The sequence below is a fragment of the Entelurus aequoreus genome, linkage group LG21, assembly GCF_033978785.1.
Source record: "Entelurus aequoreus isolate RoL-2023_Sb linkage group LG21, RoL_Eaeq_v1.1, whole genome shotgun sequence".
Taxonomy (NCBI): Eukaryota; Metazoa; Chordata; class Actinopteri; order Syngnathiformes; family Syngnathidae; genus Entelurus; species Entelurus aequoreus.
Genome location: NC_084751.1, coordinates 6,122,484 through 6,194,572, shown reverse-complemented (window position 1 = coordinate 6,194,572; position 72,089 = coordinate 6,122,484). Strand labels below are relative to the sequence as shown.

Here is a 72,089-nt window from a genome sequence, read left to right as displayed (position 1 = left end):
TTATCTTAGTAGCATGTTCTTATAAATTATTTGTATCTATTTATCTTAGTACCATGTTCTTATGTATTATTTGTATCTATTTATCTTAGTAGCATGTTCTTATAAATTATTTGTATCTATTTATCTTAGTACCATGTTCTTATGTATTATTAGTATCTATTTATCTTAGTAGCATGTTCTTATGTATTATTTGTATCTATTTATCTTAGTAGCATGTTCTTATAAATTATTTGTATCTATTTATCTTAGTAGCATGTTCTTATGTATTATTTGTATCTATTTATCTTAGTAGCATGTTCTTATGTATTATTTGTATCTATTTATCTTAGTAGCATGTTCTTATGTATTATTTGTATCTATTTATCTTAGTAGCATGTTCTTATGTATTATTAGTATCTATTTATCTTAGTAGCATGTTCTTATGTATTATTTGTATCTATTTATCTTAGTAGCATGTTCTTATGTATTATTTGTATCTATTTATCTTAGTAGCATGTTCTTATGTATTATTTGTATCTATTTATCTTAGTAGCATGTTCTTATGTATTATTTGTATCTATTTATCTTAGTAGCATGTTCTTATGTATTATTTGTATCTATTTATCTTAGTAGCATGTTCTTATGTATTATTTGTATCTATTTATCTTAGTAGCATGTTCTTATGTATTATTTGTATCTATTTATCTTAGTAGCATGTTCTTATGTATTATTTGTATCTATTTATCTTAGTAGCATGTTCTTATAAATTATTTGTATCTATTTATCTTAGTAGCATGTTCTTATGTATTATTTGTATCTATTTATCTTAGTAGCATGTTCTTATGTATTATTTGTATCTATTTATCTTAGTAGCATGTTCTTATGTATTATTTGTATCTATTTATCTTAGTAGCATGTTCTTATGTATTATTTGTATCTATTTATCTTAGTAGCATGTTCTTATGTATTATTTGTATCTATTTATCTTAGTAGCATGTTCTTATGTATTATTTGTATCTATTTATCTTAGTAGCATGTTCTTATGTATTATTTGTATCTATTTATCTTAGTAGCATGTTCTTATGTATTATTTGTATCTATTTATCTTAGTAGCATGTTCTTATAAATTATTTGTATCTATTTATCTTAGTAGCATGTTCTTATGTATTATTTGTATCTATTTATCTTAGTAGCATGTTCTTATGTATTATTTGTATCTATTTATCTTAGTAGCATGTTCTTATGTATTATTTGTATCTATTTATCTTAGTAGCATGTTCTTATGTATTATTTGTATCTATTTATCTTAGTAGCATGTTCTTATGTATTATTTGTATCTATTTATCTTAGTAGCATGTTCTTATGTATTATTTGTATCTATTTATCTTAGTAGCATGTTCTTATGTATTATTTGTATCTATTTATCTTAGTAGCATGTTCTTATGTGTCATTATGAATTTGCACTAAATGAGTTGGCTTGCAATTTTGTTGTACAATAAAGGTCTATTCTATACTGGTTACTGGTAAACACAAACATACTGGTTACTGGTAAACACAAACATACTGGTTACTGGTAAACACAAACATACTGGTTACTGGTAAACACAAAGTGGTTACTAGTGAACACACCCTTAAAACATACTCCAGTGATCATTTCAACCGGGGACGGCGTGGCGAAGTTGGGAGAGTGGCTGTGCCAGCAATCTGAGGGTTCCTGGTTCAATCCCCAGCTTCTACCATCCTAGTCATGTCCATTGTGTCCTTGAGCAAGACACTTCACCCTTGCTCCTGATGGGTGCTGGTTAGTGTCGTGCATGGCAGCTCCCGCCATCAGTGTGTGAATGTGTGTGTGAATGGGGAAATAGTGTCAAAGCGCTTTGAGTTCCTTAAAAAGGTAGAAAAGCGCTATACAAGTACAACCCATTTACCATTTAAAATGAGGTGAGTTGGACTGTGCTCACCAGCAACCTGGTCCATGTTGCTTGGGATGGCTTCAAAACGGCGTTCCTAAAGATACTAAACGACATGGCAGTCAGGATCAAAGCCCGCTTTTGTCATTACAGACAAAATGGAGGTAGCAAGCAGACTTAACACCTTTTTCACCAGCATAGCCACAACTCTAGTCAACAAGCTGTCCCACCACTTTGGTGTAGAACACATTAAAGTGACAACTCTAGTCAACAAGCTGTCCCACCACTTTGGTGTAGAACACATTAAAGTGACAACTCTAGTCAACAAGCTGTCCCACCACTTTGGTGTAGAACACATTAAAGTGACAACTCTAGTCAACAAGCTGTCCCACCACTCTGGTCACTTTGGTGTAGAACACATTAAAGTGACAACTCTAGTCAACAAGCTGTCCCACCACTCTGGTCACTTTGGTGTAGAACACATTAAAGTGACAACTCTAGTCAACAAGCTGTCCCACCACTTTGGTGTAGAACACATTAAAGCCTTCTACAGAAAGCTAGGAGTATCCAACAATGATTTCAAATTAGAAATGGTCACAGCTGACGAGGTGTTTAAAAAATTGAGCGCGCTCCACCCTAACAAGGCCACCGGCCTTGATAATATTCCCTCCAGATTCCTCAGGGACTCTGCCTCCACCATTGCCCCGATCATCACGCACATAATAAACCTCTCAATTACACAAGGCCAAGTACCAAAAGATTTTAAGATAGCAAGAGTAACTCCCCTCTTTAAAAAAGGAAGCAAATTGGAACCTGGCAACTACCGACCTGTTTCTATTCTCAGTTCCATTTCCAAAGTAATGGAGAAAATAGTTTATGAACAGGTGGTTGGTTACCTTGCCACTAATAAACTCATGTACAAATTCCAATCCGGCTTGAGAACTAACCACTCCACTGACACATGCCTTCTCTATCTGACTTCAGAACTAACCACTCCACTGACACATGCCTTCTCTATCTGACTTCAGAACTAACCACTCCACTGACACATGCCTTCTCTATCTGACTTCAGAACTAACCACTCCACTGACACATGCCTTCTCTATCTGACTTCAGAACTAACCACTCCACTGACACATGCCTTCTCTATCTGACTTCAGAACTAACCACTCCACTGACACATGCCTTCTCTATGTGACTTCAGAACTAACCACTCCACTGACACATGCCTTCTCTATCTGACTTCAGAACTAACCACTCCACTGACACATGCCTTCTCCATCTGACTTCAGAACTAACCACTCCACTGACACATGCCTTCTCTATCTGACTTCAGAACTAACCACTCCACTGACACATGCCTTCTCTATGTGACTTCAGAACTAACCACTCCACTGACACATGCCTTCTCTATCTGACTTCAGAACTAACCACTCCACTGACACATGCCTTCTCTATGTGACTTCAGAACTAACCACTCCACTGACACATGCCTTCTCTATGTGACTTCAGAACTAACCACTCCACTGACACATGCCTTCTCTATGTGACTTCAGAACTAACCACTCCACTGACACATGCCTTCTCTATCTGACTTCAGAACTAACCACTCCACTGACACATGCCTTCTCTATGTGACTTCAGAACTAACCACTCCACTGACACATGCCTTCTCTATGTGACTTCAGAACTAACCACTCCACTGACACATGCCTTCTCTATGTGACTTCAGAACTAACCACTCCACTGACACATGCCTTCTCTATCTGACTTCAGAACTAACCACTCCACTGACACATGCCTTCTCTATCTGACTTCAGAACTAACCACTCCACTGACACATGCCTTCTGTATGTGACTTCAGAACTAACCACTCCACTGACACATGCCTTCTCTATGTGACTTCAGAACTAACCACTCCACTGACACATGCCTTCTCTATCTGACTTCAGAACTAATTACTCCACTGACACATGCCTTCTCTATCTGACTTCAGAACTAACCACTCCACTGACACATGCCTTCTCTATCTGACTTCAGAACTAACCACTCCACTGACACATGCCTTCTCTATGTGAGCGAGCACATCAAACATGAGGTGGACGCGGGCAAATACTGCGGCATGGTCATGCTGGACCTTCAGAAGGTCTTTGACACCGTTAACCACGCTATACTGTTGGATAAGCTCAGAGCAATCGGATTTAACAAAACCTCATGGAGCTGGATGCAGTCTTACTTGGAGGGGAGGGAGCAGGTGGTAGAGGTGAACGGCACCGTGCCCCCCCCCCCCTCCCCCTCTCGGTGAGCTGTGGAGTCCCCCAAGGCAGTATATTGGGACCTTTACTGTTCCTAATAAGCTGCGGAGTCCCCCAAGGCAGTATATTGGGACCTTTACTGTTCCTAATAAGCTGCGGAGTCCCCCAAGGCAGTATATTGGGACCTTTACTGTTCCTAATAAGCTGTGGAGTCCCCCAAGGCAGTATATTGGGACCTTTACTGTTCCTAATAAGCTGTGGAGTCCCCCAAGGCAGTATATTGGGACCTTTACTGTTCCTAATATACATAAACATGTCATCAGCATGCGACTGTGAATTGTTGTTGTTTGCGGATGACTCTGCCCTGCTGGTATCAGACAAGGACAAGTCACAGGTGGAGAAAATGGTCAGTGCTGAGCTGTGTAGAACTTGCACCTGGCTCGCTGACAACAAGCTATCCATACACTTGGGTAAATCTGAATCCATCCTGTTTGGGTCCCACATCAACCTCAAGAAAGTCAGTGACTTCACCATAAAAGTGGGTGACATTGTTACCAGCAATGTTCCCTCTAATTGTTCGTGTGTGTGAGCAAACACACAAAGTCCCTGAGCATTCAGTGGAGCACATGTGAGCGACATCACACGTGCACACTGTGGCCACACCAGCGTCACACCGGTCCCAAACCTGACATCATAACCATTTCAATGTTTTATTCAAATAATTTTGTGATATAAGTGATGTTGCCCTCTTACAATGACAATAACAAAAACATGTTTGTCATGAGCTATGTGCTAGTATTGTAGGTCTGGCTGCGGGTCCTGCCTTTAAAAGAAATGTTACCCCTTTCAGAGATTACATTTAGTTCCTGTAACGTTCTGTCTGTAAAATACATCTTTTTATTAGCATTTATGAAATCTAGTGACAATATTTCAAGAATAATATCCTTAGATTAACATTCTTAATAAATGGCAGTAAAATAAGCACACATGTGATTGAGGAGTCAGAGTGTTACAACCTGTGTGGCGTTGGGGTTGTCCCACTTTTTGTGTGGCCATAAACGCAGCACTGGCTAAGTGCCATGAGTGCATGTGTTGGTGCAGGTGAGACAGAGCGAGCGGCTTCTGTTGAAACCACGGATGATAACGTTGGTTTAAGCCTGGTTTGTATGGCAGAAAATTACCAGTTTTTATAGATAAAAGTTTTTTTTACTCATGTTTTTGGTGTGGTTACAAACAGTTTTGCTCAATAAAGTGATTGATGGAATTCCTGTCCGTAAAGTGTCTCGACAGACGATAATTGAAGTGTGTTGACAAAGATTGTTTTATTCATTGGGGCCACTCTTGTTGTCACCTGTCACTCACAGAGCTGCATTGCAAAATCATACAGAATACATTCTAATGTGTTTATTTTGTTTAAAGTTCAGATGGGATTTTGAATTTTCTGCGCGGCATTAATTTGCTGTGCGCAGAGGACGCGTGAGCGGTGTGCAATTGTGCAGGCGCGCACCTTAGAGGGAACGTTGGTTATCACCAGGAAAGATGAGGTCACCTACCTAGGTTCCATTCTAGAGGCTAACCTTTCCTGTGATAAAATGGCAACCAAGGTAATCAAAAAAGGTCAACCAACGAACGAGATTTCTCTATAGAATCTCCTCTCTGGTCAACAAAAGCACCATGAAGATTCTGGCGGGAACTCTCGTTCAACCCTTTTTCCATTACGCATGCACCTCCTGGTACCCTAGCACCTCCAAAACCCTCAAATCTAGACTCCAAACATCCCAGAACAAGCTAGTCAGGTTACTTCTAGACCTCCACCCCAGATCACACCTCACTGCTACCCACTTCTCTAAAGTGGGCTGGCTCAAGGTGGAGGACAGAGTTAAACAACTTGCACTGAGCCTAGTCTATAAAATCCGCTACACCTCCCTGATACCGAAGTACATGTCAAACTACTTCCTTAACGTAAATGACCGCCATAACCACAACACCAGGGGGAGCTCCACTAACCACGTTAAACACAGATTCCCATCTAACAAAGGTCTTAACTCATTCTCTTTCTATGCCACATCAATGTGGAATGCACTCCCAACAGATGTAAAAGAAAGGGCATCTCTATCCTCCTTCAAAAGCACACCCTCCATTCCACATCCCACCTCCCCGGATTGTAAATAATCAAATGTAGATACTTGTTCTTATGCCTTCTGATCTCTCTCTCTATGTCCACTACTTGCTGTACATATCCTACCAAGTCAGTCCTACACTGTTCCAATGTCCATTTCTCTGATGATGCAATTGTTGATGACTGAAGTGTTGATATCAACCACATCCCTGATTGTAAATAATGTAAATAATTCAATGTATATACTCTGATGATTATCTTGTGAGATGACTGTATTATGATGATAGTATATATGATAGTATATATCTGTATCATTAATCCATTTAAGTGGACCCCGACTTAAACAAGTTGAAAAACTTATTGTGGTGTTACCATTTAGTGGTCAATTGTACGGAATATGTACTTCACTGTGCAACCTACTAACACAAGTTTCAATCAATCAATCAAAATCGGTTACTAGTAAACAAACACACTGGTTACTACTAATCACAAATACTGGTTACCAGTGAACACAAACACATTGGTTACTAGTAAACAAACACACTGGTTACTAGTAATCACAAATACTGGTTACTAGTGAACACAAACACATTCTGGTTACTAGTAAACAATCACACATTGGTTACTAGTGAACAAACACTGGTTACTAGTAATCACAAATACCGGTTACTAGTGAACACAAACACATTTTGGTTACTGGTAAACAATCACACATTGGTTACTAGTAAACACAAATACTGGTTACTACTGAACACAAACACATTCTGGTTACTAGTGAACACACAGACATACTGGTTACTAGTAAACACACAGTTAAACACACACACAGTGGTCAGTGTTAAACACACACACAGTGGTCAGTGTTAAACACACACACACACAGTGGTCAGTGTTAAACACACACACACAGTGGTCAGTGTTAAACACACACACACAGTGGTCAGTGTTAAACACACACACACAGTGGTCAGTGTTAAACACACATACACAGTGGTCAGTGTAAAACACACACATACACAGTGGTCAGTGTTAAACACACACACACAGTGGTCAGTGTTAAACACACACATACACAGTGGTCAGTGTAAAACACACACATACACAGTGGTCAGTGTAAAACACACACATACACAGTGGTCAGTGTTAAACACACACATACACAGTGATCAGTGTTAAACACACATACACAGTGGTCAGTGTTAAACACACACATACACAGTGGTCAGTGTTAAACACACACACACAGTGGTCAGTGTTAAACACACACATACACAGTGGTCAGTGTTAAACACACACACACACAGTGGTCAGTGTTAAACACACACACACATACACAGTGGTCAGTGTTAAAGACAGAGAGGGTGGTTAGTGTTAGTTAAGTGCAGAGGTAGGTAAGAAGTGACCTGTAGTGCATTAGTGTTAGTTAAGTGCAGAGGTAGGTAAGAAGTGACCTGTAGTGCATTAGTGTTAGTTAAGTGCAGAGGTAGGTAAGAAGTGACCTGTAGTGCATTAGTGTTAGTTAAGTGCAGAGGTAGGTAAGAAGTGACCTGTAGTGCATTAGTGTTGGTTAAGTGCAGAGGTAGGTAAGAAGTGACCTGTAGTGCATTAGTGTTAGTTAAATGCAGAGGTAGGTAAGAAGTGACCTGTAGTGCATTAGTGTTAGTTAAGTGCAGAGGTAGGTAAGAAGTGACCTGTAGTGCATTAGTGTTAGTTAAGTGCAGAGGTAGGTAAGAAGTGACCTGTAGTGCATTAGTGTTAGTTAAGTGCAGAGGTAGGTAAGAAGTGACCTGTAGTGCATTAGTGTTAGTTAAGTGCAGAGGTAGGTAAGAAGTGACCTGTAGTGCATTAGTGTTGGTTAAGTGCAGAGGTAGGTAAGAAGTGACCTGTAGTGCATTAGTGTTAGTTAAATGCAGAGGTAGGTAAGAAGTGACCTGTAGTGCATTAGTGTTAGTTAAGTGCAGAGGTAGGTAAGAAGTGACCTGTAGTGCATTAGTGTTAGTTAAGTGCAGAGGTAGGTAAGAAGTGACCTGTAGTGCATTAGTGTTAGTTAAGTGCAGAGGTAGGTAAGAAGTGACCTGTAGTGCATTAGTGTTAGTTAAGTGCAGAGGTAGGTAAGAAGTGACCTGTAGTGCATTAGTGTTGGTTAAGTGCAGAGGTAGGTAAGAAGTGACCTGTAGTGCATTAGTGTTAGTTAAATGCAGAGGTAGGTAAGAAGTGACCTGTAGTGCATTAGTGTTAGTTAAGTGCAGAGGTAGGTAAGAAGTGACCTGTAGTGCATTAGTGTTAGTTAAGTGCAGAGGTAGGTAAGAAGTGACCTGTAGTGCATTAGTGTTAGTTAAGTGCAGAGGTAGGTAAGAAGTGACCTGTAGTGCATTAGTGTTAGTTAAGTGCAGAGGTAGGTAAGAAGTGACCTGTAGTGCATTAGTGTTAGTTAAGTGCAGAGGTAGGTAAGAAGTGACCTGTAGTGCATTAGTGTTAGTTAAGTGCAGAGGTAGGTAAGAAGTGACCTGTAGTGCGTCCAGAGGCGTAGAGAGAGAGGACAGCCTGGATGGCCACGTACATGGCAGGCACGTTGAAGGTCTCAAACATGATCTGAACACACACACACACACACACACACACATCATCACCTGCATGACACCTGTGTGTGTGTGTGTGTGTGTCTGTGTGTGTCTGAGACATGACACCTGTGTGTGTGTGTGTGTGTCTGTGACATAACACCTGTGTGTGTGTGTGTGTGTGTGTGTGTGTGTGTGTCTGAGACATGACACCTGTGTGTGTGTGTGTGTGTGTCTGTGTGTCTGTGTGTGTGTCTGAGACATGACACCTGTGTGTGTGTGTGTGTCTGTGTGTGTGTGTCTGAGACATGAGACCTGTGTGTGTGTGTGTGTGTCTGTGTGTGTGTGTCTGAGACATGACACCTGTGTGTGTGTGTGTGTGTGTGTCTGTGTGTGTGTGTGTGTCTGAGACATGACACCTGTGTGTGTCTGAGACATGAGACCTGTGTGTGTGTCTGAGACATGACACCTCTGTGTGTGTCTGAGACATGAGATGTGTATGTGTGAGACATGAGATGTGTATGTGTGAGACATGAGATGTGTATGTGTGAGACATGAGATGTGTATGTGTGAGACATGAGATGTGTATGTGTGAGACATGAGATGTGTATGTGTGAGACATGAGATGTGTATGTGTGAGACATGAGATGTGTGAGACATGAGATGTGTATGTGTGAGACATGAGATGTGTATGTGTGAGACATGAGATGTGTATGTGTGAGACATGAGATGTGTGAGACATGAGATGTGTATGTGTGAGACATGAGATGTGTGAGACATGAGATATGTGAGACATGAGATGTGTATGTGTGAGACATGAGACGTGAGATGTGAGACATGAGATGTGTATGTGTGAGACATGAGATGTGAGATGTGAGACATGAGATGTGTGAGACATGAGATGTGTATGTGTGAGACATGAGACGTGAGATGTGAGACATGAGATGTGTATGTGTGAGACATGAGACGTGAGATGTGAGACATGAGATGTGAGACATGAGATGTGTATGTGTGAGACATGAGATGTGTATGTGTGAGACATGAGATGTGTGTGTGTGAGACATGAGATGTGTGAGACATGAGATGTGTATGTGTGAGACATGAGATGTGTATGTGTGAGACATGAGATGTGTATGTGTGAGACATGAGATGTGTATGTGTGAGACATGAGATGTGTGAGACATGAGATGTGTGAGACATGAGATGTGTATGTGTGAGACATGAGATGTGTATGTGTGAGACATGAGATGTGTATGTGTGAGACATGAGATGTGTGAGACATGAGATGTGTATGTGTGAGACATGAGATGTGTGAGACATGAGATATGTGAGACATGAGATGTGTATGTGTGAGACATGAGACGTGAGATGTGAGACATGAGATGTGTATGTGTGAGACATGAGATGTGAGATGTGAGACATGAGATGTGTGAGACATGAGATGTGTATGTGTGAGACATGAGACGTGAGATGTGAGACATGAGATGTGTATGTGTGAGACATGAGACGTGAGATGTGAGACATGAGATGTGAGACATGAGATGTGTATGTGTGAGACATGAGATGTGTATGTGTGAGACATGAGATGTGTGTGTGAGACATGAGATGTGTATGTGTGAGACATGAGATGTGTATGTGTGAGACATCTGACGTGTATGTGTGAGACATGAGACGTGTATGTGTGAGACATGAGACGTGTATGTGTGAGACATGAGATGTGTATGTGTGAGACATGAGATGTGTATGTGTGAGACATGAGATGTGTAAGTGTGAGACATGAGATGTGTATGTGTGAGACATGAGACGTGTATGTGTGAGACATGAGATGTGAATGTGTGAGACATGAGATGTGTATGTGTGAGACATGAGATGTGTGAGACATGAGACGTGTATGTGTGAGACATGAGACGTGTATGTGTGAGACATGAGATGTGTGAGACATGAGATGTGTATGTGTGAGACATGAGATGTGTGAGACATGAGATGTGTGAGACATGAGATGTGTACGTGTGAGACATGAGATGTGTACGTGTGAGACATGAGATGTGTGAGACATGAGATGTGTACGTGTGAGACATGAGATGTGTGAGACATGAGATGTGTGAGACATGAGATGTGTATGTGTGAGACATGAGATGTGTATGTGTGAGACATGAGATGTGTATGTGTGAGACATGAGATGTGTATGTGTGAGACATGAGACGTGTATGTGTGAGACATGAGACGTGTATGTGTGAGACATGAGATGTGTGAGACATGAGACGTGAGATGTGAGACATGAGATGTGTATGTGTGAGACATGAGATGTGTGAGACATGAGATGTGTGAGACATGAGATGTGTGAGACATGAGATGTGTGAGACATGAGATGTGTATGTGTGAGACATGAGATGTGTATGTGTGAGACATGAGATGTGTACGTGTGAGACATGAGATGTGTACGTGTGAGACATGAGATGTGTATGTGTGAGACATGAGATGTGTATGTGTGAGACATGAGATGTGTATGTGTGAGACATGAGATGTGTATGTGTGAGACATGAGATGTGTATGTGTGAGACATGAGACGTGTATGTGTGAGACATGCGATGTGTATGTGTGAGACATGAGACGTGAGATGTGAGACATGAGATGTGTATGTGTGAGACATGAGATGTGTATGTGTGAGACATGAGATGTGTATGTGTGAGACATGAGACGTGTATGTGTGAGACATGAGATGTGTATGTGTGAGACATGAGATGTGTATGTGTGAGACATGAGATGTGTATGTGTGAGACATGAGACGTGAGATGTGAGACATGAGATGTGTATGTGTGAGACATGAGATGTGTGAGACATGAGATGTGTGAGACATGAGATGTGTGAGACGTGAGATGTGAGACATGAGATGTGTATGTGTGAGACATGAGACGTGAGATGTGAGACATGAGATGTGTATGTGTGAGACATGAGATGTGTGAGACATGAGATGTGTATGTGTGAGACATGAGATGTGTATGTGTGAGACATGAGATGTGTATGTGTGAGACATGAGACGTGTATGTGTGAGACATGAGATGTGTGAGACATGAGACGTGAGATGTGAGACATGAGATGTGTATGTGTGAGACATGAGATGTGTGAGACATGAGATGTGTGAGACATGAGATGTGTATGTGTGAGACATGAGATGTGTATGTGTGAGACATGAGATGTGTACGTGTGAGACATGAGATGTGTACGTGTGAGACATGAGATGTGTATGTGTGAGACATGAGATGTGTATGTGTGAGACATGAGATGTGTATGTGTGAGACATGAGATGTGTATGTGTGAGACATGAGATGTGTATGTGTGAGACATGAGACGTGTATGTGTGAGACATGCGATGTGTATGTGTGAGACATGAGACGTGAGATGTGAGACATGAGATGTGTATGTGTGAGACATGAGATGTGTATGTGTGAGACATGAGATGTGTATGTGTGAGACATGAGACGTGTATGTGTGAGACATGAGATGTGTATGTGTGAGACATGAGATGTGTATGTGTGAGACATGAGATGTGTATGTGTGAGACATGAGACGTGAGATGTGAGACATGAGATGTGTATGTGTGAGACATGAGATGTGTGAGACATGAGATGTGTGAGACATGAGATGTGTGAGACGTGAGATGTGAGACATGAGATGTGTATGTGTGAGACATGAGACGTGAGATGTGAGACATGAGATGTGTATGTGTGAGACATGAGACCTCTGTGTGTGTCTGAGACATGAGATGTGTATGTGTGAGACATGAGATGTGTGAGACATGAGATGTGTGAGACATGAGATGTGTATGTGTGAGACATGAGATGTGTATGTGTGAGACATGAGATGTGTGAGACATGAGATGTGTATGTGTGAGACATGAGACCTCTGTGTGTGTCTGAGACATGAGATGTGTATGTGTGAGACATGAGATGTGTGAGACATGAGATGTGTGAGACATGAGATGTGTATGTGTGAGACATGAGATGTGTGAGACATGAGATGTGTATGTGTGAGACATGAGATGTGTGAGACATGAGATGTGTGAGACATGAGATGTGTATGTGTGAGACATGAGATGAGAGACGTGAGATGTGAGACATGAGATGAGAAACATGAGGTGTTGGTCCAGGGTGTGACCTGGGTCATCTTCTCGCGGTTGGCTTTGGGGTTGAGTGGAGCCTCAGTGAGGAGAGTGGGATGTTCCTCAGGTGCCACTCGCAGCTCGTTGTAGAAAGAGTGATGCCAGATCTGACCAATGACAAGACACATGACATTTAAAGCTGGGTGTCGCACAGGAAGTGATGTGTGGGACAGGAAGTGATGTGTCGCACATGAAGTGATGTGTCGCACGTGAAGTGCTGTGTGGGACAGGAAGTGCTGTGTCGCACAGGAAGTGGTGTGTGGGACAGGAAGTGGTGTGTGGGACAGGAAGTGGTGTGTGAGACAGGAAGTGCTTTGTGGGACAGGAAGTGCTGTGTGGGACAGGAAGTGGTGTGTGGGACAGGAAGTGATGTGTCGCACAGGAAGTGCTGTGTCGCACAGGAAGTGGTGTGTGGGACAGGAAGTGGTGTGTGGGACAGGAAGTGATTTGTCAGACCTTCTCCATGTCGTCCCAGTTGGTGATGATTCCATGTTCTATGGGATATTTGAGTGTGAGGATTCCTCTCTTGCTCTGAGCCTCGTCTCCTACGTAGCTGTCCTTCTGTCCCATGCCTACCATCACACCCTGACACACACACACACACACACACACACACACACACACACACACACACACACTGTAGGAGCGTGGGGTCCTTCAGGCAGTGTTTGAGACTCACCTGGTGTCTAGGCCGTCCCACGATGGAAGGGAAGACGGCTCTGGGGGCGTCGTCTCCAGCAAATCCAGCTTTGCAAAGACCGGATCCGTTATCGCAGACCAGGGCGGTGCTCTCATCGTCATCACACATGGTGCTAGGACTCTGTGGGACCACACATAAACACCACCTCATTCCATGCTAGGACTCTGTGGGACAACACATAAACACCACCACATTCCATGCTAGGACTCTGTGGGACCACACATAAACACCACCTCATTCCATGCTAGGACTCTGTGGAACAACACATAAACACCACCTCATTCCATGCTAGGACTCTGTGGGACCACACATAAACACCACCTCATTCCATGCTAGGACTCTGTGGGACAACACATAAACACCACCTCATTCCATGCTAGGACTCTGTGGGACAACACATAAACACCACCTCATTCCATGCTAGGACTCTGTGGGACAACACATAAACACCACCTCATTCCATGCTAGGACTCTGTGGGACAACTAAACATAAACACCACCTCATTCCATGCTAGGACTCTGTGGGACAACACATAAACACCACCTCATTCCATGCTAGGACTCTGTGGGACAACACATAAACACCACCTCATTCCATGCTAGGACTCTGTGGGACAACAGCACATAAACACCACCTCATTCCATGCTAGGACTCTGTGGGACAACAGCACATAAACACCACCTCATTCCATGCTAGGACTCTGTGGGACAACAGCACATAAACACCACCTCATTCCATGCTAGGACTCTGTGGGACAACAGCACATAAACACCGCCTAATTTGGACATGAAGAAGTGGAGCTCAGTTCTCCTGCCCCTCATGCTTCCATGACCATATTTGGTCATGTGTGCTGGACACACCATCTTCAACACACGTCTCCTCACCTCAGGCACATGGCGGTGAGGAGGTGAAGATAAAGAAGGTGGTGATGAAGGTGATGATGAGGAAGAGGTGAAGATGATGAAGATAAAGAAGGTGGTGATGAGGAAGAGGTGAAGACAAAGATAAAGAAGGTGATGATGAAGGTGCTGATGAGGCAGAGGAGGTGAAGATGATGAAGATAAAGAAGATGGTGATGAAGGTGATGATGGAAGGTGGTGATGAGGAAGAGGTGAAGATGATGACGATAAAGAAGGTGGTGATGAAGGTGGTGATGAGGAAGAGGTGAAGATGATGAAGATAAAGAAGGTGATGAGGAAGAGGAGGGGAAGATGAAGAAGGTGGTGATGAAGGTGATGATGAGGAAGAGGTGAAGATGATGATGAGGAAGAGGAGGTGAATATAGTGATGATGAAGGTGATGATGAGGAAGAGGAGGTAAAGATGATGAAGATAAAGAAGGTGATGATGAGGAGGAGGAGGTGAAGATGAAGAGGTGAAGATAAGCAAGGTGGTGATGAGGAAGAGGAGATGAAGATAAAGAAGGTGATGATGAAGATGTTACCTGGTGCTGCAAGGAGATGAAGGTGTGGTCAGCAGAGAAGTGATGATGAAGATAAAGAAGGTGATGTTGAAGATGTTACCTGGTGCTGCAAGGAGATGAAGGTGTGGTCAGCAGAGAAGTGATGATGAAGATAAAGAAGGTGATGTTGAAGATGTTACCTGGTGCTGCAAGGAGATGAAGGTGTGGTCAGCAGAGAAGAAGTCAGAGTCTGAGCTCAAGGCAGCGACCTTAAGAAGCCTCCTTCCTTCCTTCCTTCCTTCCTTCCTCCCTCCCTCCTTCCAAACATGGAGAGGACACCATGGTCTTCCTCCTCTCATCCTTCTAGGGCTTTCTCCCATCATGCTTTGTGCTGCTGAGGGCAACATCTGTGTCACTTTAAGGGGCGGAGCTTGAAGAAAGACATGAGACCTGTCCACCTTGTGCTCACCTTGCTGCGTCTTTGGACACGCCCCCTTCAGGAGCAGAAGGACACACTTCTCCTTAAAAGGACAGCGGAGGCTTGTGCAGGCTCCGCCCACTACAAGCAGCATGAGGGAAATCAGACACTCCTTATAAGGAGGTGAAGGAGACAAGTCCCACCCACTCGTCTCATGTGAGGACATGATGGAACCCCCACCCTTTCTTCATGATGGGACCCCCACCCCTTCTTCATGATGGGACCCCCATCCTTTCTTCATGATGGGACCCCCACCCCTTCTTCATGATGGAACCCCCACCCCTTCTTCATGATGGAACCCCCATCCTTTCTTCATGATGGGACCCCCACCCCTTCTTCATGATGGGACCCCCATCCTTTCTTCATGATGGGACCCCCACCCCTTCTTCATGATGGAACCCCCACCCCTTCTTCATGATGGAACCCCCATCCTTTCTTCATGATGGGACCCCCACCCCTTCTTCATGATGGAACCCCCACCCCTTCTTCATGATGGAACCCCCATCCTTTCTTCATGATGGGACCCCCACCCCTTCTTCATGATGGAACCCCCACCCCTTCTTCATGATGGAACCCCCACCCCTTCTTCATGATGGGACCCCCACCCCTTTTTCATCACTCACATACACACACTCGTACACACACACTCACTCGTACACACACACACTTGTACCCACACACACACTTGTACACACACACACACACACACTTGTACACACACACACACACACACACACTTGTACACACACACACTTGTACACACACACACACACACACACACACACACACTTGTACATACACACACACACACTTTGACTAAAAATCAGAGCAGTGTTTGTGGACATGAAAATGTGTGGTATGTAAACAATTTTTAAAAATGATGTTAAATATGATAAGTATGTTAAAATATTTTTTTAATGATGTTCAAGTTAAAGTAGCAATGATAGTCACACGCACACACTAAGTGTGTTAAAGTAGCAATGATAGTCACACACACACTAGGTGTGTTAAAGTAGCAATGATAGTCACACACACACACACACTAGGTGTGTTAAAGTAGCAATGATAGTCACACGCACACACTAAGTGTGTTAAAGTAGCAATGATAGTCACACACACACTAGGTGTGTTAAAGTAGCAATGATAGTCACACACACACACACTAGGTGTGTTAAAGTAGCAATGATAGTCACACGCACACACTAAGTGTGTTAAAGTAGCAATGATAGTCACACACACACACACACACACTAGGTGTGTTAAAGTAGCAATGATAGTCACACGCACACACTTAGTGTGTTAAAGTAGCAATGATAGTCACACACACACACACACACACACTAGGTGTGTTAAAGTAGCAATGATAGTCACACACACACACACTAGGTGTGTTAAAGTAGCAATGATAGTCACACACACACACACTAGGTGTGTTAAAGTAGCAATGATAGTCACACACACACACACTAGGTGTGTTAAAGTAGCAATGATAGTCACACACACTAGGTGTGTTAAAGTAGCAATGATAGTCACACACACACACACTAGGTGTGTTAAAGTAGCAATGATAGTCACACACACACACACACTAGGTGTGTTAAAGTAGCAATGATAGTCACACACACTAGGTGTGTTAAAGTAGCAATGATAGTCACACACACACACACTAGGTGTGTTAAAGTAGCAATGATAGTCACACACACACACACACTAGGTGTGTTAAAGTAGCAATGACAGTGGAGGTTAACACTTTCTAAGAGTCTTAACAGGACTTTGATTGACATTTATGTTGTAAGCAAAAACACTTTGTTTTATTCAACATTTTACAAGGCAGGTGACATAGCACACCATGATGACATCACAGACTATATCACACACAATCACATCTCAGATGACATCACACACACACGATGATGACATCACAGACGATGATGACATCACACACACAATGATATCACACACACACTCGATGATATCACAGAGGATGAATTCACACACAATGAAGACATCACAGACGATGATGACATTAAAGACAATGACATCTCACACACACACACACGATGATGACATCACAGACAATGACATCACACACACACACACACACACACACACGATGATGACATCACAAACACACTCAATGATATCACAGAGGATGAATTCACACACAATGAAGACATCATAGATGATGATGACATCACACGCAATGATGACATCACACATGATGATGACATCACACATGATGATGACATCACTGAGTAGGTTTGCTGCATGTGTGTGTACTAGTAAAGTCAAGCTCCGCCTCCTCGCCGGCAGTCAAGACGCTGTCAATCATTTCCTGCAAGTCAGCATGGAGCAGCGTGGTGTTCCACTGGAAAACATCCTGACAGGAACACACACAACTCTTACTCCCAAGTCTGTGTGGAAGTGTGTGTGTGTTCTTGTATTTGTAGCCTTCTTGAGACATGAAGAAGGAAAAGTATCTTCCATATGAGGAGGTGATGACATAAATCAATAACATTGCATCTAATAGACAAAGTCTCATTTGTGGTGACATCTATCAACATGAGGGTGCTCCCAAAAAGGAGGGATTGTTCTAATTGACTGTGTGTTGCTTTTAAAAGTGCTCTCCCTCTGGTCAACATATGAAATAACAAGTGTGTGTAAGATATTGAAATGTCCCCCTTTGGCCAAAATGAATGAATTAAAAAATAAAACAAATATGTATATAGAGACACATACTGTAATAACTTGAAGTAAATAATGAAGATTAAAAACCAATTACAAACAAAAAATAAAAATAAAATTAAATGAACTCAAAGCAGTTTTCAGAACAATTTCTCATATTCTTTATGTTTCTGTAATATTGCAATATTTTCTCATAAAAGTATTACTTTATATAAAATGATGACTTTTTAATGCAAAATGGCAACATTTGTCTTATAAAATTCTGACTGTTATCACAATATTGCCCATTTTTTGTTGTTCTTGTAAAACTGTGATATTTTTGGAGTATAATTATGACTTTTGTCATTACTATGACAAGTAAAATTCAGATTATTATTATTACATTGCCAACATTTTAAAGTTTTCTTATAAAATTGCTACTATAATTGAGTAAGGCACAAATGTTCAGTTTTTCTTGTCAAATGTTGACTTGCGTTGAGTAAAATGAGGACTTTTATTATAATACTGCCAAAATTCTAAGTTTTTCTTGTGAAATTGTGACCTTTTTCTTGTGAAATACCAACTCATTTTTCATATTTGCCTAGTATGTATATATTATTACACTTCTTGATATAAGGCAGGTCCTAAAGAGGCAGGCTGTTTTCTCAGGTCTCAACAATGTGTGTGTGTGTACCTTCTTCCTGTGGCTGGGTGGTGCCACGGGGGGGTTAAAGGTCATGTCCTTCATGGTGTAATCGTCAAACAGCTGCACTGGCGACCTTGACAGGAAGTAAGAAAAGCCAGAAGGTGAGAATGAAGTGTGTCAATACGGTGGGTGCACATGACGATCAGGTGATATTAACAGCATTGAGGGCCAACTCACAGTTATGGCTGGGGGCCAATTGTAGCAGTAAATAATATGCATGAATACACAATTATACAATAATGACATACAATCATAATATAGAATTATACAACAATGACATACAATAATAATATAGAATTATACAACAATGACATACAATCCATCCATCCATCCAATCATAATATATAATTATACAATAATGACATACAATCATAGAATAATAATATAGAAGTATACAATAATGATACACAATCATAGAATAATAATATAGATAATAATAATATAGAAGTACAATAATATAAAATCATAGAATAATAATAATATAGAATTATACAATAATAATATAGAATTATACAATAACAATATAAAATCATAGAACAACAATATAGAATTATACAATAATGATATAGAATCATAGAACAATTATATAGAATCCTAGAATAATATAAAATCATAGAATAATAATATGGAATCATACAATAATAATATATAATTATACAATAATGATATACTGCGATGAGGTGGCGACTTGTCCAGGGTGTACCCCGCCTTCCACCCGATTGTAGCTGAGATAGGCTCCAGCGCCCCCGCGACCCCGAAGGGAATAAGCGGTAGAAAATGGATGGATGGATGGACAATAATGATATAGAATCATATATCAATGATATAGAATCATACAATACTACTACAGTAGTATTGGTGACAACACACTGTTCAGTATGGTGGCCTCTGATTGGCTCAGGCAGCATCACTACATCGGGTACAAGTGTCCAGGTGACTTACATTCCTGAAGTAAAACATGGATTTACAAGGTCATCACATGACCAATTAACAGCAATCAAGGTGTATATATACACCATTATTGTTGTTAATTGTGTATTAATATCATGATACACACACACGTGTCTATATATATATATATATATATATATATTAGGGGTGTAACGGTACACAAAAATTTGGGTTCGGTACGTACCTCGGTTTAGAGGTCACGGTTCGGTTCATTTTCGGTACAGTAAGAAAACAACAAAATATACATTTTTTGGTTATTTACCAAATTTGCACAATCTTCCACCAAAAATATTTTTCTTAGTGTAATATTTGATGTGAAGTAATGGGAACTTTGGATAGGTCAATAATTCATAATAACATTGATTTTGATTCAATATTATGTTTTGAGCAATGACAGTTTGAAAGAAAAAAAAACAGCTTTGTTTTAACATTGCAACTTTTTCTAAATGACATTTAACCTTTAAGCTTTTTTATTTCACTTTTGTTATGTTTGTTTATTTGAATAGTACTTTTAGAATGTGCCGTGGGCCTTTAAAACATTAGCTGTGGGCCGCAAATGGCCTCCGGGGCACACTTTTGACACCCCTGCTATAGATAATAACAAATTAAATCTGATAAATCTATGGATAAAAAGCAGAGCCTGGCGACGCATGCACATTTATCATAACTCTCTCTCTCTCTCTCTGTCTCTGCCCCTCCCTCACCAATGCTGCTGCTCACACAATTTGTTTTGTTTTTAACCCCTTCTTAACCCTGAACGTACATTGTTAATACACGCAACCCTAACTCAAAATGCCGGACATTTGAGGCATTTAAGAAACTCCGCCCTGACAGCTCCGCAAAAGAGGACATGTCCGGTGAAAAGAGGACGTATGGTCAGGACCTAGCCAGCAGCGATCGGTTTCACCGGACATGTCCTCTTTTGCTAGCATGCTAGCAGCTAACGGGCTACGATAGACTGACCATACGTCCTCTTTTCACCGGACATGTCCTCTTTTGCTAGCATGCTAGCAGCTAACGGGCTACGATAGACTGACCATTCGTCCTCTTTTCACGGGACATGTCCTCTTTTGCGGAGCTGTCCGGGCGGAGTTTCTTAAATGCCTCAAATGTCCGGCATTTTGAGTATTGTTTACACAACGTGCAGTACGCTACTTAATATGTCCGTGTGGAAACTCGTTCGGTACACCTCCGCACCGAACTGAAACCCCCGTACCGAAACGGTTCGATACAAATATACGTACCGTTACACCCCTAATATATATATATATATATATATATATATATATATATATATATATATATATATATATATATATATATATATATATATACAGTGGGGCAAAAAAGTATTTAGTCAGCCACCCATTGACAATCAATGGGTGGCTGACTAAATACTTTTTTGCCCCACTGTATATATACACAGTATATAGTAGTGCTGGGCGATATATGGAATATACTGGATATTACGTGGGTGTGTCTCTGTGCGATATAGAAAATGACTATATGGTGATATTGGAGTATATGTTGTCACACAGTTGCTTTTAGCAGCAGGCATTACACTACAGGCTCTTCTCACTCTGTCTTGTCTCTCCTTCTCACAGAGACATAAAACAAGCGCACCTTCTTACATACGTCACATGCTGTCACGCGTGCAACGTCATACGCCCTCGCCCAGCAGAGAGGTAGCAGCATGGGTAACGTTAGCTGTGATGCTAGCAGAGTGGTGCGAGTGGTAATACGAGAGTAAGAAGGTGCCAATTATCAAATCCAAATTATTGCTGGGTATTGTGGCCAAACGGCTCCATTTTTGTTTCATCTGACATCACATGGACAAAGATAAGACCTTCTGGAGGAAAGTTCTGTGGTCAGATGAAACAAATATGATTGGAGGAGAAAAGGTGAGGCCTTTAATCCCAGGAACACCATGTCTACCGTCAAGCATGGTGGTGGTAGTATTATGCTCTGGGCCTGTTTTGCTGCCAATGGAACGGCTGCTTTAAAGGCCTACTGAAATGAAATGTTGTTATTTAAACGGGAATAGCAGATCCATTCTATGTGTCATACTTGATCATTTCGCGATATTGCCATATTTTTGCTGAAAGGATTTAGTATAGAACAACGACGATAAAGTTTGCAACTTTTGGTCGCTGATAAAAAAAAGCCTTGCCTGTAGCGGAAGTAGCGTGACCTCACAGGAGGAAAGATTCCTCACAATTCCCTGTTGTTTACAATGGAGCGAGAGAGATTCGGACCGAGAAAGCGACGATTATCCCATTAATTTGAGCCAGGATGAAAGATTTGTGGATGAGGAACATGAGAGTGAAGGACTAGAGTGCAGTACAGGACGTATCTTTTTTCGCTCTGACCGTAACTTAGGTACAAGCTGGCTCATTGGATTCCACACTCTCCTTTTTCTATTGTGGATCACAGATTTGTATTTTAAAGCACCTGGGATACTATATCCTCTTGAAAATGAGAGTCCACAACGCCAAATGGACATTCACAGTGACTTTTATCTCCACGACAATACATCGGTGAAGCTCTTTAGAGCTAACGTGATAGCACCAGGCTCAAATGCAGATAGAAACAGAAGAAATAAACCCCTGACTGGAAGGATAGACAGAAGATCAACAATACTATTAAACCATGAACATGTAAATACACGGTTAATAATTTCCAGCTTGGCGAAGCTTAACAATTGAAGCTAACTTAGCTACGGAGCGGCGGCGGGCGTTGTAGCTTTCGACGACACCCCGGCCGCCATCAGAGTCGGCAAGAAACATATATTTCCCCAAAGTTACGTACGTGACATGCACATAGCGACACGCACGTACGGGCAAGCCATCAAATGTTTGGAAGCCAAAGCTGTAGTCACGCTAGCGCGCCCGCTATCCAGCTCAAACACAACACAACCTCCTGGTTGTGTTGCTGTAGTCCGCCGCTAATACACCGATCGCACCTACAACTTTCTTCTTTGCAGTCTCCATTGTTCATTAAACAAATTGCAAAAGATTCACCAACACAGATGTCCAGAATACTGTGGAATTGTGTGATGAAAACAGAGCAGTTTGTATGGTGACACATTGGGTCCGAATACTTCCGTTGCTGTCGTGACGTCACACGCATACGTCATCATACATAGACCTTTTCAAGCAGAAGTGTGGCGGGAAATGTAAAATGTCACTTTCTAAGTTAACCCGGCCGTATTGGCATGTGTTGCAATGTTAAGATGTCATCATTGATATATCAACTATCAGACTGCGTGGTCGCTAGTAGTGGCTTTCAGGAGGCCTTTAAATGGGACAATAAAAAAGGAGGATTAGCTCCAAATTGTTCAGGACAAGCTAAAATCATCAGCCCGGAGGTTGGGTGCAGTTGGGTGTTCCAACAGGACAATGACCCCAAACACACCTCAAAAGTGGTAAAGGAATGGCTAAATCAGGCTAGAATGAAGGTTTTAGAATGGCCTTCCCAAAGTCCTGACTTGTGGACAATGCTGAAGAAACAAGTCCATGTCAGAAAAGCAACACATTTAGCTGAACTGCAGCAATTTAGTGGTCAAGTGGTCAAGCAGAAGCTTGTGGATGGCTACCAAAAGTGGTCAAGTGGTCAAGCAGAAGCTTGTGGATGGCTACCAAAAGTGGTCAAGCAGAAGCTTGTGGATGGCTACCAAAAGTGGTCAAGCAGAAGCTTGTGGATGGCTACCAAAAGTGGTCAAGTGGTCAAGCAGAAGCTTGTGGATGGCTACCAAAAGTGGTCAAGTGGTCAAGCAGAAGCTTGTGGATGGCTACCAAAAGTGGTCAAGGGGTCAAGCAGAAGCTTGTGGATGGCTACCAAAAGTGGTCAAGGGGTCAAGCAGAAGCTTGTGGATGGCTACCAAAAGTAGTCAAGGGGTCAAGCAGAAGCTTGTGGATGGCTACCAAAAGTGGTCAAGTAGAAGCTTGTGGATGGCTACCAAAAGTGGTCAAGTGGTCAAGCAGAAGCTTGTGGATGGCTACCAAAAGTGGTCAAGGGGTCAAGCAGAAGCTTGTGGATGGCTACCAAAAGTGGTCAAGTGGTCAAGCAGAAGCTTGTGGATGGCTACCAAAAGTGGTCAAGTGGTCAAGCAGAAGCTTGTGGATGGCTACCAAAAGTGGTCAAGCAGAAGCTTGTGGATGGCTACCAAAAGTGGTCAAGGGGTCAAGCAGAAGCTTGTGGATGGCTACCAAAAGTGGTCAAGGGGTCAAGCAGAAGCTTGTGGATGGCTACCAAAAGTGGTCAAGGGGTCAAGCAGAAGCTTGTGGATGGCTACCAAAAGTGGTCAAGTGGTCAAGCAGAAGCTTGTGGATGGCTACCAAAAGTGCCTTATTGCAGGTCAACTTGCCAAGGAAGCAAATATTAACATTGCTGTATGTATACTTTTTACTCACATTTTCAGTAGAGCCATAATAAATTCATAAAAGAAGCAAACTTCATGAATGTTTTTGTGAGCAACAAGTATGTGCTCCAATCACTACATCACAACAAGTATGTGCTCCAATCACTACATCACAACAAAATAAGACTTGTAGAAATGATTGTAAAGTCAAGACAGCCATGACATGATGTTCTTTACACGTGTATGTACACTTTGGACCACCACTGTATGTGAGGGTGTAAAATATCCACCAGCAAAGCAATAAATAGAGTGTAAATAAAGATGGAAGCAGATGTAGAGTGAGTCAATGATTATTTACAAAGAAGTCATCTGTGTCAGTAGAAACATTTCAGCCTACTTCTAACTCAACAAACCTTGCAAATTGTTCACACACACGCACAAACACAACCAAGAACCACTGAAACTAAATCAATCTAAAGTTACTCACAAGTTACTCTATACTTAAATAGTTAGGGAATACCTACTTTTACTCAAGTCATTATTTTGATTTCAATTCTTTACTTTTACTTGAGTAATGCTACTCTTGCTGGAGTACAACTTTTAGCTACTCTACCCACCTCTGGCAACCACACACACACATTACACTTCTAGTCACCATGGCAACCACACACACACCTACCTCTTGTCACCATGGCGACCACACACACACATCACCGTACCTGCGACTCAATTCCACGCTGAGCGCTGCGCTGCCTTCACTGGGAGCACCACGACTCAGGTGGACTGCCAGCTGCCGCACAACCGGATGGAAGTGTCTCTGCCAACATGTCACATGACAGGAAGTTACAACTTGTGCTGTGTGTGTGTGTGTGTGTGTGTGTAGTCGTCACCTGTAGTGTGTGGAGCTCCCACAAGGCTGTGTTCTGAGCATTGCAGTGTTCTGGTTGGTCCAGTTCTGGGAGGTAGAACCCACTGCCCTGAACCTCGTTGTCCAGCAGGAAGTCACACTTTGGAAACGACTGGCGCACACACACACACACACACACACACACACACACACACACACACACACACACACACACACACACACACACACACACGGTTGTTTTAACAAGTGTTTCACTCACTCACTCACTCACTCACTCACATGCAGGGTAGCTCTGTTGGCAGCAAGGATGCCCACGCTGGCGTTGGGCAGCACGTGCAGACTGAGCATGCTCAGTCGCTTGATGAAGGCCATGGCCCTCTGCAGCGTCACCTGTTTCCTGCGGCGGATCAGCATGGCGTCCAAGCAACGGAGCACAATGATGATGTCATCACTGTGTGCCCCTGAGTGACATGGACATTGTCAACATGGGAACTCCTCCCCCTCCATGAGAGAGTCATGTGACCACACACCTGCGTGCAGCTGAGGTAACATCTTGTACAGGTGCGAGTAAAAGTTGAGCGGGTCGATGTTGAGAGCGTCACCTGACACACAACCAAGCTGCATGACATCACACACACACACACACACACACACACACACACACACACACACACACACACACACACACACACACACACACACACACACACACACACACACACACACACACACACACACACACACACACACACACACACACACACACACACACACACACACACACACCTTGTCCTGACAGGATGGTGAAGACGGTCTGGATGCAGTGCAGACTCTCCTGATTGGTCAGATCCTGCGCAACAATAGTAATCAATCATTTGAAGAAGCCAACATTAGTGGGCGGGGCCAGTCTCATACTCACTCCTGATTGGATGAGGCGCTGTAGCACATTGAGCAGGTCATCAAAGAACTCCAAGTTAATCAAGTGGGCAAAACTGACAGGAAGTTACATCACAGTTAGTGTTTATGTGTGTTTGTGTAAATGCACAAGTGTGTGTGTGTGGTTGCCATGGTGACTAGGGGTGTCAATGTCTAAGTGGTGTGTGTGTAAGTACCCAGGTTGTATGGTATAGCGGTACTAATGAATCAAAAACACTACTATACATGGTGACATTGCTGCTTTTACCAGCAGAGGAGCATGTTCACACACACAGAGTACTTACAAGCTGACACAGTGTGTAGACAGAAAAGGGAGAATGTTCACACACACAGAGTACTTACAAGCAGACACAGTGTGTAGACAGAAAAGGGAGAATGTTCACACACACAGAGTACTTACAAGCAGACACAGTGTGTAGACAGAAAAGCAGAGGAGCATGTTCACACACACAGAGTACTTACAAGCAGACACAGTGTGTAGACAGAAAAGCAGAGGAGCATGTTCACACACACAGAGTACTTACAAGCTGACACAGTGTGTAGACAGAAAAGGGAGAATGTTCACACACACAGAGTACTTACAAGCTGACACAGTGTGTAGACAGAAAAGCAGAGGAGCATGTTCACACACACAGAGTACTTACAAGCTGACACAGTGTGTAGACAGAAAAGCAGAGGAGCATGTTCACACACACAGAGTACTTACAAGCAGACACAGTGTGTAGACAGAAAAGCAGAGGAGCATGTTCACACACACAGAGTACTTACAAGCTGACACAGTGTGTAGACAGAAAAGCAGAGGAGCATGTTCACACACACAGAGTACTTACAAGCAGACACAGTGTGTAGACAGAAAAGCAGAGGAGCATGTTCACACACACAGAGTACTTACAAGCTGACACAGTGTGTAGACAGAAAAGCAGAGGAGCATGTTCACACACACAGAGTACTTACAAGCAGACACAGTGTGTAGACAGAAAAGCAGAGGAGCATGTTCACACACACAGAGTACTTACAAGCTGACACAGTGTGTAGACAGAAAAGGGAGAATGTTCACACACACAGAGTACTTACAAGCAGACACAGTGTGTAGACAGAAAAGCAGAGGAGCATGTTCACACACACAGAGTACTTACAAGCTGACACAGTGTGTAGACAGAAAAGGGAGAATGTTCACACACACAGAGTACTTACAAGCTGACACAGTGTGTAGACAGAAAAGGGAGAATGTTCACACACACAGAGTACTTACAAGCAGACACAGTGTGTAGACAGAAAAGCAGAGGAGCATGTTCACACACACAGAGTACTTACAAGCAGACACAGTGTGTAGACAGAAAAGCAGAGGAGCATGTTCACACACACAGAGTACTTACAAGCTGACACAGTGTGTAGACAGAAAAGCAGAGGAGCATGTTCACACACACAGAGTACTTACAAGCTGACACAGTGTGTAGACAGAAAAGCAGAGGAGCATGTTCACACACACAGAGTACTTACAAGCAGACACAGTGTGTAGACAGAAAAGCAGAGGAGCATGTTCACACACACAGAGTACTTACAAGCTGACACAGTGTGTAGACAGAAAAGGGAGAATGTTCACACACACAGAGTACTTACAAGCAGACACAGTGTGTAGACAGAAAAGCAGAGGAGCATGTTCACACACACAGAGTACTTACAAGCAGACACAGTGTGTAGACAGAAAAGCAGAGGAGCATGTTCACACACACACACAGAGTACTTACAAGCTGACACAGTGTGTAGACAGAAAAGCAGAGGAGCATGTTCACACACACAGAGTACTTACAAGCTGACACAGTGTGTAGACAGAAAAGGGAGAATGTTCACACACACAGAGTACTTACAAGCAGACACAGTGTGTAGACAGAAAAGGGAGAATGTTCACACACACAGAGTACTTACAAGCAGACACAGTGTGTAGACAGAAAAGGGAGAATGTTCACACACACAGAGTACTTACAAGCAGACACAGTGTGTAGACAGAAAAGCAGAGGAGCATGTTCACACACACACACAGAGTACTTACAAGCTGACACAGTGTGTAGACAGAAAAGCAGAGGAGCATGTTCACACACACAGAGTACTTACAAGCTGACACAGTGTGTAGACAGAAAAGGGAGAATGTTCACACACACAGAGTACTTACAAGCAGACACAGTGTGTAGACAGAAAAGGGAGAATGTTCACACACACAGAGTACTTACAAGCAGACACAGTGTGTAGACAGAAAAGCGAGAATGTTCACACACACAGAGTACTTACAAGCAGACACAGTGTGCAGACAGAAAAGCAGAGGAGCATGTATGGCAGCGCACACACACAGAGTACTTACAAGCAGACACAGTGTGTAGACAGAAAAGGGAGAATGTTGGTGTAAAAAGTCAAGATAAAGGTGAAGTTATAACACTGAAACGCCCTCAGGAAGAGCTGCTTTAAGACATGGCTAACACCCATCCACAGTGTTTTAGCTACTTCTAAATCACTAATCCTGGCCGACAAATAAAGTAAGTTTCTTACAAGTACCATTATCACTGCAGGACAAGGAATAGCTAAACATGCTTCATGACACTGTAGGATACAATAGCTCACCGCTAACAAAAACTAGCGCGCTTGAACATAAACAAACACCATGGTGGATCTACACCTGACATCAACTGTAATGATACCAAGTACAATAGCGTATCTAGTCCATACTACTATGATTACATTGATATTTTTTATCGTCACAAAATCGTTTTTCCTTTTTAAAAAAATCATATTATGTTTATAAAGTCAGTAAATATGTCCCTGGACACATGAGGACTTTGAATATGACCAATGTATGATCCTGTAACTACTTGGTATCACATCCATACCTAAATGTGTGGTATCATCCAAAACTAATGTCAAGTATCAAAGAAGAGAAGAATAAGTGATCTATACATTTGAACAGAAGTGTAGATAGAACATGTTCAAACAGAAAATAAGCAGATATTAACAGTAGATGGATGAATAGTCCATTTTTACAGTTTGTCCCTCATAATGTGTAGAAGATAATAAGTGTGTGTCATACTTGGCCAGCCCCTCCAACACAGCAGAATAATATTTACAGTTTGTCCCTCATAATGTGTAGAAGATAATAAGTGTGTGTCATACTTGGCCAGCCCCTCCAACACAGCAGAATAATTTTTACAGTTTGTCCCTCATAATGTGTAGAAGATAATAAGTGTGTGTCATACTTGGCCAGCCCCTCCAACACAGCAGAATAATTTTTACAGTTTGTCCCTCATAATGTGTAGAAGATAATAAGTGTGTGTCATACTTGGCCAGCCCCTCCAACACAGCAGAATAATATTTACAGTTTGTCCCTCATAATGTGTAGAAGATAATAAGTGTGCGTCATACTTGGCCAGCCCCTCCAACACAGCAGAATAATTTTTACAGTTTGTCCCTCATAATGTGTAGAAGATAATAAGTGTGTGTCATACTTGGCCAGCCCCTCCAACACAGCAGAATAATTTTTACAGTTTGTCCCTCATAATGTGTAGAAGATAATAAGTGTGTGTCATACTTGGCCAGCCCCTCCAACACAGCAGAATAATTTTTACAGTTTGTCCCTCATAATGTGTAGAAGATAATAAGTGTGTGTCATACTTGGCCAGCCCCTCCAACACAGCAGAATAATATTTACAGTTTGTCCCTCATAATGTGTAGAAGATAATAAGTGTGCGTCATACTTGGCCAGCCCCTCCAACACAGCAGAATAATTTTTACAGTTTGTCCCTCATAATGTGTAGAAGATAATAAGTGTGTGTCATACTTGGCCAGCCCCTCCAACACAGCAGAATAATTTTTACAGTTTGTCCCTCATAATGTGTAGAAGATAATAAGTGTGCGTCATACTTGGCCAGCCCCTCCAACACAGCAGAATAATTTTTACAGTTTGTCCCTCATAATGTGTAGAAGATAATAAGTGTGTGTCATACTTGGCCAGCCCCTCCAACACAGCAGAATAATTTTTACAGTTTGTCCCTCATAATGTGTAGAAGATAATAAGTGTGTGTCATACTTGGCCAGCCCCTCCAACACAGCAGAATAATATTTACAGTTTGTCCCTCATAATGTGTAGAAGATAATAAGTGTGCGTCATACTTGGCCAGCCCCTCCAACACAGCAGAATAATTTTTACAGTTTGTCCCTCATAATGTGTAGAAGATAATAAGTGTGTGTCATACTTGGCCAGCCCCTCCAACACAGCAGAAATAAGAAGAGACTTGTGAGCTTTCTTGAGAATGCGGAAGTAGATGAGGAAGACCATGTTGAGGATGTCAGTGTGCTGTGAAGGAAGTGTGATCACATGACTCTCAGCCAATCAATCAATCAATCAATCAATCAACTCACCAGTTGGATTTTCTTGTCTTTGCTGTCTAAAGCTTCAGCTTCAAGAAGTTCCTGTTGCAACTTCTCTTCAGCTTTCTTCCACTGCACACACAAACACACACACACACACGCACACACACACACACACACACACACACACACACACACACAATCATGTGACCCAGGTGGTCATGTGACCCGGGTGGTCATGAGACACAGGTGTCCTCACCTTCCTCTGCATGCGTGACAGGTTCTTCTTCTTGTCCTTGTTGGTCATCATCTTCATCTTGGGCGCGGTGGCGTGCAGGTCCTTCTTCACGTGCACTTCCTTGATCCTCAGACTCAGCAGCGTCCTCAGCACCTGCGTGTGCACTCCTCATGTCACGTCACGCCAGGGGGCGGGGTCACGTCAGCGCTTACCTGGGGCCTGACGTTGTAGTTGTGACTCTTGACCAGACCTGAGATGACACGCACGGCAGCCAGCGAGGCCCCGCCCACTTTGTCCTGGTGGAAGAGTGCGGCGAAGGCATCGCAGCACATCTGGGATACCTGTGGGAGACACGCACAGGTGACAGGTGCACCGGCCCAGCTCACGGTGCTCTCTTACGGTCTTGTCGTTCATGAGCGGCGCCAAGGCCACCATGATGTTGTTGTGGAAGTTGAAGTGTGACATGGCGAGCAGCAGCTGGCACAGACACCTGACAGCCACCTGTGCCAGGCTGCTGTAAGACTCCAGCGCCACCTTCTGGCTGCGTTTCCTCTTCTGCTGCTTCCAGTCTGCACAAATGTCAGGTCAGCTCACACACCTGCCGTCTTGTCTGGGCGTGGTCACGTACCTTTGATGGTCTGCTCCAAGTCCTCCAGGAAGAACTTGTACTGACTCAGCAAACCTTCCTCAAACTCCCGCAGCTGCTTCGTCTCTTTCTTCACCTGTAGCACCATCACATGCTAATGTAGTATGCTAGCTGGGTGTAGCACCATCACATGCTAGTGTAGTATGCTAGCTGGGTGTAGCACCATCACATGCTAATGTAGTATGCTAGCTGGATGTAGCACCGCCACATGCTAATGTAGTATGCTAGCTGGGTGTAGCACCATGACATCATCACACCACATGTAGTATGCTAGCTGGGTGTAGCACCATGACATCATCACACCACATGTAGTATGCTAGCTGGGTGTAGCACCATAACATCATCACACCACATGTAGTATGCTAGCTGGGTGTAGCACCATGACATCATCACACCACATGTAGTATGCTAGCTGGGTGTAGCACCATAACATCATCACACCACATGTAGTATGCTAGCTGGGTGTAGCACCATGACATCATCACACCACATGAAGTATGCTAGCTGGGTGTAGCATCATAACATCATCACACCACATGTAGTATGCTAGCTGGGTGTAGCACCATAACATCATCACACCACATGTAGTATGCTAGCTGGGTGTAGCACTAAGACATCATCACATGCCAATGAAGTATGCTAGCTGGGTGTAGCACCATGACATCATCACATGCTAATGTAGTATGCTAGCAGTGCGCGAACAAACATTCTTGTATTTGTTACCTTCTTGAGACTTGAGAAAAACGCCTAGCTCTTTAGGACCAGCCTTTCTAGATATATAAAGATTTATATTTACAACATTAATAGTATATACAAACTATGCAAATATAAAAAAGGTTTTATTTTTATTTTTTGTTTGTAATTGGTTTTTAATCTTCATTATTTACTTCCAAGTTATTACAGTATGTCTCTATATTAATGTTTTATTATTATTTTTATACATTTTGGCCAAAATGGTAAATGGGTTGTACTTATATAGCACTTTTCTACCCCTTTTTAAGGAGCCCAAAACGCTTTGACAGTAGTTCCACATTCACCCATTCACACACACTTTCACACACTGATGGCGGGAGCTGCCATGCAAGGCGCTAACCAGGACCCATCAGGAGCAAGGGTGAAGTGTCTTGCCCAAGGACACAACGGACGTGACTAGGATGGTAGAAGGTGGGGATTGAACCAGCAACCCTCCGATTGCTGGCACGGCCACTCTCCCAACTTCGCCACGCCGTCCCCAAAGGGTGAGCATTTCAATTTCTTACACACACTTGTTATTTCATATGTTGACCAGAGGGAGAGCACTTTTAAAAGCAACCCACAGTCAATTAGAAAAATCCCTCCTTTTTGGGAGCACCCTCATGATGATGAGACTTTGTCTATTAGATGCAATGTTATTGATTTATGTCATCACCTCCTCATATGGAAGATACTTTTCCTTCTTCATGTCTCAAGAAGGATACAAATACAAGAACACACACACACACTCTCTCTCTCTCTACCTTGGTGGCTTTCTCTGCAGAGGTGAGAGGTCGTATCTTGTAGGTGGGGGTAATATCTTTAAAGATCTCCATTAGCGACACCATCACCAGTTTCCTGACCGTCACCGCCACGCAAGACTCCGCCTCCATTAGCATCCCCCGCAGCTGCTTCACACACTTGATCTACGTGCACACACATGCACACAGATGAGTTGAGACACACACACACACACACACACACACACACACACACACACACACACACACACACACACACACACACACACACACACACACACACACACACACACACACACACACACACACACACACACACTCACATTGTTGACAGGGTCAGAGATGACGGTGGATGCCAGTCGGGCGATTGTCAGCCTCCTCTCTCTAATCTTCTGAGCTCGCACGCTCTCTCTCTCTTCCTGCGTCAGTATCGCCACAATCTGTGGCTCCGCCCCTTCTGAAAACAGGAAGGCATCTTTTTAAAGACCTACTGAAAGCCACTACTAGCGACCACGCAGTCTGATAGTTGATATATCAATGATGACATCTTAACATTGCAACACATGCCAATACAGCCGGGTTAACTTATAAAGTGACATTTTACATTTCCCGCCACACTTCCGCTTGAAAAGGTCTATGTGTGATAACGTATGTATGATGACGTACGTATGATGACGTACGTATGATGACGTACGTATGATGACGTACGTATGATGACGTACGTGTGATGACGTATGTGTGATGACGTATGTGTGATGACGTATGTGGGATGACGTATGTATGATGACGTATGTGTGATGACGTACGTGTGATGACGTACGTGTGATGACGTACGTGTGATGACGTAAGTATGATGACGTATGTATGATGACGTACGTGTGATGACGTACGTGTGATGACGTACGTATGATGACGTACGTATGATGACGTAAGTATGATGACGTACGTATGATGACGTACGTGTGATGACGTACGTGTGATGACGTACGTGTGATGACGTATGTACGATGACGTATGTACGATGACGTATGTATGATGACGTATGTACGATGACGTATGTACGATGACGTATGTACGATGACGTATGTACGATGACGTATGTACGATGACGTATGTACGATGACGTATGTATGATGACGTATGTATGATGACGTATGTACGATGACGTATGTATGATGACGTATGTACGATGACGTATGTACGATGACGTATGTATGATGACGTATGTATGATGACGTATGTATGATGACGTATGTATGATGACGTATGTACGATGACGTATGTACGATGACGTATGTACGATGACGTATGTACGATGACGTATGTATGATGACGTATGTATGATGACGTATGTATGATGACGTATGTATGATGACGTATGTACGATGACGTATGTATGATGACGTATGTACGATGACGTATGTACGATGACGTATGTACGATGACGTACGTATGATGACGTACGTGTGATGACGTACGTGTGATGACGTACGTGTGATGACGTATGTACGATGACGTATGTACGATGACGTATGTACGATGACGTATGTACGATGACGTATGTACGATGACGTATGTATGATGACGTATGTATGATGACGTATGTATGATGACGTATGTATGATGACGTATGTACGATGACGTATGTATGATGACGTATGTACGATGACGTATGTACGATGACGTACGTAGGATGACGTACGTGTGATGACGTACGTGTGATGACGTACGTGTGATGACGTATGTACGATGACGTATGTACGATGACGTATGTACGATGACGTATGTACGATGACGTATGTACGATGACGTATGTACGATGACGTATGTACGATGACGTATGTACGATGACGTATGTACGATGACGTATGTACGATGACGTATGTACGATGACGTATGTATGATGACGTATGTATGATGACGTATGTATGATGACGTATGTACGATGACGTATGTACGATGACGTATGTACGATGACGTATGTATGATGACGTATGTACGATGACGTATGTACGATGACGTATGTACGATGACGTATGTACGATGACGTATGTATGATGACGTATGTACGATGACGTATGTACGATGACGTATGTACGATGACGTATGTACGATGACGTATGTATGATGACGTATGTATGATGACGTATGTATGATGACGTATGTATGATGACGTATGCGCATGACATCAATGGTTGAAGTGGAAGTATTGGTACACATTGAATCCAATACAAAAAAGCTCTGTTTTCATGTCATAATTCCACAGTATTCTGGACATCTGTGTTGGTGAATCTTTTGCAATTTGTTTAATGAACAATGAAGACTGCAAAGAAGAAAGCTGTAGGTGGGATCGGTGTATTAGCGGCTGTAGGTGGGATCGGTGTATTAGCGGCTGTAGGTGGGATCGGTGTATTAGTGGCTGTAGGTGGGATCGGTGTATTAGCGGCCGGCTGCAGCAACACAACCAGGAGGACTTTGAGTTGGATAGCAGACGCGCTAGCGTGACTACAGCTTTGGCTGTAGTCGGCTTCCAAACATTTGATGGCTTGCCCGTACGTGCGTGTCGCTATGTGCATGTCACGTACGTAACTTTGGGGAAATATATGTTTCTTGCCGACTCTGATGGCGGCCGGGGTGTCGTCGAAAGCTACAACGCCTGCCGCCGCACCGCTGTCCTCACTTTGACTTCCTCCGTCTCCGGGCCGCCGACCGCACAGATGATCGGGTGAAGTCCTTTGTCGTGCCGTCGATCGCTGGAACGCAGCTGAGCACGGGTGTTGATGAGCAGATGAGGGCTGGCGTAGGTGGAGAGCTAATGTTTTTAGCATAGCTCTGTCGAGGTCCCGTAGCTAAGTTAGCTTCAATGGCGTCGTTAGCAACAGCACTGCTAGGCTTCGCCAGGCGGTACAGCATTAACCGTGTGGTTACATGTCCAGTGTTTGGTAGTATTGTTGATCTGCTGTCTATACTTCCAGTCAGGGGCTTATTTATTTTGTTTCTATCTGCATTTAAGCACGATGCTATCACGTTAGCTCCGTAGCTAAAGTGTTTTGCCGATGTATTGTCGTGGAGATAAAAGTCACTGTGAATGTCCATTTGGCGTTGTGGACTCTCATCTTCAAGAGGATATAGTATCCCAGGTGCTTTCAAATACAAATCTGTGATCTACAATAGAAAAAGGAGAGTGTGTGGAATCCAATGAGCCAGCTTGTACCTAAGTTACGGTCAGAGCGAAAAAAGATACACCCTGCACTGCACTCTAGTCCTTCACTGTAACGTTCCTCATCTACGAATCTTTCATCCTGGCTCAAATTAATGGGGTAATTGTCGCTTTGTCGCTCCGAATCTCTCTCGCTTCATTGTAAACGGGGAATTGTGAGGAATACTAGCTCCTGTGACGTCACGCTACTTCCACTACAGGCAAGGCTTTTTTTTATCAGCGAGCAAAAGTTGCAAACTTTATTGTCGATGTTCTCTACTAAATCCTTTCAGCAAAAATATGGCAATATCGTGAAATGATCAAGTATGACACATAGAATGGATCTGCTATCCCCGTTTAAATAACAACATTTCATTTCAGTAGGCCTTTAAAGGAGGCGTGGCCAAAGGATAGACCAGTCTCCTTTAAAAAGTCACGGATGATGCAAAGCCTCCCTGTCGCTATGGCGATAGCGTAAACAAGATGGCGGCCAGCGGACCATTGGCGCTTTTAATTTAACATTTCAGATGTCAAAGGTCATCCATACCTTTTTCGCCCTCTAGTGTCGCTTCTTCTTCATCCTCTTTGTCATCTTCATCTGGCTGCTTGGTCCTCACTACACACACACACACACAATACTTGTATATGCTTGGTCCTCACTACACACACAATACTTGTATATGCTTGGTCCTCACTACACACACACACAATACTTGTATATGCTTGGTCCTCACTACACACACACACAATACTTGTATATGCTTGGTCCTCACTACACACACAATACTTGTATATGCTTGGTCCTCACTACACACACAATACTTGTATATGCTTGGTCCTCACTACACACACACACAATACTTGTATATGCTTGGTCCTCACTACACACACACACACACACACACAATACTTGTATATGCTTGGTCCTCACTACACACACACACACACACAATACTTGTATATGCTTGGTCCTCACTACACACACACACACACAATACTTGTATATGCTTGGTCCTCACTACACACACACACACGCAATACTTGTATATGCTTGGTCCTCACTACACACACACACACACAATACTTGTATATGCTTGGTCCTCACTACACACACACACACACAATACTTGTATATGCTTGGTCCTCACTACACACACACACACACACAATACTTGTATATGCTTGGTCCTCACTACACACACACACACACAATACTTGTATATGCTTGGTCCTCACTACACACACACACACACACACACACACACACACACACACACACAATACTTGTATATGCTTGGTCCTCACTACACACACACACAATACTTGAATATGCTTGGTCCTCACTACACACACACACACACAATACTTGTATATGCTTGGTCCTCACTACACACACACACACACAGTACTTGTATATGCTTGGTCCTCACTACACACACACACACACACACACAATACTTGTATATGCTTGGTCCTCACTACACACACACACACACACACACAATACTTGTATATGCTTGGTCCTCACTACACACACACACAATACTTGTATATGCTTGGTCCTCACTACACACACACACAATACTTGTATATGCTTGGTCCTCACTACACACACACACACATACACACAATACTTGTATATGCTTGGTCCTCACTACACACACACACAATACTTGTATATGCTTGGTCCTCACTACACACACACACAATACTTGTATATGCTTGGTCCTCACTACACACACACACATACACACAATACTTGTATATGCTTGGTCCTCACTACACACACGTACACAAACATGTACACAATACTTGTATAGGGTACTTTTTTGAAACATTTATTTTGACTAGACTAGATGTGGTGCACTGTGCTATTATTGTGAAGGGGAAGTGTGTTGTTCTCAGTTTGACCAGTAAAGCAACAATTCCACTGTTTGTACATTGATGTTACATCCATGATGTCCTTCACAACAACACAACAGATGACATGTGTTGTGTGTGTGTTTGTACATTGATGTTACATCCATGATGTGGTTCACAACAACACAACAGATGACATGTGTTGTGTGTGTGTTTGTACATTGATGTTACATCCATGATGTCCTTCACAACAACACAACAGATGACATGTGTTGTGTGTGTGTTTGTACATTGATGTTACATCCATGATGTCCTTCACAACAACACAACAGATGACATGTGTTGTGTGTGTGTGTTTGTACATTGATGTTACATCCATGATGTCCTTCACAACAACACAACAGATGACATGTGTTGTGTGTGTGTGTTTGTACATTGATGTTACATCCATGATGTCCTTCACAACAACACAACAGATGACATGTGTTGTGTGTGTGTTTGTACATTGATGTTACATCCATGATGTCCTTCACAACAACACAACAGATGACATGTGTTGTGTGTGTGTTTGTACATTGATGTTACATCCATGATGTCCTTCACAACAACACAACAGATGACATGTGTTGTGTGTGTGTTTGTACATTGATGTTACATCCATGATGTCCTTCACAACAACACAACAGATGACATGTGTTGTGTGTGTGTGTTTGTACATTGATGTTACATCCATGATGTCCTTCACAACAACACAACAGATGACATGTGTTGTGTGTGTGTTTGTACATTGATGTTACATCCATGATGTCCTTCACAACAACACAACAGATGACATGTGTTGTGTGTGTGTTTGTACATTGATGTTACATCCATGATGTGATTCACAACAACACAACAGATGACATGTGTTGTGTGTGTGTTTGTACATTGATGTTACATCCATGATGTCCTTCACAACAACACAACAGATGACATGTGTTGTGTGTGTGTTTGTACATTGATGTTACATCCATGATGTGGTTCACAACAACACAACAGATGACATGTGTTGTGTGTGTGTTTGTACATTGATGTTACATCCATGATGTCCTTCACAACAACACAACAGATGACATGTGTTGTGTGTGTGTTTGTACATTGATGTTACATCCATGATGTGGTTGACAACAACACAACAGATGACATGTGTTGTGTGTGTGTGTTTGTACATTGATGTTACATCCATGATGTGGTTGACAACAACACAACAGATGACATGTGTTGTGTGTGTGTTTGTACATTGATGTTACATCCATGATGTCCTTCACAACAACACAACAGATGACATGTGTTGTGTGTGTGTTTGTACATTGATGTTACATCCATGATGTGGTACACAACAACACAACAGATGACATGTTTTGTGTGTGTGTTTGTACATTGATGTTACATCCATGATGTGGTTCACAACAACACAACAGATGACATGTGTTGTGTGTGTGTTTGTACATTGATGTTACATCCATGATGTCCTTCACAACAACACAACAGATGACATGTGTTGTGTGTGTGTTTGTACATTGATGTTACATCCATGATGTGGTTCACAACAACACAACAGATGACATGTGTTGTGTGTGTGTTTGTACATTGATGTTACATCCATGATGTGGTTGACAACAACACAACAGATGACATGTGTTGTGTGTGTGTTTGTACATTGATGTTACATCCATGATGTGGTTCACAACAACACAACAGATGACATGTGTTGTGTGTGTGTTTGTACATTGATGTTACATCCATGATGTCCTTCACAACAACACAACAGATGACATGTGTTGTGTGTGTGTTTGTACATTGATGTTACATCCATGATGTCCTTCACAACAACACAACAGATGACATGTGTTGTGTGTGTGTGTTTGTACATTGATGTTACATCCATGATGTCCTTCACAACAACACAACAGATGACATGTGTTGTGTGTGTGTTTGTACATTGATGTTACATCCATGATGTCCTTCACAACAACACAACAGATGACATGTGTTGTGTGTGTGTGTTTGTACATTGATGTTACATCCATGATGTCCTTCACAACAACACAACAGATGACATGTGTTGTGTGTGTGTTTGTACATTGATGTTACATCCATGATGTGGTTGACCACAACACAAGAGAGGAGATGTCACCTCGTTCCAGACTCTGTGGGATGACCCCAGTCTTGTCCTTGATAGGAAGCAGGTGGACTACTTCCTTCTCTTGGACACGACTCATCTTCCTGGGAACCTTCTCGTAACTGGGAAGGACGTCCGATCTTCGTTTCTTGGCGCCGTGCACCGGAGCGCTGTGACGTACAAAAGGTGAGCCTCAGACTGGCACGTACCGTGGCGTGTGCAGTTACCATGACGACAAGTCCCGGCCGAGGAAGGAGGTCATCTGCTGCAGGTCGGTGTCGTCCATCATGTCGGTGGGAAGAGTCTCCAGGAAGTCCTCCTCTTCCTCTGTCACACAAGTCACATGACACAGGGGTCTGCAGCTACCACAAGCATCTCTTACCTGCTCTCTTCACGTAAGTCTCCAGTGGGCGGGGCATGCTGTGGGCGGAGCCTTTCAGCGCTTGTCGCATCCTCTTCTGCTCTTTCCGCTGCTTGTTAGCCGAGCTCTGCTGCTTCATCTGTCGGTTCTTCATCTTGTTGTCCAGCTTCACGCTGCTGGTTTTCAGCAGACGCCGAAAGGTCGGCCGCCGCTTCTTGGAGCGAGGCTGCGACGCGAGCCGAGGACAAGAAAAGAAGCACACATGTTGATTGAAAGAAGATCAATCTGCAAATGTCCCACAGTTCCTAGCGACAAGGCACTAGTGGCCATGAAAAGAACTGCTGCTGGGACTATCAAGTTCTGAGACATGAGATAGGAATGCAGCTGTTTACATGAAAGCATATTTCAGCTGATCAAATAATTATTATTGAATCAGGAGTCTATTCCTACTAGGGTGTACCAATATCAACATTTCATGTCCTTTTATCACAAAATGGTGGCAAAAGTACGTGTAACCAAGATGTTTGAAATATACAATAAATAGCCTTGGCAGAAGAAATATGTTATATAACAATATTGTTCTGGCTACCCAAGGGCCATGTTACTCCTATTTGAGTGTTTAAATGATTATCTCCTGCCGTAAAAGTTGCATTGTTCTTAATGATAAAGAGAAAAAAACATGTTGGGGATGTCACTTCCTGTTGTCATATTACTTCAAATCTGGATCACTGAGAACAAAGCTCGTAGTACACAATGAAATATCCTATTTACTCGGACAGTCATGTGTTCATACAAGCTTAAGATGGGGAATGTCGTTTGGATTTGGGAAAGACGTTAATGTGTCTTGTTTTCGTCTTAGCATTTAAGCTAGCTATCGTTAGCTTGTTTCGCCAGTAAACGAGCAGTGTTTATAATTAGCTTCCTTTACAGCAGCTTGTAATTATATCCTTCCAAACTATTTCTTTTAAACATATGAAATACTACTGAGCACTATATTTCACATTTCAAGTCACGCAGACCTTTATTATCCTTTTGCTCGCACATTTACACAAACCAGAGCGAGTGTAGCAGAATGCATTGCTCTAGAAACATAAACCTAACTCACTATATCAATACAATTGTTCTAGAAACATAAACCTAACTCATTATATCAATACAATTGTTCTAGAAACATAAACCTAACTCACTATATCAATACAATTGTTCTAGAAACATAAACCTAACTCACTATATCAATACAATTGTTCTAGAAACATAAACCTAACTCACTATTTCAATACAATTGTTCTAGAAACATAAACCTAACTCACTATATCAATACAATTGTTCTAGAAACATAAACCTAACTCACTATATCAATACAACTGTTCTAGAAACATAAACCTAACTCACTATTTCAATACAATTGTTCTAGAAACATAAACCTAACTCACTATATCAATACAATTGTTCTAGAAACATAAACCTAACTCAGTATATCAATACAATTGTTCTAGAAACATAATACAAGTCAGTATATCAATACAATTGTTCTAGAAACATAAACCTAACTCACTATTTCAATACAATTGTTCTAGAAACATAAACCTAACTCATTATATCAATACAATTGTTCTAGAAACATAAACCTAACTCACTATATCAATACAATTGTTCTAGAAACATAAACCTAACTCATTATATCAATACAATTGTTCTAGAAACATAAACCTAACTCATTATATCAATACAATTGTTCTAGAAACATAAACCTAACTCAGTATACCAATACAATTGTTCTAGAAACATAATACAAGTCAGTATATCAATACAATTGTTCTAGAAACATAAACCTAACTCATTATATCAATACAATTGTTCTAGAAACATAAACCTAACTCATTATATCAATACAATTGTTCTAGAAACATAATACAAGTCAGTATATCAATAACAACATAATACAAGTCAGTATATAAATAGACTTTGTAAGAAATATGAAGTATGTTACGCCACGGACTATGAAACATATAGTAAATAGAAGATGCTTAATGAGAAAGTTAGACTCACAGGTGCCATTCTGATGCTTTAAAGTCGCTGAAAGTCTCCACAAGACAACAATTTACACGCGTGGAGCAGCGCTCTGACCCGGAAGTAGAGCAGCGCTCTGACCCGGAAGTAGAGCAGCGCCTACTGCAGCGCCACCAGCGGTCGGAGGGCAAAGTGCCTCAACTCCACTTCTTTGACATATTCACCAAACATGACAAAGTACACTTTATTAGTCCGGCTTAGACTTAGACAAACTTTATTGATCCACAAGGGAAATTGTTCCACACAGTAGCTCACTTACAGAGGATGGAAAGGATAATGCAGGTATAAAGTAGACTAAAAATGTACCATAGTAGCAATATAAAATATAACATACTGTATATAGGGCTGGGCGATATGGCCTTTTTTTAATATTGCGATATTTTAAGGCCATATCGCGATACACAATATATATGTGGATATTTTGCCTTAGCCTTGAATGAACACTTGATACATATAATCACAGCAGTATGATGATTCTATGTGTCCTAATTCAAACATTATTCTTCATACTGCATTAATATATGCTACTTTAAAACTTTCAGGCAGAGAAGGAAATCACAACTACAAAAAATCACTATTTTTTTCATAGGGTGTTGATCTGGAAATGTTTGGCTCGGCATTTTGATGGTGTGGACGTGTGGCACCGAATGGAGATGTTGACATGCGGAGTAAGCACTCTTCATTGTCTAGCAGGTGACTTTTCAAATGATGCTACATATTAGCAGTGTAGCCGAGTGTCCTGGGTTGGCCTATACAGTGTACTTATCAAATAAAATAATAAACAGGAGACATTAGAGCAGGTTCTTCTTTAATATCAACATCACACACCTCCTTCCACAACCACACACACCCTACGTCACAACCCTACGGCAACTCTGGAGGGACAAAACTCCTCCTCCTTACCTAACACTCTGGTAACTTGGCACACCCTGAACTGTTTTTTACAGAGTAATGCTACTTTTTATAGCAACGCTTTTGCCCCACACTTGACAAATTACGGTTGTCTGTTCAACATATTCCCACTTGAAGCCAAACCACCGCCAGACGATGGACCCCCTGCTGTTTTTCTGGGGAATTAATTATTCCTCCATTTGTTACCAGATTCACACCTTCTTTCTCTCGTATTACCACTCGCACCACTCCGCTAGCATCACAGCTAACGTTAGCCATGCTGCTACCTCTTTGCTGCGCGAGGGCGTATACGTATGTGACGTATGACGTGACAGTATGTGACGTGTGACGTGACAGTATGTGACGTATGTCGTGACAGTATGTGACGCATGACGTGACAGTATGTGACGTATGACGTGACAGTATGTGACGTATGACGTGACAGTATGTGACGTATGACGTGACAGTACGTGACGTATGTCGTGACAGTACGTGACGTATGTCGTGACAGTACGTGACGTATGACGTGACAGTATGTGACGTATGACGTGACAGTATGTGACGTGTGTCGTGACAGTATGTGACGTATGTCGTGACAGTATGTGACGTATGTCGTGACAGTATGTGACGTATGACGTGACAGTATGTGACGTATGTCGTGACAGTATGTGACGTATGACGTGACAGTATGTGACGTATGTCGTGACAGTATGTGACGTATGACGTGACAGTATGTGACGTATGTCGTGACAGTATGTGACGTATGACGTGACAGTATGTGACGTATGTCGTGACAGTATGTGACATATGTCGTGACAGTATGTGACGTATGTCGTGACAGTATGTGACGTATGACGTGACAGTATGTGACGTATGTCGTGACAGTATGTGACGTATGACGTGACAGTATGTGACGTATGACGTGACAGCATGTGACGTATGACGTGACAGTATGTGACGTATGACGTGACAGTACGTGACGTATGTCGTGACAGTACGTGACGTATGTCGTGACAGTACGTGACGTATGTCGTGACAGTACGTGACGTATGACGTGACAGTACGTGACGTATGACGTGACAGTACGTGACGTATGACGTGACAGTACGTGACGTATGTCATGACAGTACGTGACGTATGACGTGACAGTATGTGACGTATGATGTGACAGTATGTGACGTATGACGTGACAGTATGTGACGTATGTCGTGACAGTATGTGACGTATGTCGTGACAGTATGTGACGTATGTCGTGACAGTATGTGACGTATGTCGTGACAGTATGTGACGTATGTCGTGACAGTACGTGACGTATGTCGTGACAGTACGTGACGTATGACGTGACAGTACGTGACGTATGACGTGACAGTACGTGACGTATGACGTGACAGTACGTGACGTATGTCATGACAGTACGTGACGTATGACGTGACAGTATGTGACGTATGATGTGACAGTATGTGACGTATGACGTGACAGTATGTGACGTATGTCGTGACAGTATGTGACGTATGACGTGACAGTATGTGACGTATGACGTGACAGTATGTGACGTATGACGTGACAGTATGTGACGTATGACGTGACAGTATGTGACGTATGACGTGACAGTATGTGACGTATGTCGTGACAGTATGTGACGTATGTCGTGACAGTATGTGACGTATGACGTGACAGTATGTGACGTATGTCGTGACAGTATGTGACGTATGATGTGACAGTACGTGACGTATGACGTGACAGTACGTGACGTATGTCGTGACAGTACGTGACGTATGACGTGACAGTATGTGACGTATGTAAGAAGGTGCGCTTGTCTGTCTGTGAGAAGGAGACACAGGAAAGAGTGAGAAGAGCATGTAGTGTAATGCCCGCAGCTAAAAGCAACTGTGTGAGAACGTATACTCGATATCACGATAGTCATTTTCTATATCGCACAGAGACAAACCCGCGATATATCGCGCATATCGATATATCGCCCAGCCCTAACTGTATATGTAATATTTACATATTATATATACAGTATATAATATATATTGATATATTATATTTTTATATGATATATACAATATATAACAAATCCCAATTACCATGTACAATATTACAGTATATGTAACTCTTTCCAAAGTCCATGTGGGCCCTAGTAGCATCCATCCAAGTCTTTCCAAAGTCCATGTGGGCCCTCGTAGCATCCGTCCAAGTCTTTCCAAAGTCCATGTGGGCCCTCGTAGCATCCATCCAAGTCTTTCCAAAGTCCATGTGGGCCCTCGTAGCATCCGTCCAAGTCTTTCCAAAGTCCATGTGGGCCCTCGTAGCATCCGTCCAAGTCTTTCCAAAGTCCATGTGGGCCCTCGTAGCATCCATCCAAGTCTTTCCAAAGTCCATGTGGGCCCTCGTAGCATCCATCCAAGTCTTTCCAAAGTCCATGTGGGCCCTCGTAGCATCCGTCCAAGTCTTTCCAAAGTCCATGTGGGCCCTCGTAGCATCCATCCAAGTCTTTCCAAAGTCCATGTGGGCCCTCGTAGCATCCATCCAAGTCTTTCCAAAGTCCAGGTGGGCCCTCGTAGCATCCGTCCAAGTCTTTCCAAAGTCCATGTGGGCCCTCGTAGCATCCATCCAAGTCTTTCCAAAGTCCATGTGGGCCCTCGTAGCATCCATCCAAGTCTTTCCAAAGTCCATGTGGGCCCTCGTAGCATCCATCCAAGTCTTTCCAAAGTCCATGTGGGGCCCTCATAGCATCCATCCAAGTCTTTCCAAAGTCCATGTGGGCCCCGGGCGCCGTGCATGCAGTCAGGCGTAGCCGCACTTGTGCATTTTCAAGTTGCGCGGGTCGGCGTAGCGCTTGCCGCACTTGTCGCAGATGTAGCGCTTGCCGCCGGCGTGCACGTGGCTCTTGTGCGTGCGAAGATGGCTGCCCTGGCTGAAGGTCTTTCCGCACACGTCGCAGCCGTAGGGCTTCTCGCCCGTGTGCACGCGCACGTGCAGCTTGAGGCTGTTGGCGTTGTTGAAGCTCTTGTCGCAGGAGGCGCAGGCGAAGGGGCGCTCGGTCGAGTGCGTGCGGCCGTGCGTGATCAGGCTGCTCTGCTGGCTGAAGGTCTTGCCGCACAGCTGGCAGCAATATGGCCGCTCGCCGGTGTGGACGCGGCCGTGAATCTTCAGGTTGAAGGCCTGGCGGAAGGTCTTGCCGCAGACGTCGCAGGCGAAGGGCCGCACGTCGCTGTGCACGCTCAGGTGGTTCTTCAGGTTGATGGCGTGGCGGAAGCTTTTGGGGCAGTGCTGGCACTTGAGCGGCTTCTGTCCCGTGTGGATCAGCTGGTGCGTCCTGAGCGTGACGGCGCGCGTGAAGCCTTTGCCGCACACGCCGCACGTGAAGAACTTCCTGCCCGTGTGGCTGTGGGCGTGTCGCTGCAAGTTCTGTCTGAGGGTGAAGCGCCGGCCGCAGAGGTCGCAGGCGAAGGCCTTCTCACCCGTGTGCACCACGGCGTGCGTCTTGAGCTGCGCCGCTTTGGCGAAACATTTCCCGCACTGCCGGCACACGTGCGGCTGCCCGCCGCTCCGAGGCGTGAACAACTTCCTGCCGCGCGTGGCGCCCTCCTGCGGCCACTCCTCAGAGTCCGAGCTCGCTGGACGACGGTTCCAAGGCGGCGTTACCGGGCTCTCACGCTCGGCGATGGCGGCAGGGTCTTTGATGGTGACAGCCAGGATCAACGGCGTTTCGGCGTGGCCAAGTTCCTCCTGCACGGCAGTGACGTCAATAAAGCGGCTCAACTGGCAGCCAAGGTTGCGGTCTCACCTGAGCGAGCGGCGAGGCGTCCCGACCGGCTGCGGGGGCGCTGTACGAGTGCTCCGCCTCTGTGCACACAACGTGTTAGCTGGCACGTCACCACCACTTTTGACATCTGGGCGGGGCTTACCGACGCCATCTTGGTTGAGGATGCTGACGAAGCACCGCTTGGACTCCGCCTCCGACAGGTGGACATCCACAATGTTGACCATCTTCCCAAGCGCCTCATTGGCCAGACTCTCCATGATGGCGGCGAAGCACACCTGAGACACAAGGCACGTGACCTTAGGTCTTCACAGTGCACAGACAAGAAGACGTCATGGACTCACCACCTTCTGTCGGCGCACAACTACCCGCTCCTCTTCCTTTTCTTCCTCTTCCATTCCGGATTCTTTCTCTTCCTCTTCCAGCTTCTGGAGCTGAAAGACGGCGGCGTGCACGAGCGACTCCATGACGGCGGCCAGTTGCGCGTGCACGCCCATATCGTGACGCTATCTAAGTAACTGAACTTTATTCAGTTTTCACTTCGTATAAAGTTTGCAGAAGAATTTGATTCAGTTTTCACTTCGTATAAAGTTTGCAGAAGAACACGACGAGGTCAGCGAACGAACAAGCGGTAGTCTTTCCCGGAAGTGTTTTCTTTTTATTTCCGGTTCGCGCTTTCGTGTCGAAACCTGATGTGTAAATTGTTGAATATGTTGAAAGTGCCTTGACTTTTATATACATGGTGGATATGTTTGTTGTTCAATAAAAAAAGTTAAAGGTGTTATGGGTAATATTAATTTAAAAAAAAACTAGAAAAAAAGAAATCATGCATTATATATTTCATGTGGTGAGTCTACTGATGAAATATTACATGTTACGTTGTGAGGAAGGAACATTATCAATATTGACAAGCAGCGTTTATTAAACACCTAACAGTACAACAAAGTGTACGTCACGTGACTTTACGACTCGGGAAACCGGAAGTCAGAGCATATCGCTTCACAATAAGAGCACAGTGTGAGGGCCACGACACATATGCCAAAGTTGGAAGACAATAACAGCAATGACAGCTCACATCTCAACAGATGACTTGGTGGATGAATGGATTTTGTCAAAGCAAGAAAGAAGTCCAAATAATGTCTTCCATGTCGGATTTGTTGTGTCGTTACTCAAAAAGCAAACCTAATAATAATAATAGATTTTGTTCAAAGCTGGTCTTCCAGTTTATTTAGAAGATCAGGACTGTAACATCAAGTTATTTTACAAGTAAAATTCAACACGCTTGTTTAAATTCAAAGTTGCAATAAAGTACTGCAAATAGCAGATTACTATCACTGATAACAGAATCACTCAATAGTTGTAGTCAAATATACAAGACATGGATCATTACAATGCTAAAATAAACTATATTCAGGTGGAGGACTGAAGGTTACTAATCAATAATGCACTCTTTTTTTTTACCAAGCCACGCTGTTGTAACACGTGTTGAATGTGGCTTGGCGGAAATAATTAAACCAAGATCCCATGCGAAAGCTGTGAATAATGAAGGTGAACCAGATGAAATGGATGTGATCTCAGCAGAACAGCAGGTGGTCAACTTTCTGCAATCAAAAGAAATTGAAACTGACATTAATACCATGGAAACATGCATCCCACTACGGAAGAAACAACAACACCACTCCAGTCGTGCTCGTGAAACTGACATTAATACCATGGAAACATGCATCCCACTACGGAAGAAACAACAACACCACTCCAGTCGTGCTCGTGAAACTGACATTAATACCATGGAAACATGCATCCCACTACGGAAGAAACAACAACACCACTCCAGTCGTGCTCGTGAAACTGACATTAATACCATGGAAGCATGCATCCCACTGAACAGAAGAAACAACAACACCACTCCAGTTGTGCTCGTGAAACTGACATTAATACCATGGAAACATGCATCCCAGTGAACGGAAGAAACAACAACACCACTCCAGTTGTGCTCGTGAAACTGACATTAATACCATGGAAACATGCATCCCAGTGAACGGAAGAAACAACAACACCACTCCAGTCGTGCTCGTGAAACTGACATTAATACCATGGAAACATGCATCCCACTGAACAGAAGAAACAACAACACCACTCCAGTCGTGCTCGTGAAACTGACATTAATACCATGGAAACATGCATCCCACTGAACAGAAGAAACAACAACACCACTCCAGTCGTGCTCGTGAAACTGACATTAATACCATGGAAACATGCATCCCACTTAACAGAAGAAACAACAACACCACTCCAGTCGTGCTCGTGAAACTGACATTAATACCATGGAAACATGCTTCCCACTGAACGGAAGAAACAACAACACCACTCCAGTCGTGCTCGTGAAACTGACATTAATACCATGGAAACATGCATCCCACTGAACAGAAGAAACAACAACACCACTCCAGTCGTGCTCGTGAAACTGACATTAATACCATGGAAACATGCATCCCACTGAACGGAAGAAACAAAAACACCACTCCAGTCGTGCTCGTGAAACTGACATTAATACCATGGAAACATGCTTCCCACTGAACGGAAGAAACAACAACACCACTCCAGTCGTGCTCGTGAAACTGACATTAATACCATGGAAACATGCATCCCACTACGGAAGAAACAACAACACCACTCCAGTCGTGCTCGTGAAACTGACATTAATACCATGGAAGCATGCATCCCACTGAACAGAAGAAACAACAACACCACTCCAGTCGTGCTCGTGAAACTGACATTAATACCATGGAAACATGCATCCCAGTGAACGGAAGAAACAACAACACCACTCCAGTCGTGCTCGTGAAACTGACATTAATACCATGGAAACATGCATCCCACTGAACAGAAGAAACAACAACACCACTCCAGTCGTGCTCGTGAAACTGACATTAATACCATGGAAACATGCATCCCACTGAACAGAAGAAACAACAACACCACTCCAGTCGTGCTCGTGAAACTGACATTAATACCATGGAAACATGCATCCCACTTAACAGAAGAAACAACAACACCACTCCAGTCGTGCTCGTGAAACTGACATTAATACCATGGAAACATGCTTCCCACTGAACGGAAGAAACAACAACACCACTCCAGTCGTGCTCGTGAAACTGACATTAATACCATGGAAACATGCATCCCACTGAACAGAAGAAACAACAACACCACTCCAGTCGTGCTCGTGAAACTGACATTAATACCATGGAAACATGCATCCCACTGAACGGAAGAAACAACAACACCACTCCAGTCATGCTCGTGAAACTGACATTAATACCATGGAAACATGCATCCCACTACGGAAGAAACAACAACACCACTCCAGTCGTGCTCGTGAAACTGACATTAATACCATGGAAACATGCATCCCACTGAACGGAAGAAACAACAACACCACTCCAGTCATGCTCGTGAAACTGACATTAATACCATGGAAACATGCATCCCAGTGAACGGAAGAAACAACAACACCACTCCAGTCGTGCTCGTGAAACTGACATTAATACCATGGAAACATGCATCCCAGTGAACGGAAGAAACAACAACACCACTCCAGTCGTGCTCGTGAAACTGACATTAATACCATGGAAACATGCATCCCACTGAACGGAAGAAACAACAACACCACTCCAGTCGTGCTCGTGAAACTGACATTAATACCATGGAAACATGCTTCCCACTGAACGGAAGAAACAACAACACCACTCCAGTCATGCTCGTGAAACTGACATTAATACCATGGAAACATGCTTCCCACTGAACGGAAGAAACAACAACACCACTCCAGTCGTGCTCGTGAAACTGACATTAATACCATGGAAACATGCATCCCACTACGGAAGAAACAACAACACCACTCCAGTCGTGCTCGTGAAACTGACATTAATACCATGGAAACATGCATCCCACTACGGAAGAAACAACAACACCACTCCAGTCGTGCTCGTGAAACTGACATTAATACCATGGAAACATGCATCCCACTGAACGGAAGAAACAACAACACCACTCCAGTCGTGCTCGTGAAACTGACATTAATACCATGGAAACATGCATCTCACTGAATGGAAGAAACAACAACACCACTCCAGTCGTGCTCGTGAAACTGACATTAATACCATGGAAACATGCATCCCACTGAACGGAAGAAACAACAACACCACTCCAGTCGTGCTCGTGAAACTGACATTAATACCATGGAAACATGCATCCCACTGAACAGAAGAAACAACAACACCACTCCAGTCGTGCTCGTGAAACTGACATTAATACCATGGAAACATGCATCCCACTGAACGGAAGAAACAACAACACCACTCCAGTCGTGCTCGTGAAACTGACATTAATACCATGGAAACATGCTTCCCACTGAACGGAAGAAACAACAACACCACTCCAGTCGTGCTCGTGAAACTGACATTAATACCATGGAAACATGCATCCCACTGAATGGAAGAAACAACAACACCACTCCAGTCGTGCTCGTGAAACTGACATTAATACCATGGAAACATGCATCCCACTGAATGGAAGAAACAACAACACCACTCCAGTCGTGCTCGTGAAACTGACATTAATACCATGGAAACATGCATCCCACTGAATGGAAGAAACAACAACACCACTCCAGTCGTGCTCGTGAAACTGACATTAATACCATGGAAACATGCATCCCACTGAACGGAAGAAACAACAACACCACTCCAGTCGTGCTCGTGAAACTGACATTAATACCATGGAAACATGCATCCGACTACGGAAGAAACAACAACACCACTCCAGTCGTGCTCGTGAAACTGACATTAATACCATGGAAACATGCATCCCACTGAACGGAAGAAACAACAACACCACTCCAGTCGTGCTCGTGAAACTGACATTAATACCATGGAAACATGCATCCCACTGAATGGAAGAAACAACAACACCACTCCAGTCGTGCTCGTGAAACTGACATTAATACCATGGAAACATGCATCCCACTACGGAAGAAACAACAACACCACTCCAGTCATGCTCGTGAAACTGACATTAATACCATGGAAACATGCATCCCACTACGGAAGAAACAACAACACCACTCCAGTCATGCTCGTGAAACTGACATTAATACCATGGAAACATGCATCCCACTGAACAGAAGAAACAACAACACCACTCCAGTCGTGCTCGTGAAACTGACATTAATACCATGGAAACATGCATCCCACTGAACAGAAGAAACAACAACACCACTCCAGTCGTGCTCGTGAAACTGACATTAATACCATGGAAACATGCATCCCACTGAACGGAAGAAACAACAACACCACTCCAGTCGTGCTCGTGAAACTGACATTAATACCATGGAAACATGCATCCCACTACGGAAGAAACAACAACACCACTCCAGTCGTGCTCGTGAAACTGACATTAATACCATGGAAACATGCATCCCAGTGAACGGAAGAAACAACAACACCACTCCAGTCGTGCTCGTGAAACTGACATTAATACCATGGAAACATGCATCCCACTGAACGGAAGAAACAACAACACCACTCCAGTCGTGCTCGTGAAACTGACATTAATACCATGGAAACATGCTTCCCACTGAACGGAAGAAACAACAACACCACTCCAGTCATGCTCGTGAAACTGACATTAATACCATGGAAACATGCTTCCCACTGAACGGAAGAAACAACAACACCACTCCAGTCGTGCTCGTGAAACTGACATTAATACCATGGAAACATGCATCCCACTACGGAAGAAACAACAACACCACTCCAGTCGTGCTCGTGAAACTGACATTAATACCATGGAAACATGCATCCCACTACGGAAGAAACAACAACACCACTCCAGTCGTGCTCGTGAAACTGACATTAATACCATGGAAACATGCATCCCACTGAACGGAAGAAACAACAACACCACTCCAGTCGTGCTCGTGAAACTGACATTAATACCATGGAAACATGCATCTCACTGAATGGAAGAAACAACAACACCACTCCAGTCGTGCTCGTGAAACTGACATTAATACCATGGAAACATGCATCCCACTGAACGGAAGAAACAACAACACCACTCCAGTCGTGCTCGTGAAACTGACATTAATACCATGGAAACATGCATCCCACTGAACAGAAGAAACAACAACACCACTCCAGTCGTGCTCGTGAAACTGACATTAATACCATGGAAACATGCATCCCACTGAACGGAAGAAACAACAACACCACTCCAGTCGTGCTCGTGAAACTGACATTAATACCATGGAAACATGCTTCCCACTGAACGGAAGAAACAACAACACCACTCCAGTCGTGCTCGTGAAACTGACATTAATACCATGGAAACATGCATCCCACTGAATGGAAGAAACAACAACACCACTCCAGTCGTGCTCGTGAAACTGACATTAATACCATGGAAACATGCATCCCACTGAATGGAAGAAACAACAACACCACTCCAGTCGTGCTCGTGAAACTGACATTAATACCATGGAAACATGCATCCCACTGAATGGAAGAAACAACAACACCACTCCAGTCGTGCTCGTGAAACTGACATTAATACCATGGAAACATGCATCCCACTGAACGGAAGAAACAACAACACCACTCCAGTCGTGCTCGTGAAACTGACATTAATACCATGGAAACATGCATCCGACTACGGAAGAAACAACAACACCACTCCAGTCGTGCTCGTGAAACTGACATTAATACCATGGAAACATGCATCCCACTGAACGGAAGAAACAACAACACCACTCCAGTCGTGCTCGTGAAACTGACATTAATACCATGGAAACATGCATCCCACTGAATGGAAGAAACAACAACACCACTCCAGTCGTGCTCGTGAAACTGACATTAATACCATGGAAACATGCATCCCACTACGGAAGAAACAACAACACCACTCCAGTCATGCTCGTGAAACTGACATTAATACCATGGAAACATGCATCCCACTACGGAAGAAACAACAACACCACTCCAGTCATGCTCGTGAAACTGACATTAATACCATGGAAACATGCATCCCACTGAACAGAAGAAACAACAACACCACTCCAGTCGTGCTCGTGAAACTGACATTAATACCATGGAAACATGCATCCCACTGAACAGAAGAAACAACAACACCACTCCAGTCGTGCTCGTGAAACTGACATTAATACCATGGAAACATGCATCCCACTGAACGGAAGAAACAACAACACCACTCCAGTCGTGCTCGTGAAACTGACATTAATACCATGGAAACATGCATCCCACTACGGAAGAAACAACAACACCACTCCAGTCATGCTCGTGAAACTGACATTAATACCATGGAAACATGCATCCCACTGAACAGAAGAAACAACAACACCACTCCAGTCATGCTCGTGAAACTGACATTAATACCATGGAAACATGCATCCCACTGAACAGAAGAAACAACAACACCACTCCAGTCGTGCTCGTGAAACTGACATTAATACCATGGAAACATGCATCCCACTGAACAGAAGAAACAACAACACCACTCCAGTCATGCTCGTGAAACTGACATTAATACCATGGAAACATGCTTCCCACTGAACGGAAGAAACAACAACACCACTCCAGTCATGCTCGTGAAACTGACATTAATACCATGGAAACATGCTTCCCACTGAACGGAAGAAACAACAACACCACTCCAGTCATGCTCGTGAAACTGACATTAATACCATGGAAACATGCATCCCACTGAACAGAAGAAACAACAACACCACTCCAGTCGTGCTCGTGAAACTGACATTAATACCATGGAAACATGCTTCCCACTGAACGGAAGAAACAACAACACCACTCCAGTCATGCTCGTGAAACTGACATTAATACCATGGAAACATGCATCCCACTGAACAGAAGAAACAACAACACCACTCCAGTCGTGCTCGTGAAACTGACATTAATACCATGGAAACATGCATCCCACTACGGAAGAAACAACAACACCACTCCAGTCGTGCTCGTGAAACTGACATTAATACCATGGAAGCATGCATCCCACTGAACAGAAGAAACAACAACACCACTCCAGTCGTGCTCGTGAAACTGACATTAATACCATGGAAACATGCATCCCACTGAACAGAAGAAACAACAACACCACTCCAGTCGTGCTCGTGAAACTGACATTAATACCATGGAAACATGCATCCCAGTGAACGGAAGAAACAACAACACCACTCCAGTCGTGCTCGTGAAACTGACATTAATACCATGGAAACATGCATCCCACTGAACAGAAGAAACAACAACACCACTCCAGTCGTGCTCGTGAAACTGACATTAATACCATGGAAACATGCATCCCACTGAACAGAAGAAACAACAACACCACTCCAGTCGTGCTCGTGAAACTGACATTAATACCATGGAAACATGCTTCCCACTGAACGGAAGAAACAACAACACCACTCCAGTCGTGCTCGTGAAACTGACATTAATACCATGGAAACATGCATCCCACTGAATGGAAGAAACAACAACACCACTCCAGTCGTGCTCGTGAAACTGACATTAATACCATGGAAACATGCATCCCACTGAACGGAAGAAACAACAACACCACTCCAGTCATGCTCGTGAAACTGACATTAATACCATGGAAACATGCATCCCAGTGAACGGAAGAAACAACAACACCACTCCAGTCGTGCTCGTGAAACTGACATTAATACCATGGAAACATGCATCCCAGTGAACGGAAGAAACAACAACACCACTCCAGTCGTGCTCGTGAAACTGACATTAATACCATGGAAACATGCATCCCACTGAACGGAAGAAACAACAACACCACTCCAGTCGTGCTCGTGAAACTGACATTAATACCATGGAAACATGCTTCCCACTGAACGGAAGAAACAACAACACCACTCCAGTCGTGCTCGTGAAACTGACATTAATACCATGGAAACATGCATCCCACTACGGAAGAAACAACAACACCACTCCAGTCGTGCTCGTGAAACTGACATTAATACCATGGAAACATGCATCCCACTACGGAAGAAACAACAACACCACTCCAGTCGTGCTCGTGAAACTGACATTAATACCATGGAAACATGCATCCCAGTGAACGGAAGAAACAACAACACCACTCCAGTCGTGCTCGTGAAACTGACATTAATACCATGGAAACATGCATCCCACTGAACAGAAGAAACAACAACACCACTCCAGTCGTGCTCGTGAAACTGACATTAATACCATGGAAACATGCATCTCACTGAATGGAAGAAACAACAACACCACTCCAGTCGTGCTCGTGAAACTGACATTAATACCATGGAAACATGCATCCCACTGAACGGAAGAAACAACAACACCACTCCAGTCGTGCTCGTGAAACTGACATTAATACCATGGAAACATGCATCCCACTGAACAGAAGAAACAACAACACCACTCCAGTCGTGCTCGTGAAACTGACATTAATACCATGGAAACATGCATCCCACTGAACAGAAGAAACAACAACACCACTCCAGTCGTGCTCGTGAAACTGACATTAATACCATGGAAACATGCTTCCCACTGAACGGAAGAAACAACAACACCACTCCAGTCGTGCTCGTGAAACTGACATTAATACCATGGAAACATGCATCCCACTGAATGGAAGAAACAACAACACCACTCCAGTCATGCTCGTGAAACTGACATTAATACCATGGAAACATGCATCCCACTGAATGGAAGAAACAACAACACCACTCCAGTCGTGCTCGTGAAACTGACATTAATACCATGGAAACATGCATCCCACTGAACGGAAGAAACAACAACACCACTCCAGTCGTGCTCGTGAAACTGACATTAATACCATGGAAACATGCATCCGACTACGGAAGAAACAACAACACCACTCCAGTCGTGCTCGTGAAACTGACATTAATACCATGGAAACATGCATCCCACTGAACGGAAGAAACAACAACACCACTCCAGTCGTGCTCGTGAAACTGACATTAATACCATGGAAACATGCATCCCACTACGGAAGAAACAACAACACCACTCCAGTCGTGCTCGTGAAACTGACATTAATACCATGGAAACATGCATCCCACTGAATGGAAGAAACAACAACACCACTCCAGTCGTGCTCGTGAAACTGACATTAATACCATGGAAACATGCATCCCACTGAATGGAAGAAACGACAACACCACTCCAGTCGTGCTCGTGAAACTGACATTAATACCATGGAAACATGCATCCCACTACGGAAGAAACAACAACACCACTCCAGTCATGCTCGTGAAACTGACATTAATACCATGGAAACATGCATCCCACTACGGAAGAAACAACAACACCACTCCAGTCATGCTCGTGAAACTGACATTAATACCATGGAAACATGCATCCCACTGAACAGAAGAAACAACAACACCACTCCAGTCGTGCTCGTGAAACTGACATTAATACCATGGAAACATGCATCCCACTGAACAGAAGAAACAACAACACCACTCCAGTCGTGCTCGTGAAACTGACATTAATACCATGGAAACATGCTTCCCACTGAACGGAAGAAACAACAACACCACTCCAGTCGTGCTCGTGAAACTGACATTAATACCATGGAAACATGCATCCCACTGAATGGAAGAAACAACAACACCACTCCAGTCGTGCTCGTGAAACTGACATTAATACCATGGAAACATGCATCCCACTGAATGGAAGAAACAACAACACCACTCCAGTCGTGCTCGTGAAACTGACATTAATACCATGGAAACATGCATCCCACTGAACGGAAGAAACAACAACACCACTCCAGTCGTGCTCGTGAAACTGACATTAATACCATGGAAACATGCATCCGACTACGGAAGAAACAACAACACCACTCCAGTCGTGCTCGTGAAACTGACATTAATACCATGGAAACATGCATCCCACTGAACGGAAGAAACAACAACACCACTCCAGTCGTGCTCGTGAAACTGACATTAATACCATGGAAACATGCATCCCACTACGGAAGAAACAACAACACCACTCCAGTCGTGCTCGTGAAACTGACATTAATACCATGGAAACATGCATCCCACTGAATGGAAGAAACAACAACACCACTCCAGTCGTGCTCGTGAAACTGACATTAATACCATGGAAACATGCATCCCACTGAATGGAAGAAACAACAACACCACTCCAGTCGTGCTCGTGAAACTGACATTAATACCATGGAAACATGCATCCCACTACGGAAGAAACAACAACACCACTCCAGTCATGCTCGTGAAACTGACATTAATACCATGGAAACATGCATCCCACTACGGAAGAAACAACAACACCACTCCAGTCATGCTCGTGAAACTGACATTAATACCATGGAAACATGCATCCCACTGAACAGAAGAAACAACAACACCACTCCAGTCGTGCTCGTGAAACTGACATTAATACCATGGAAACATGCATCCCACTGAACAGAAGAAACAACAACACCACTCCAGTCGTGCTCGTGAAACTGACATTAATACCATGGAAACATGCATCCCACTGAACAGAAGAAACAACAACACCACTCCAGTCGTGCTCGTGAAACTGACATTAATACCATGGAAACATGCATCCCACTGAACGGAAGAAACAACAACACCACTCCAGTCATGCTCGTGAAACTGACATTAATACCATGGAAACATGCATCCCACTGAACAGAAGAAACAACAACACCACTCCAGTCGTGCTCGTGAAACTGACATTAATACCATGGAAACATGCATCCCACTGAACAGAAGAAACAACAACACCACTCCAGTCGTGCTCGTGAAACTGACATTAATACCATGGAAACATGCATCCCACTGAACGGAAGAAACAACAACACCACTCCAGTCGTGCTCGTGAAACTGACATTAATACCATGGAAACATGCATCCCACTGAACAGAAGAAACAACAACACCACTCCAGTCGTGCTCGTGAAACTGACATTAATACCATGGAAACATGCATCCCACTACGGAAGAAACAACAACACCACTCCAGTCGTGCTCGTGAAACTGACATTAATACCATGGAAACATGCATCCCACTGAACGGAAGAAACAACAACACCACTCCAGTCGTGCTCGTGAAACTGACATTAATACCATGGAAACATGCATCCCACTGAACAGAAGAAACAACAACACCACTCCAGTCGTGCTCGTGAAACTGACATTAATACCATGGAAACATGCATCCCACTGAACGGAAGAAACAACAACACCACTCCAGTCGTGCTCGTGAAACTGACATTAATACCATGGAAACATGCATCCCACTGAACAGAAGAAACAACAACACCACTCCAGTCGTGCTCGTGAAACTGACATTAATACCATGGAAACATGCATCCCACTACGGAAGAAACAACAACACCACTCCAGTCGTGCTCGTGAAACTGACATTAATACCATGGAAACATGCATCCCACTACGGAAGAAACAACAACACCACTCCAGTCGTGCTCGTGAAACTGACATTAATACCATGGAAACATGCATCCCACTACGGAAGAAACAACAACACCACTCCAGTCGTGCTCGTGAAACTGACATTAATACCATGGAAACATGCATCCCACTACGGAAGAAACAACAACACCACTCCAGTCGTGCTCGTGAAACTGACATTAATACCATGGAAACATGCATCCCACTACGGAAGAAACAACAACACCACTCCAGTCGTGCTCGTGAAACTGACATTAATACCATGGAAACATGCATCCCACTGAACAGAAGAAACAACAACACCACTCCAGTCGTGCTCGTGAAACTGACATTAATACCATGGAAACATGCATCCCACTGAACAGAAGAAACAACAACACCACTCCAGTCGTGCTCGTGAAACTGACATTAATACCATGGAAACATGCATCCCACTGAACGGAAGAAACAACAACACCACTCCAGTCGTGCTCGTGAAACTGACATTAATACCATGGAAACATGCATCCCACTGAACAGAAGAAACAACAACACCACTCCAGTCATGCTCGTGAAACTGACATTAATACCATGGAAACATGCATCCCACTGAACAGAAGAAACAACAACACCACTCCAGTCGTGCTCGTGAAACTGACATTAATACCATGGAAACATGCTTCCCACTGAACAGAAGAAACAACAACACCACTCCAGTCGTGCTCGTGAAACTGACATTAATACCATGGAAACATGCATCCCACTGAACGGAAGAAACAACAACACCACTCCAGTCGTGCTCGTGAAACTGACATTAATACCATGGAAACATGCATCCCACTGAACGGAAGAAACAACAACACCACTCCAGTCGTGCTCGTGAAACTGACATTAATACCATGGAAACATGCATCCCAGTGAACGGAAGAAACAACAACACCACTCCAGTCGTGCTCGTGAAACTGACATTAATACCATGGAAACATGCATCCCACTGAACGGAAGAAACAACAACACCACTCCAGTCGTGCTCGTGAAACTGACATTAATACCATGGAAACATGCATCCCAGTGAACGGAAGAAACAACAACACCACTCCAGTCGTGCTCGTGAAACTGACATTAATACCATGGAAACATGCATCCCACTGAACGGAAGAAACAACAACACCACTCCAGTCGTGCTCGTGAAACTGACATTAATACCATGGAAACATGCATCCCACTACGGAAGAAACAACAACACCACTCCAGTCGTGCTCGTGAAACTGACATTAATACCATGGAAACATGCATCCCACTGAACAGAAGAAACAACAACACCACTCCAGTCGTGCTCGTGAAACTGACATTAATACCATGGAAACATGCATCCCACTGAACGGAAGAAACAACAACACCACTCCAGTCGTGCTCGTGAAACTGACATTAATACCATGGAAACATGCATCCCACTGAACGGAAGAAACAACAACACCACTCCAGTCGTGCTCGTGAAACTGACATTAATACCATGGAAACATGCATCCCACTGAACGGAAGAAACAACAACACCACTCCAGTCATGCTCGTGAAACTGACATTAATACCATGGAAACATGCATCCCACTGAACGGAAGAAACAACAACACCACTCCAGTCATGCTCGTGAAACTGACATTAATACCATGGAAACATGCTTCCCACTGAACGGAAGAAACAACAACACCACTCCAGTCGTGCTCGTGAAACTGACATTAATACCATGGAAACATGCTTCCCACTGAACGGAAGAAACAACAACACCACTCCAGTCGTGCTCGTGAAACTGACATTAATACCATGGAAACATGCTTCCCACTGAACAGAAGAAACAACAACACCACTCCAGTCGTGCTCGTGAAACTGACATTAATACCATGGAAACATGCATCCCACTACGGAAGAAACAACAACACCACTCCAGTCGTGCTCGTGAAACTGACATTAATACCATGGAAACATGCATCTCACTACGGAAGAAACAACAACACCACTCCAGTCGTGCTCGTGAAACTGACATTAATACCATGGAAACATGCATCTCACTACGGAAGAAACAACAACACCACTCCAGTCGTGCTCGTGAAACTGACATTAATACCATGGAAACATGCATCTCACTACGGAAGAAACAACAACACCACTCCAGTCGTGCTCGTGAAACTGACATTAATACCATGGAAACATGCATCTCACTACGGAAGAAACAACAACACCACTCCAGTCGTGCTCGTGAAACTGACATTAATACCATGGAAACATGCATCTCACTACGGAAGAAACAACAACACCACTCCAGTCGTGCTCGTGAAACTGACATTAATACCATGGAAACATGCTTCCCACTGAACGGAAGAAACAACAACACCACTCCAGTCGTGCTCGTGAAACTGACATTAATACCATGGAAACATGCTTCCCACTGAACAGAAGAAACAACAACACCACTCCAGTCGTGCTCGTGAAACTGACATTAATACCATGGAAACATGCATCCCACTGAACAGAAGAAACAACAACACCACTCCAGTCGTGCTCGTGAAACTGACATTAATACCATGGAAACATGCATCCCACTGAACGGAAGAAACAACAACGCCACTCCAGTCGTGCTCGTGAAACTGACATTAATACCATGGAAACATGCATCCCACTGAACGGAAGAAACAACAACACCACTCCAGTCGTGCTCGTGAAACTGACATTAATACCATGGAAACATGCATCCCACTGAACAGAAGAAACAACAACACCACTCCAGTCGTGCTCGTGAAACTGACATTAATACCATGGAAACATGCTTCCCACTGAACGGAAGAAACAACAACACCACTCCAGTCGTGCTCGTGAAACTGACATTAATACCATGGAAACATGCATCCCACTGAACAGAAGAAACAACAACACCACTCCAGTCGTGCTCGTGAAACTGACATTAATACCATGGAAACATGCTTCCCACTGAACGGAAGAAACAACAACACCACTCCAGTCGTGCTCGTGAAACTGACATTAATACCATGGAAACATGCATCTCACTACGGAAGAAACAACAACACCACTCCAGTCGTGCTCGTGAAACTGACATTAATACCATGGAAACATGCTTCCCACTGAACGGAAGAAACAACAACACCACTCCAGTCGTGCTCGTGAAACTGACATTAATACCATGGAAACATGCTTCCCACTGAACGGAAGAAACAACAACACCACTCCAGTCGTGCTCGTGAAACTGACATTAATACCATGGAAACATGCATCTCACTACGGAAGAAACAACAACACCACTCCAGTCGTGCTCGTGAAACTGACATTAATACCATGGAAACATGCTTCCCACTGAACGGAAGAAACAACAACACCACTCCAGTCGTGCTCGTGAAACTGACATTAATACCATGGAAACATGCATCCCACTACGGAAGAAACAACAACACCACTCCAGTCGTGCTCGTGAAACTGACATTAATACCATGGAAACATGCTTCCCACTGAACGGAAGAAACAACAACACCACTCCAGTCGTGCTCGTGAAACTGACATTAATACCATGGAAACATGCATCTCACTACGGAAGAAACAACAACACCACTCCAGTCGTGCTCGTGAAACTGACATTAATACCATGGAAACATGCATCTCACTACGGAAGAAACAACAACACCACTCCAGTCGTGCTCGTGAAACTGACATTAATACCATGGAAACATGCTTCCCACTGAACGGAAGAAACAACAACACCACTCCAGTCGTGCTCGTGAAACTGACATTAATACCATGGAAACATGCATCTCACTACGGAAGAAACAACAACACCACTCCAGTCGTGCTCGTGAAACTGACATTAATACCATGGAAACATGCATCCCACTGAACGGAAGAAACAACAACACCACTCCAGTCGTGCTCGTGAAACTGACATTAATACCATGGAAACATGCATCCCACTGAACGGAAGAAACAACAACACCACTCCAGTCGTGCTCGTGAAACTGACATTAATACCATGGAAACATGCTTCCCACTGAACAGAAGAAACAACAACACCACTCCAGTCGTGCTCGTGAAACTGACATTAATACCATGGAAACATGCTTCCCACTGAACGGAAGAAACAACAACACCACTCCAGTCGTGCTCGTGAAACTGACATTAATACCATGGAAACATGCATCTCACTACGGAAGAAACAACAACACCACTCCAGTCGTGCTCGTGAAACTGACATTAATACCATGGAAACATGCATCTCACTACGGAAGAAACAACAACACCACTCCAGTCGTGCTCGTGAAACTGACATTAATACCATGGAAACATGCATCTCACTACGGAAGAAACAACAACACCACTCCAGTCGTGCTCGTGAAACTGACATTAATACCATGGAAACATGCATCCCACTGAACAGAAGAAACAACAACACCACTCCAGTCGTGCTCGTGAAACTGACATTAATACCATGGAAACATGCTTCCCACTGAACGGAAGAAACAACAACACCACTCCAGTCGTGCTCGTGAAACTGACATTAATACCATGGAAACATGCATCTCACTACGGAAGAAACAACAACACCACTCCAGTCGTGCTCGTGAAACTGACATTAATACCATGGAAACATGCTTCCCACTGAACGGAAGAAACAACAACACCACTCCAGTCGTGCTCGTGAAACTGACATTAATACCATGGAAACATGCATCCCACTACGGAAGAAACAACAACACCACTCCAGTCGTGCTCGTGAAACTGACATTAATACCATGGAAACATGCTTCCCACTGAACGGAAGAAACAACAACACCACTCCAGTCGTGCTCGTGAAACTGACATTAATACCATGGAAACATGCATCCCAGTGAACGGAAGAAACAACAACACCACTCCAGTCGTGCTCGTGAAACTGACATTAATACCATGGAAACATGCATCCCACTGAACAGAAGAAACAACAACACCACTCCAGTCGTGCTCGTGAAACTGACATTAATACCATGGAAACATGCATCCCACTGAACAGAAGAAACAACAACACCACTCCAGTCGTGCTCGTGAAACTGACATTAATACCATGGAAACATGCATCCCACTGAACAGAAGAAACAACAACACCACTCCAGTCGTGCTCGTGAAACTGACATTAATACCATGGAAACATGCATCCCACTGAACAGAAGAAACAACAACACCACTCCAGTCGTGCTCGTGAAACTGACATTAATACCATGGAAACATGCTTCCCACTGAACGGAAGAAACAACAACACCACTCCAGTCGTGCTCGTGAAACTGACATTAATACCATGGAAACATGCATCCCACTGAATGGAAGAAACAACAACACCACTCCAGTCGTGCTCGTGAAACTGACATTAATACCATGGAAACATGCATCCCACTGAACGGAAGAAACAACAACACCACTCCAGTCATGCTCGTGAAACTGACATTAATACCATGGAAACATGCATCCCAGTGAACGGAAGAAACAACAACACCACTCCAGTCGTGCTCGTGAAACTGACATTAATACCATGGAAACATGCATCCCAGTGAACGGAAGAAACAACAACACCACTCCAGTCGTGCTCGTGAAACTGACATTAATACCATGGAAACATGCATCCCACTGAACGGAAGAAACAACAACACCACTCCAGTCGTGCTCGTGAAACTGACATTAATACCATGGAAACATGCTTCCCACTGAACGGAAGAAACAACAACACCACTCCAGTCGTGCTCGTGAAACTGACATTAATACCATGGAAACATGCATCCCACTACGGAAGAAACAACAACACCACTCCAGTCGTGCTCGTGAAACTGACATTAATACCATGGAAACATGCATCCCACTACGGAAGAAACAACAACACCACTCCAGTCGTGCTCGTGAAACTGACATTAATACCATGGAAACATGCATCCCAGTGAACGGAAGAAACAACAACACCACTCCAGTCGTGCTCGTGAAACTGACATTAATACCATGGAAACATGCATCCCACTGAACAGAAGAAACAACAACACCACTCCAGTCGTGCTCGTGAAACTGACATTAATACCATGGAAACATGCATCTCACTGAATGGAAGAAACAACAACACCACTCCAGTCGTGCTCGTGAAACTGACATTAATACCATGGAAACATGCATCCCACTGAACGGAAGAAACAACAACACCACTCCAGTCGTGCTCGTGAAACTGACATTAATACCATGGAAACATGCATCCCACTGAACAGAAGAAACAACAACACCACTCCAGTCGTGCTCGTGAAACTGACATTAATACCATGGAAACATGCATCCCACTGAACAGAAGAAACAACAACACCACTCCAGTCGTGCTCGTGAAACTGACATTAATACCATGGAAACATGCTTCCCACTGAACGGAAGAAACAACAACACCACTCCAGTCGTGCTCGTGAAACTGACATTAATACCATGGAAACATGCATCCCACTGAATGGAAGAAACAACAACACCACTCCAGTCATGCTCGTGAAACTGACATTAATACCATGGAAACATGCATCCCACTGAATGGAAGAAACAACAACACCACTCCAGTCGTGCTCGTGAAACTGACATTAATACCATGGAAACATGCATCCCACTGAACGGAAGAAACAACAACACCACTCCAGTCGTGCTCGTGAAACTGACATTAATACCATGGAAACATGCATCCGACTACGGAAGAAACAACAACACCACTCCAGTCGTGCTCGTGAAACTGACATTAATACCATGGAAACATGCATCCCACTGAACGGAAGAAACAACAACACCACTCCAGTCGTGCTCGTGAAACTGACATTAATACCATGGAAACATGCATCCCACTACGGAAGAAACAACAACACCACTCCAGTCGTGCTCGTGAAACTGACATTAATACCATGGAAACATGCATCCCACTGAATGGAAGAAACAACAACACCACTCCAGTCGTGCTCGTGAAACTGACATTAATACCATGGAAACATGCATCCCACTGAATGGAAGAAACGACAACACCACTCCAGTCGTGCTCGTGAAACTGACATTAATACCATGGAAACATGCATCCCACTACGGAAGAAACAACAACACCACTCCAGTCATGCTCGTGAAACTGACATTAATACCATGGAAACATGCATCCCACTACGGAAGAAACAACAACACCACTCCAGTCATGCTCGTGAAACTGACATTAATACCATGGAAACATGCATCCCACTGAACAGAAGAAACAACAACACCACTCCAGTCGTGCTCGTGAAACTGACATTAATACCATGGAAACATGCATCCCACTGAACAGAAGAAACAACAACACCACTCCAGTCGTGCTCGTGAAACTGACATTAATACCATGGAAACATGCTTCCCACTGAACGGAAGAAACAACAACACCACTCCAGTCGTGCTCGTGAAACTGACATTAATACCATGGAAACATGCATCCACTGAATGGAAGAAACAACAACACCACTCCAGTCGTGCTCGTGAAACTGACATTAATACCATGGAAACATGCATCCCACTGAATGGAAGAAACAACAACACCACTCCAGTCGTGCTCGTGAAACTGACATTAATACCATGGAAACATGCATCCCACTGAACGGAAGAAACAACAACACCACTCCAGTCGTGCTCGTGAAACTGACATTAATACCATGGAAACATGCATCCGACTACGGAAGAAACAACAACACCACTCCAGTCGTGCTCGTGAAACTGACATTAATACCATGGAAACATGCATCCCACTGAACGGAAGAAACAACAACACCACTCCAGTCGTGCTCGTGAAACTGACATTAATACCATGGAAACATGCATCCCACTACGGAAGAAACAACAACACCACTCCAGTCGTGCTCGTGAAACTGACATTAATACCATGGAAACATGCATCCCACTGAATGGAAGAAACAACAACACCACTCCAGTCGTGCTCGTGAAACTGACATTAATACCATGGAAACATGCATCCCACTGAATGGAAGAAACAACAACACCACTCCAGTCGTGCTCGTGAAACTGACATTAATACCATGGAAACATGCATCCCACTACGGAAGAAACAACAACACCTCTCCAGTCATGCTCGTGAAACTGACATTAATACCATGGAAACATGCATCCCACTACGGAAGAAACAACAACACCACTCCAGTCATGCTCGTGAAACTGACATTAATACCATGGAAACATGCATCCCACTGAACAGAAGAAACAACAACACCACTCCAGTCGTGCTCGTGAAACTGACATTAATACCATGGAAACATGCATCCCACTGAACAGAAGAAACAACAACACCACTCCAGTCGTGCTCGTGAAACTGACATTAATACCATGGAAACATGCATCCCACTGAACAGAAGAAACAACAACACCACTCCAGTCGTGCTCGTGAAACTGACATTAATACCATGGAAACATGCATCCCACTGAACGGAAGAAACAACAACACCACTCCAGTCATGCTCGTGAAACTGACATTAATACCATGGAAACATGCATCCCACTGAACAGAAGAAACAACAACACCACTCCAGTCGTGCTCGTGAAACTGACATTAATACCATGGAAACATGCATCCCACTGAACAGAAGAAACAACAACACCACTCCAGTCGTGCTCGTGAAACTGACATTAATACCATGGAAACATGCATCCCACTGAACGGAAGAAACAACAACACCACTCCAGTCGTGCTCGTGAAACTGACATTAATACCATGGAAACATGCATCCCACTACGGAAGAAACAACAACACCACTCCAGTCGTGCTCGTGAAACTGACATTAATACCATGGAAACATGCATCCCACTGAACGGAAGAAACAACAACACCACTCCAGTCGTGCTCGTGAAACTGACATTAATACCATGGAAACATGCATCCCACTGAACGGAAGAAACAACAACACCACTCCAGTCATGCTCGTGAAACTGACATTAATACCATGGAAACATGCATCCCACTGAACGGAAGAAACAACAACACCACTCCAGTCATGCTCGTGAAACTGACATTAATACCATGGAAACATGCTTCCCACTGAACGGAAGAAACAACAACACCACTCCAGTCGTGCTCGTGAAACTGACATTAATACCATGGAAACATGCTTCCCACTGAACGGAAGAAACAACAACACCACTCCAGTCGTGCTCGTGAAACTGACATTAATACCATGGAAACATGCTTCCCACTGAACAGAAGAAACAACAACACCACTCCAGTCGTGCTCGTGAAACTGACATTAATACCATGGAAACATGCATCCCACTGAACGGAAGAAACAACAACACCACTCCAGTCGTGCTCGTGAAACTGACATTAATACCATGGAAACATGCATCCCACTGAACGGAAGAAACAACAACACCACTCCAGTCATGCTCGTGAAACTGACATTAATACCATGGAAACATGCATCCCACTGAACGGAAGAAACAACAACACCACTCCAGTCATGCTCGTGAAACTGACATTAATACCATGGAAACATGCTTCCCACTGAACGGAAGAAACAACAACACCACTCCAGTCGTGCTCGTGAAACTGACATTAATACCATGGAAACATGCTTCCCACTGAACGGAAGAAACAACAACACCACTCCAGTCGTGCTCGTGAAACTGACATTAATACCATGGAAACATGCTTCCCACTGAACAGAAGAAACAACAACACCACTCCAGTCGTGCTCGTGAAACTGACATTAATACCATGGAAACATGCATCCCACTACGGAAGAAACAACAACACCACTCCAGTCGTGCTCGTGAAACTGACATTAATACCATGGAAACATGCATCTCACTACGGAAGAAACAACAACACCACTCCAGTCGTGCTCGTGAAACTGACATTAATACCATGGAAACATGCATCTCACTACGGAAGAAACAACAACACCACTCCAGTCGTGCTCGTGAAACTGACATTAATACCATGGAAACATGCATCTCACTACGGAAGAAACAACAACACCACTCCAGTCGTGCTCGTGAAACTGACATTAATACCATGGAAACATGCATCTCACTACGGAAGAAACAACAACACCACTCCAGTCGTGCTCGTGAAACTGACATTAATACCATGGAAACATGCATCTCACTACGGAAGAAACAACAACACCACTCCAGTCGTGCTCGTGAAACTGACATTAATACCATGGAAACATGCTTCCCACTGAACGGAAGAAACAACAACACCACTCCAGTCGTGCTCGTGAAACTGACATTAATACCATGGAAACATGCATCCCACTGAACAGAAGAAACAACAACACCACTCCAGTCGTGCTCGTGAAACTGACATTAATACCATGGAAACATGCATCCCACTACGGAAGAAACAACAACACCACTCCAGTCGTGCTCGTGAAACTGACATTAATACCATGGAAACATGCATCCCACTACGGAAGAAACAACAACACCACTCCAGTCGTGCTCGTGAAACTGACATTAATACCATGGAAACATGCATCCCACTACGGAAGAAACAACAACACCACTCCAGTCGTGCTCGTGAAACTGACATTAATACCATGGAAACATGCATCCCACTACGGAAGAAACAACAACACCACTCCAGTCGTGCTCGTGAAACTGACATTAATACCATGGAAACATGCATCCCACTACGGAAGAAACAACAACACCACTCCAGTCGTGCTCGTGAAACTGACATTAATACCATGGAAACATGCATCCCACTGAACAGAAGAAACAACAACACCACTCCAGTCGTGCTCGTGAAACTGACATTAATACCATGGAAACATGCATCCCACTGAACAGAAGAAACAACAACACCACTCCAGTCGTGCTCGTGAAACTGACATTAATACCATGGAAACATGCATCCCACTGAACGGAAGAAACAACAACACCACTCCAGTCGTGCTCGTGAAACTGACATTAATACCATGGAAACATGCATCCCACTGAACAGAAGAAACAACAACACCACTCCAGTCATGCTCGTGAAACTGACATTAATACCATGGAAACATGCATCCCACTGAACAGAAGAAACAACAACACCACTCCAGTCGTGCTCGTGAAACTGACATTAATACCATGGAAACATGCTTCCCACTGAACAGAAGAAACAACAACACCACTCCAGTCGTGCTCGTGAAACTGACATTAATACCATGGAAACATGCATCCCACTGAACGGAAGAAACAACAACACCACTCCAGTCGTGCTCGTGAAACTGACATTAATACCATGGAAACATGCATCCCACTGAACGGAAGAAACAACAACACCACTCCAGTCGTGCTCGTGAAACTGACATTAATACCATGGAAACATGCATCCCAGTGAACGGAAGAAACAACAACACCACTCCAGTCGTGCTCGTGAAACTGACATTAATACCATGGAAACATGCATCCCACTGAACGGAAGAAACAACAACACCACTCCAGTCGTGCTCGTGAAACTGACATTAATACCATGGAAACATGCATCCCAGTGAACGGAAGAAACAACAACACCACTCCAGTCGTGCTCGTGAAACTGACATTAATACCATGGAAACATGCATCCCACTGAACGGAAGAAACAACAACACCACTCCAGTCGTGCTCGTGAAACTGACATTAATACCATGGAAACATGCATCCCACTACGGAAGAAACAACAACACCACTCCAGTCGTGCTCGTGAAACTGACATTAATACCATGGAAACATGCATCCCACTGAACAGAAGAAACAACAACACCACTCCAGTCGTGCTCGTGAAACTGACATTAATACCATGGAAACATGCATCCCACTGAACGGAAGAAACAACAACACCACTCCAGTCGTGCTCGTGAAACTGACATTAATACCATGGAAACATGCATCCCACTGAACGGAAGAAACAACAACACCACTCCAGTCGTGCTCGTGAAACTGACATTAATACCATGGAAACATGCATCCCACTGAACGGAAGAAACAACAACACCACTCCAGTCGTGCTCGTGAAACTGACATTAATACCATGGAAACATGCATCCCACTGAACGGAAGAAACAACAACACCACTCCAGTCATGCTCGTGAAACTGACATTAATACCATGGAAACATGCATCCCACTGAACGGAAGAAACAACAACACCACTCCAGTCATGCTCGTGAAACTGACATTAATACCATGGAAACATGCTTCCCACTGAACGGAAGAAACAACAACACCACTCCAGTCGTGCTCGTGAAACTGACATTAATACCATGGAAACATGCTTCCCACTGAACGGAAGAAACAACAACACCACTCCAGTCGTGCTCGTGAAACTGACATTAATACCATGGAAACATGCTTCCCACTGAACAGAAGAAACAACAACACCACTCCAGTCGTGCTCGTGAAACTGACATTAATACCATGGAAACATGCATCCCACTGAACGGAAGAAA

General features: G+C 43.5%; 2 protein-coding genes and 1 pseudogene across 3 annotated transcripts; all 3 read right to left on the bottom strand.

The window, feature by feature from the left end:
* LOC133638218 (actin, aortic smooth muscle-like) overlaps window positions 1-15,423 on the bottom strand; it is a 20,898-nt pseudogene extending 5,475 nt beyond the window's left edge.
* A 1,885-nt stretch (window positions 15,424-17,308) lies between these two features.
* noc3l (NOC3-like DNA replication regulator) lies at window positions 17,309-42,560 on the bottom strand. Its single transcript, XM_062030591.1, has 21 exons — window positions 42,406-42,560; window positions 40,378-40,582; window positions 40,223-40,322; window positions 40,011-40,165; window positions 36,522-36,590; window positions 33,099-33,232; window positions 32,779-32,940; window positions 31,265-31,358; window positions 31,036-31,205; window positions 30,849-30,977; window positions 30,658-30,789; window positions 30,450-30,530; window positions 30,284-30,384; window positions 26,029-26,101; window positions 25,896-25,959; window positions 25,640-25,711; window positions 25,389-25,570; window positions 25,132-25,260; window positions 24,961-25,058; window positions 18,919-19,003; window positions 17,309-17,940 (listed from the first exon to the last, which is right to left on the bottom strand). The coding sequence occupies exons 1-21, from the start codon at window positions 42,412-42,414 to the stop codon at window positions 17,809-17,811; spliced, it is 2,376 nt and encodes a 791-aa protein (XP_061886575.1). The 5' UTR covers window positions 42,415-42,560; the 3' UTR covers window positions 17,309-17,808.
* Window positions 42,561-46,101: 3,541 nt separating this feature from the next.
* Window positions 46,102-47,722, bottom strand: si:ch211-207i20.2 (uncharacterized protein LOC568537 homolog). Of its 2 annotated transcripts, none has more exons than XM_062031845.1 (4): window positions 47,431-47,722; window positions 47,232-47,364; window positions 47,111-47,169; window positions 46,102-47,052 (listed from the first exon to the last, which is right to left on the bottom strand). In XM_062031845.1, the coding sequence occupies exons 1-4, from the start codon at window positions 47,581-47,583 to the stop codon at window positions 46,108-46,110; spliced, it is 1,290 nt and encodes a 429-aa protein (XP_061887829.1). In that variant the 5' UTR covers window positions 47,584-47,722; the 3' UTR covers window positions 46,102-46,107. The 2 variants fall into 2 exon arrangements, with proteins under 2 accessions (XP_061887829.1, XP_061887830.1); XM_062031846.1 differs by having other exon boundaries at window positions 47,434-47,722.
* Window positions 47,723-72,089: the final 24,367 nt, after the last annotated feature.

Bases quoted from the DNA above. Each gene is read 5' to 3' on its own strand.
- si:ch211-207i20.2 (XM_062031845.1), bottom strand. From the start codon at position 47,583: ATGGGCGTGCACGCGCAACTGGCCGCCGTCATGGAGTCGCTCGTGCAC. The intron at 47,365-47,430 runs GTGAGTCCATGA...CTTGTGTCTCAG, and splicing joins TTGTGCGCCGACAGAAGGTG to GTGTGCTTCGCCGCCATCAT. The intron at 47,170-47,231 runs GTAAGCCCCGCC...TTGTGTGCACAG, and splicing joins CCTCAACCAAGATGGCGTCG to AGGCGGAGCACTCGTACAGC.
- noc3l (XM_062030591.1), bottom strand. The intron at 30,978-31,035 runs GTAAGAGAGCAC...TGTCTCCCACAG, and splicing joins CGCTCATGAACGACAAGACC to GTATCCCAGATGTGCTGCGA. The intron at 30,531-30,657 runs GTGAGGACACCT...TTGTGTGTGCAG, and splicing joins TGTCACGCATGCAGAGGAAG to TGGAAGAAAGCTGAAGAGAA.